General features: G+C 36.6%; 5 protein-coding genes and 1 pseudogene across 6 annotated transcripts; 3 read left to right on the top strand and 3 right to left on the bottom strand.

Moving 5' to 3' along the window:
- Window positions 1–2,517: 2,517 nt before the first annotated feature.
- On the bottom strand, window positions 2,518–13,487 carry LOC133862574 (DNA-3-methyladenine glycosylase 1-like; annotated as a pseudogene).
- A 7,980-nt stretch (window positions 13,488–21,467) lies between these two features.
- Window positions 21,468–22,019, top strand: LOC133862620 (uncharacterized). Its single transcript, XM_062298463.1, has 3 exons — window positions 21,468–21,601; window positions 21,717–21,778; window positions 21,937–22,019. Exons 1-3 carry the CDS (start codon window positions 21,483–21,485, stop codon window positions 22,005–22,007), a joined length of 252 nt encoding a protein of 83 aa, XP_062154447.1. The 5' UTR covers window positions 21,468–21,482; the 3' UTR covers window positions 22,008–22,019.
- A 3,709-nt stretch (window positions 22,020–25,728) lies between these two features.
- Window positions 25,729–33,844, top strand: LOC133863583 (sugar transporter ERD6-like 6). 2 transcript variants are annotated; one of them, XM_062299591.1, is made up of 19 exons: window positions 25,729–26,191; window positions 26,373–26,632; window positions 26,732–26,794; window positions 26,878–26,967; window positions 27,101–27,160; window positions 27,260–27,325; window positions 27,404–27,469; window positions 27,716–27,791; window positions 30,102–30,166; window positions 30,276–30,368; window positions 31,384–31,464; window positions 31,557–31,641; window positions 31,762–31,808; window positions 31,899–31,961; window positions 32,060–32,119; window positions 32,239–32,304; window positions 32,387–32,446; window positions 33,246–33,375; window positions 33,464–33,844. In XM_062299591.1, the coding sequence occupies exons 2-19, from the start codon at window positions 26,420–26,422 to the stop codon at window positions 33,595–33,597; spliced, it is 1,518 nt and encodes a 505-aa protein (XP_062155575.1). In that variant the 5' UTR covers window positions 25,729–26,191; window positions 26,373–26,419; the 3' UTR covers window positions 33,598–33,844. The 2 variants fall into 2 exon arrangements, with proteins under 2 accessions (XP_062155575.1, XP_062155576.1); XM_062299592.1 differs by having other exon boundaries at window positions 25,730–26,191; window positions 33,261–33,375.
- Window positions 33,845–35,783: 1,939 nt separating this feature from the next.
- Window positions 35,784–37,741, bottom strand: LOC133864699 (DNA-3-methyladenine glycosylase 1). Its single transcript, XM_062301106.1, has one exon. The coding sequence runs from the start codon at window positions 37,052–37,054 to the stop codon at window positions 36,176–36,178; it is 879 nt and encodes a 292-aa protein (XP_062157090.1). The 5' UTR covers window positions 37,055–37,741; the 3' UTR covers window positions 35,784–36,175.
- A 1,457-nt stretch (window positions 37,742–39,198) lies between these two features.
- On the top strand, window positions 39,199–45,330 carry LOC133863585 (sugar transporter ERD6-like 4). Its single transcript, XM_062299596.1, has 18 exons — window positions 39,199–39,590; window positions 39,698–39,760; window positions 39,848–39,937; window positions 40,129–40,188; window positions 40,280–40,345; window positions 40,421–40,486; window positions 40,594–40,669; window positions 41,085–41,149; window positions 41,264–41,356; window positions 41,534–41,614; window positions 41,706–41,790; window positions 42,257–42,303; window positions 42,412–42,474; window positions 42,565–42,624; window positions 42,740–42,805; window positions 42,889–42,948; window positions 44,544–44,658; window positions 44,746–45,330. The coding sequence occupies exons 1-18, from the start codon at window positions 39,405–39,407 to the stop codon at window positions 44,856–44,858; spliced, it is 1,455 nt and encodes a 484-aa protein (XP_062155580.1). The 5' UTR covers window positions 39,199–39,404; the 3' UTR covers window positions 44,859–45,330.
- Window positions 45,331–45,585: 255 nt separating this feature from the next.
- LOC133863586 (uncharacterized) lies at window positions 45,586–50,194 on the bottom strand. Its single transcript, XM_062299597.1, has 4 exons — window positions 49,436–50,194; window positions 47,671–47,760; window positions 47,505–47,572; window positions 45,586–45,846 (listed from the first exon to the last, which is right to left on the bottom strand). Exons 1-4 carry the CDS (start codon window positions 50,084–50,086, stop codon window positions 45,711–45,713), a joined length of 945 nt encoding a protein of 314 aa, XP_062155581.1. The 5' UTR covers window positions 50,087–50,194; the 3' UTR covers window positions 45,586–45,710.
- Between the last annotated feature and the right edge of the window lie 10,754 nt (window positions 50,195–60,948).

Consider the following 60,948-nt stretch of genomic DNA (forward strand, 5'->3'; position numbering starts at 1 on the left):
TCGAGCGTAACAAGACACAAAATAAGAACGGAGAAGATTTAGGGGAAGGAGAGAACCAAGGCGCTGGGTTTCAGAAGCCATTGAGGCGTAAGGCGTCGAAGAAGGTGGACAAGAGACTTAAAAAGATAATTGAGAGGCTAGAACAAAGGTGTGACTTATTGTCAGGTGCGGCCTAACACCAGCACAATGGAAGCACAACAAAGGCGGTGGACCTATTCCAGAAAGCAACTTCCCCCTTTATTGATGAGGTGGCTTCCTTCCGCCTTTCCGAGAAGTTCAAAATTCCAGAGATCCCAACTTATATTGGACAGGAGGATTCGGTTGAGCACTTAGATAATTTTAGGGAGCATCTGGATTTACAAGGGACGCCAGATGAGGTGGCGTGTCGCGCCTTCCCACTTACACTTTCCGGAAGTGCTCAGGATTGGTATATGAGGCTTTCCCCAAGGTCTATATGGAATTTTGACGAATTCGGAATGATGTTTTTAACACAATTTATGGCTGAGATTGAGGACAAAACCAGTTGGATCTCTGATGTCTCTACACCAAAGTCAAGATTAGTCGTTGAAAGATTTCCTACTACGATTCAATCAGGAAAGGCTCACCACCAAAAATCCCACCGAAGAGTTTGTTCACTCTGCTCTATACCAGGGTATTAGGAAAGATGGACCCTTGATGTCTGACTTGGCCCGGTAACCATCACATAACCTTCTCAAGTTTATGGAAAGAGCTGATGAATTCATAAACCATGAAGAAACGCCCCAAGCGCTACTAAGGAAAGGGCCCTCTCGGCCCTCTAGCTCAGGGGAAAAGTCGAAGAAGAAGAAAAAGGAGTTCCACAGAGGTCGAGACATGGTTGGTCATGAGGTGAAGAAAAAATTCCATGATTATAACTGGACTCCCCTTAATGCTCCAATTGAACAGGTCCTTGCCACAATCAAAGCAAACCCAATGTATGAGAAGCCTAAGACCCAAGACAGCCCATCGATACTGTGCTTTCCATGAGTCAAAAGGGCATAGCACCGAAACTTGTAAATCTTTGCGGATACTGATTGAGAAATTTATTGAGAATGGGATATTGGCGTGGTACTTGTTGAGCCAACGGAATTAGCAGGAGTTTGTTCAAAGTCTCCAGCCTGAAGAATGGCGAGACAGACCCCAGAGGTATCGAGAAGGACCCAGAGAAAGGATAGAACACCCCCGAGAGCGGAATAGAGAGCCCAGTCATCGGCCAGTTAATCGGGATGGACGAGATAGAAGCCAGAGATTGCACGTTCCTGTGAACTTAAAGCCGAAGATTACACATCCGAGTTCCCCTTGTAAAGGATACCTTTGAAATAAGGGTGGCTCAAGCCCTTGGAAGCAAATTCTTTCCCAAGTAAAATCCAAGGTTGTCATCATAACAAAGGCTACCCCGACAACCGAGATCTCCCAAAAACAACAATGAAATTCCAAGAATAAAGGGGTGCAAGAAACTATAGAATTTCGAAGGTGAGTAGTTTGCTGAGAAAACTGGAAAGATGGTAGTGAAATGGCAGAAGAGGGAAGGTATTTATAGGGTGAAAAGGAATTTTTTGCCCTTAGGTTACAAGGTGGTGGTTACTTGGGAGACTGCACTTTCTTGGATACTAAGGCGATCTCCATAGATATTCCTGTCAAATGTTGCCACACTGACAAAGGCGCATCGAGATTCGAACAGCGCAAGCATCGAGGTGACAACAGTCGTTCAGATGTCAGCACGGAATCTAAAATGACTGGTACGGACGTTACAATCAGACGTCTTAACCGAGCATTTATACCCATGGACCTATCCAATGAGAAAGAGAAGGATGAAAAGTAATTCTCTTAGTCTTGAATTTAAGACAGGAGAATTGTGGGGTAACTGTTAGGGAATTATCATTCCCCGACTTGTACCGGTCGGTATACTAGGAGCACCAGAGCAGCAGAATGTGTCGGGTACAAGTTGGATTAGGAGTCATTAAAACTGATCATCAATTAGATGCCTTACTCGGACATCAAGCATCTTTGGTGGTCGAAAACTATGTGGGATGTCAGGACATTCATTTAATAAGGTCAGAACAACTTGTGGTTAGGTGACCAAATTCCAAGAAATCCGGGTTTACAATACGCCTAACCTGGTCTCCTCACATCATCGATGTCAGGTCACCTTTGCTGACCACTGTTCAAAGTGTACCCAAACACTATTCATATCGAGGTGGCAAGCATCCCTGAAAATTCGGAACCACATTACCTTGCAACTATTCCAAGAGGTTTATAAATAGCAAGTCATCAGGTATTTCTATGGGCTTTTTTCTCATCTCTTAAAAAAAAAAAAAAAAGGCTCTCACCTACTTCCGAACTAACTTGAGCGTCGGAGGAGGATCGCCGGCATACCCCCGATGTGTCCTTGTTATTTTGCAGGTCCCTGAAGTTACGTATCAAAGGGAAAGAAATAACTAAACTCGGTGAATTCAGACTAGATTCACCTATATTTAGAAGTCAGAATCCTACACGTCATCATATCGGAAACTGTGTCAACATATACGATGACCCAACAGACCTATAAGGCTTCCACTTCTCACAAATCTCCTCCATCTCCAAAGGTCGTGGCAATACCTTTAGCCCATACAAAAGCTGCACGCCTTTCCTCACGCCAAGGTCTCCCATCGGTAGAACATCCGGTCTGCGCAGCGAGAAGATCATGAACATGTGCACCGACCAAGCCCTAATTCCCTTAACCAACGTGAGCTTCGTGAGCAGGGACTCATCGTTCATTTTGAGAATCGAGGAGTTCGATAAAACCCCACTCTTGTACTTGTCCGCCAAGTCGTGGAGGTAACTCGCCTTCCGACCAGAGACTCCGATTTTTTTGAGATGGACGGGGTTGAGAGCGAGCACGCTGTCGGGGACAACATCGGCCTCGTTGCCACATAGCGCATGTAAATTGATTTCGCGGTGTTGCTCATGAGTTGTTAGTAGAGGATGCTTTTTGCGAGGGCCAAGAATGGTGGGCATTGAACCTCGAAAGCCAAAGGCCGATATGATTTGATAAGGGTCGTGAGGAGTGGATTGGAGCTGCGTAAATGGGTAAGAGCAGCGTCAATTTTGCCTTCAAATGTTAGTGGCTATGGCTTCACAACTGTGGGGAAAATGATAGTGGGTTGAGATGGGTTTGCTTCGCTAGGTTTGGAGGAGTCTGTATTGGGGACCACTGGCTTCAAGGGTTTTCAAGTGTTGGAAGTGTTAAAGCATTTTCAAAATTAATATGTATATATATTTATTTTGTGTCTTGGGAATATTTTAAAAGAAAGGTGCTGATGTGGTCTTTTGTTTACCAAAATATATCAATAATAAAATTAACCACTCATAATAGAACAAATCCTTGTAGGATAAGGCTATAAAGAGGGTGTCGAACCTCAAGGACTGCAGGGGTATTATTATCAAGCTTATCGAGATTAAATATAACTTAATTAAAAATATGTTTGATTTGATTTTTGTTTTCTAAAAATAAATGCATAAAAGTAAAAGACATAAATTTAAGATAGTAAGGATGAGATAAAGAATAGGGGATTGATTTCACCACTCACTGCATAACAATGGTCGATCATAAATTAACAAGGAAAATTCATACGATGCATGATATAGGACTCGTCTCACTCGAGTGGTTAAGAAATTACCTCTAAAGAATAAGTATAATCCATCTTCGGTTGGCATGGACCGTCCACCTAACAACTAAGATGCGATACGACCCGTTTTCCCTAGGCATGGACTAGCTACGTCTTTAATAGGATATACACAAAATCAATGGAATAGTATAACCCATCTTCAGTTGGCACGGACTGTCTACCTAAATTACACTAAACTAGGGTGTAGTACAATTCGTCTTCCCTAGGCATGGTCTATATAATCTTCTTGATCATATTTCAATTAAAACCGTTGTATAACAATCATTCACATAATCACAGAAAATATGAAGGATTGAGTTCAATCAATATAAAAGACTTTCTAAGACAAGATAAGAAATTCATAATGATTGAATATAAACATTAAGATCAATTCTCATAGTTATACAACCATCATGCATATAGAAAATCCCAAACTAAAATACAATTAAACCATTGTTACTTGGAAAGGGCTACATCAACACCCTATTAGGAATTTAGCCGCTCATCATAGTGCTGGGATGACCTCCTGCCATGTTCTTCTCCTCTTCAACTTGTCAGGCCTCCAAGAAGAATTTCTGTCTAAATCTAATTAAGCATAAGCCCAAGCACCAAGCACACTTCTCTTGAAGCTTAGGGGTCTATTTATAGGGAGCACACAAGTCCTAGAAGCCCTTGGAATTCCAAAAAAAATCGTCTCTTGAGTCTTCTTGTCCAAGTAGGAGATTGAAACTTCAATCCAAGTAGGAAAAGGATTCCAAATTCGGCCAGAATTGCGGTCTTTTATTGTAGGGCAATTTTGGCATAGTAAAAGTCAGAATTTGGGAAAAGCTATTTCTGACATATTTGTTTAATTTTTTATTAGCTTTCCAACGCTACCAATTTTATTGCAATTCAATATGTGACGCAAAAGTTATGATCCAAATACTAAGACATGTGCAGAATCCAAATTTGAACCCAATCCGATTTTGACTCTTAGTGGAGAAATTCCGATTTAATCATTCTCTTGATTTGATTAAACTTAACCACATCATATAGGTCTTCTATTATGATTGGTTAAGCTTACCAATATCTTCTAGGTCTTCTCAAAGTGTGCTTTAAGTCCAAAATTAACGGAATTAATTGTGTCTTTATTTAAAACCTGAAAACATTAAAACAACACAAAATCAAACAAATAACAATGCTAAGGAATTAACATATATAAGTTAAGGGGCTTGAATGTGCAACATTCGACGCTTATCAAGTGCTAAAGAGCATTAAATGAAGATAGTCCCACATAAGAAAAAAAAGAAAGTTTAGTTAGCATTTATAAGGCCCAACACACTTTAAGCATTTAAAGTAATTCTTGGGTGTATACTTGTACTTGTATACTCTAGTACGATGCGAAGGACCGGACGCACACGCGCGCATGTGTGGCAATGGGCTATAGGACGCTTTGATGGCGCACTTGGCACTTAGCACGAAGCATCGGAGCTCAGAGTGATCTAATCATGACCTTTCAATTTTGGATGGTCATGATCAATCGATCTGGTGGTTTGATCTAAACCATAAGATCTTTCTTAGGTAAATCCAATGGTTGGATTTACTGGACCATCACTAAAATAAACTGTAAGGTCAAATCACATTTGATCTAACGATTAAGATTAATTAATAACGATCTAATGGTTATTATTAAATAATCATTGACAGTTATTTGATTTGATGGTCAGAATTAAGTGTCTGTTGAAATAGCAGTTTATGATTATTACTTAAGCCGTTATGGACGATTGGATTAACAGTTGTTCATCATATTACAAAAGTAACTGTTTTCTAGTTATTAATAAAAGACAACAAAATTTCTTTTATCTTCAGTGCTTTTTTTTTTTATACCTTCTATATTTTTAAAATTACAAGTCTTTGTCTGTCATTTGCTATAATAGAAAAAAGTGAAAATGTTCTGGTTTAATTTTCGTTTGTGCAAAACGCAATTAAACAAACAGGATTTTGGGCTCCATTGTATCCTGAAGATATATTTGTTGTAACCCTTTGCATATATTTTTTGTGGGGACAAATAATTTCTTAACGAAAGCGACGTTGTAATGCGCCTTAGGAGCATTTCGTTTTTCTGCTTTTGTTAGTTTTTGTGTTGGCTGCATTCTGTTAGACAAAATCACTTCTACGTAATGTTGCTGCTTTCACAGGGATGCTGCTTTATCCAGAGTCTACTCTTCAGCTATATTCTTCAAAAAGATTCTGTGAAGTTTTCAAAGAAGTCTATTTCGGTTCCCTGTCAGCCGTCTGGACGACGTAGTATTCCGTCCGGATGCTCATTAGTCAGCAACATCCGTCCGAACTACGTGGTATTCCGTCCGGACGCTCATCTGTCAAAGCATCATCCGTCCGGACGATGAGAACTTTCCGTCCGGACGCCCATCAATGTGTAGAAGCTTTGAACAGTTCAAGGTTGTATCCGTCCGGATGTAATGGCAAATCGTCCGAACACTATTCAGAGTTCGAGAAGTATCCAGCGTTCAAGTGCATCCGTCCGAACGACGTGGCAATACCGTCCGGACGCCATTCAGTGTTTGATAAGCATTAGGGTTTCTGCCTCAAGACACAGTTTTAACAAGATGGATACAACCGTCAGGACGATGTCTTCTATAAGGCAAGACGTGCATACCAAGTTCAACCGTCCGGACATTAGTCTTCATGGTCCGGACGATCAAGCTTCATATATGAAAATTGCGTGCACCAATTCAACCGTCCGGACACCAGCCTTCAAGGTCCGGACTCTCCAAGCCTTATTTTGGTAATTATGTGCAGCCGAAGTGAAACCATCTGGACGCTCGGTCAAGCCGTCCTGACACCCGGTCAAGCCGTCCGGACACCCTCCGGTATTTTGATCATAACTTTTTACTCAAATATCGGATTGGGACAAAATTGGCATTGTTGGAAAGCTAACGAAAAATGATATAAATTAATGGTCCGAATGGCAAGTATTAACGTCCAGACAGCCCCCGTTCAGAAGGAAACATCTGGCATCTGGACAGCATTGCAAAAATTCTAGAATTGCTTTTCAGACAAGGAAAAAGTTGCCCGTTAGGACGGCCAAGGCTCTCGTCCGGACGCGCGTGCCAGAGACTCCATTTTTGACTTGTTTTAGGGCTTCTAAAGCCTATAAATAAGAGGCTCGAGACATGCATTCGACACAGAATTCAGTAGTGAATTCCTTACAGCTTAGAGAGGGTGTTTAGGGAGATATTGAAGATCTGCTAGCTCTCTAGCTTTTGTCAGTGTGTGATTTGATCAGCTGTGAAGTCTATCTTAAGGGTTGGCCTTAAGGTAAAGGATTCCATTGAAGACCCCTTCATATAGGAGACCTGGTTGGGAGGCGTTCGTATTGGGTTACACGTTAGAGTTCAAGGTACGACCACTGCATCAGGGATATGTGAGTGCTACTACTTTGTAACTAGCTTTGTCTTCTGAATAATGGATATCATGGGTTTAGCTACCCTGGAGTGGTTTTTCTTTTAATTAAGTTTCCACTTCGTCAACAAAATATTTGTCTCCTTTAATTCCGCATTTAATATTTTGTTGCACACTGTTCACACACACTGTTAAATTAGAAGTCCATTTAATTTTTCAGATTTCTTTTATTTTTTTTCTAACAGGAAGGTAGTTTTCAAGTTTTTCGGGGAGGGAATTGGATTTTGGAAGACGACGAGGGATTTTAGACTTAGGTTTTCTTTGGCTTTCCCATTGTGAGAGCATTCCTAGTAGCCTCATCAAAATAGCTTTTTAGTTATTTTGGTGAGGCAATTTAGTGAAAAGACCCAAAAGCTACTCCCAGCAGCCTCATCAGTTTAGCCAAAAAAATTTGGTGAGTGAACAGTACTCACCATTGTTTAATTGTCAACCGTGGGTTAAATTAAGCATGGGTTTTAGGTAATGAATAATGATTCAATGCCACCTAAATATACAACTTTTCACCACCTTGCCTATGTGGCAAGGTGGTCCCCCACTACTTTTTGAGTTTTTTTATTTTTTAAAAATAAATTAAAGTGGGGGACCACCTTGCCACATAGACAAGGTGGTGGAAAGTTGTATATTTAGGTGGTAGTGAATCATTACTCTTTAGGTAATACCTCAAATGCCAAAAGGTAGGCAACTTAGTCTCTTTTTTTTTTTCTTTTTTTTTTTTTCCTTCTTGCTACTGGGTCGAGATAACCTAAAACAAATAAAAGTTTCTTTCTTTCTTTCTTCTTATTCTTCTTCTTACTTTTTTTTTGCTGCTGGGTCGAGTCTAACCCATATCCAAGAATAGAAACAAATACAATTAGGCCAGATCTAACCCAAAGACAAAGAAGAGTCTTCTTCTTCTTGTGTAATGATGAAATCGACCAAAAAAAAAAAAAAAAAAAAAAAAAGAGTTACAAGATCAAAGAAGGACCTGAAAACTACCATGGAAGGCGGCTGGGAATGGCGGAACTCGGAGCTGTGTCGTGGAAGGATCTGCGGTGGACGGATCGGCGGTGGAGCGTCGGACACTGTACACAGCTGAGACGGTAGCTTGATGACAACGGACGGATCTGTGGGCAACTTGGCCTCTGTTGATTTTTTTTTCTTTCTTTCTTTCTTTCTTTTCTAGCATCATTTGAGTATATACGGTAAACAAAACAAAAAGAAGTTTTTGAACCATTACATTCATCATGAAGAACTGCAGAGATATCTCCTTTTCTTCTTCTTCTTCTTCTTCTTCTTCTTTTTTTTTTTTTTTTTTTGTTTATGCACCTCTTACAAACGAACTATAATTGCAAATCGCAACCGGATACAATAAAACCTACAATCTATCAAAAGAAGATGTTTTCCCACAACAATAAACTCTTACAATATTGTCAAAGAAAATAATGGACTCTTTCATATTGCCTTGCCGTATGCTATAATGGAAAAATCATAGACAAAATCATGAGAGAAAAAGAGAAGCATAAGGAAATAAAAAAAAAATAGTGATGGTGAAAAACAAAAAACTAAGGATCTAGGATAGAGATGACAGAAGTGTGAAAAGGTAAGGAAAATAATAGAACAAAAATAAAAAGAAAATTACACAGGATAATTTTAGATCGAAAACATAAAGATAAAAGAAAACACAGAGATAAAATAAAACGAAAAATTCATAGAACCATTGGATCGAACACTGGCATTAGCCTATTGCTCTAATACCATGAATGAAAAGATAAACAAATAGAAAATAAAGACAATAACGGTAATAATAAAATAAAAAACACAAAGAAATTTTACGTAGTTCGGCCTATGACCTACGTCCACAGGGTAAAGCCCAAAGAGTTACATTGTTGCTCTTATTGCTTAATCCTTTCTCAATAGATTATACTCCTATTTATATGAGAGTTTGTGTAGATAAGTATGGTAATCAATCAATGTGATTTGATTGATTTGATTACCATCAAATAATTATAATAAATCTTTGAAATCAAATCCCCTAATATATGGAGAATATATTCTCTTAAAACTCAAAAATAAACTCTTAAACATATCCCATATTAAGTTGACGAAATTTTTTATTTTCACCTGTAATTTAGTCAAGGAGACTTGCAAATACAGAAAATATGCAAGGGTGACTCGCTTGAGGTATTTACAAATAACACTTCAAAGTCAATAAAAAATTATAAAGATGGTAAAAACTTATGTTATTTACCTATTAAAATGAACTCCTTTTTATAGGGCACGTTCGGTTGGAGAATGTGCTCATGCCGGTACGGACTGTCCGACCCCCATTTAGTCGTTTGGGGTTAGCTGGTTAAAATGTTGAATTGCCCGATCATAGTTTACGCACAGCTCTTTATCCACCATAACAAGGGAAAATATTCTTGCGCAACTTGTGCACAACATAAGACACATGTAGTGGGACTCATGTGAGTGAAACCCACCACATGGGTCACACCCCATATGTTTTGTGTTGTGTACAATTGTTGTACACCAATCACTTTTCCCATAACAAATTAAATTGAACTCGGGCACTTACTGAGTGAATAGCCAATTTGTCACAGGAAGGTAACACTAGTTCCCTGCTTTGGACTAAAACAACACGTTTTCCCTGCTTGGGATTGGTGAGAAAATTATGGTGTGTTTAGATTCAGAATAGAATCCTTATTCTATTCGAGTTTTTTCTAAAATCTGTGCCACTTGCAAAAAAACTCGAATTCCACCCGAATTTAGTCTCAATTCAAGACTGACACTCTGATTTGATGACCGGGACCCACGCGTAGGACAAGTTGTCTCCAAAAACGCGTGGGTCCCACATTTAATTAATAAAATAATTAAAAATTAAATCAACCAAAAAAAAAAGAAAGAAAAAGAACAAAAGTGTGGCTGCCAACCGAGGGTGGCCATGCACCACCCCCAAAGATAGCCTGGGGTGGCGCGCAACCACCCCGAAATGCATTTCGGGGTGGCCTTCGGATCTGGGGTGGCCGTGCGCCACCCCTGGCCACCTCCACCCCCATTGCCTGGAAGGACATCCACGTTGGAAGGACATCCCCTGCATACACTCTGATTTCGTGAGTTTCAGCTATATATAAATTCTACAGAAACTAAACAAAAAGACATTGCAGTTATTCTAAGTTAACACAAATAAGATCGTATGTGATATTTAGCCTAGCTACATGCATCAAAAAGTGTACATGCTTAAAATCTTTCAGAGATGAATGACATGTTGGTTTGATGGTGAAAGAATGTTCGATCGATCTAAAAGGAAATGCATTAATTATGGCTATAAAATGTTTTAGGTTAAATGCATTAAGATTCTTCGGCCATTTGAGTCAAAAGTGAGATAAAAAAAAAAATCTGACTCGCATGCCGAAAGTCACAATAATAATAAAACGTTAAATTTATATATATATAAGCGGACGTCAGAAGAAGCAACACCTCTTCTTCTATGTGGTGATAGAAAATATAACAGGATAGAAAACTTAAAAGACAAATAGTAGAATAATAGAATAGAGACAAGAGAATTTTATGTAAGAAAGAGAGAGAGGAAGAGAGAAAGCGGAAGCTTATAATAGACTACATTGTGCTTCTTTATTTCATTGCATTTTCTTGCTTAATCTTTTACAATACAAAAGTCCATATTTATAGGGTTTAAAATGAAAACAAATATGGTAATCAAATCCTCATCAAATATGGTAATTAGATCCCCATGATTTGATTACGACACGCCATAAATATGAAATATTACAATACCAATCAAATATGGAATATATGGAAAGTATATTATACTTTCTATATATTCTAGCCCTTCATATCTTCTAAAATCCCCCGTCAAACTCAAGGTGGAAGATTCTGGAATCTTGAGTTTGCAATAAATGCTTATTCTTCTTCTTTTGGAGATGACAACGATCAACGATAGTCAACGACGATGAATGGAGGAAGTCGGCAACGGTGAAGATGCGTCTTAAATATCAATGGGCCAACTATGGGCCAAAGAAAGTAAAAAGAAAAGAAAGATTGGGTCAACTATGGGCCAAAAAGAAAGTGAGCCAACTATAGGCTAAATAAGGCATGATATCACTTTTCAAATGCCAAAATAGAATGGGCCAACTATGGGCCAAAGAAAGGGAAAAGAAAAGAAAGATGGGGCCAACTATGGGCTAAATAAGGCATGATATCACTTTTCAAATGCCAAAATAGAATGGGCTAACTATGGGCCAAAAAAAGTGAAAAGAAAAGAAAGATGAGGCCAACTTTGGGCCAAAAAATAAAATAAAATAAAAAATGAGCCAATTATGAGCTGAAGAGAGCATGAGTTTTAGAGAATACCTCAAATGTCAAAAGAAAGAGAAAGATAGAGTCAACCAAAAATAATGAGCCAACAAAGGATATTACAATAATGAGCCAACAAAGGGCAAGAATAATATGGGTAACTTGGCCTCTTTTGATTTTGATTTTGATTTTTCTTTTCTTTTTTTTCCTTTTCTTTCATCTTTCCGAGACTGCCCATTGGGCATTCACTACCAAGACAACATCCTTTTTCTTCTTCTTCTTCTTCTTTTTTTTTTTTTTTATATATTTTTTTTTTTCATACCTTGCATCTGCATCACACAAATTGTTTAGAAACGCAGGTTACGCAGCACACATTTCCTTTCTTGCTGAACCAGGAAACGGCACCGGTGCTTCTGGACGGTGGACTGACGCTGTCGAGGGCGTTGGTGGCGGCGGCGGAGGCGAGATGGGTTGCTGTTGGAGAGAATTGCCGGAAAACGGTGGCTCACTAGTGAACGGTGATGGTGGGCTGCAGAAGCGTGGAAGGAGGCCGGAGGGACTGTGTCGTGTGGTGTTGGAGAGGATGGCCAGAATTGGTTGCTGCACCACTGAGGCGGCGGTGGGCTGGAGCTGGTTGCCTTTGCTGGTTGCTGGGTGGGAGAACAGTGGAGAAAACGGTCTCTGTGTTGTTGGGTATTAAAGAGAGGGCAGAGGAGGTGTTACACTTTATGTGTGGCTGGACAAATAGAGGGGAAGATCATGTGTTTGACAGAAAGACGCAGAGCAGCTGCAGAAAGAAAAAGAAGACGACGTTGGTCGATTTTGAAGGCTCTTTTTTTTTTTGTGCCTTTTTTTTTTTTGAGAAAAGAAAGGAGATTTTGGGAGAACAGTGGAGTGGAGAGAACTCTTTGTGCAGAATTTGAGTGGAGGAACTGAAATGGCGTGGGCCATATTAGAAAAAAAAAAAAAAAAAATTAAGACAGAAAAGGGATAGAAGAGAGGATCTTGAGGCTAAGGTGTTTGTCAGAAGTACACTAAGAACTTCAAGAAGGGAAGAACGACGTTGGTCGATTTTCAGGCTCTGATACCATGATAGAAAATATAACAGGATAGAAAACTTAAAAGACAAATAGTAGAATAATAGAATAAAGACAAGAGAATTTTATGTAAGAAAGAGAGAGAGAGGAAGAGAGAAAGCGGAAGCTTATAATAGACTACATTGTGCTTCTTTATTTCATTGCATTTTCTTGCTTAATCTTTTACAATACAAAAGTCCCTATTTATAGGGTTTTAAATGAATACAAATATGGTAATCAAATCCTCATCAAATATGGTAATTAGATCCCCATGATTTGATTACGACACGCCATAAATATGAAATATTACAATACCAATCAAATATAGAATATATGGAAAGTATATTATACTTTCTATATATTCTAGCCCTTCATATCTTCTAACATGTGGAAGGAAGGAAGGGAAGGAAAAATGACATATTCGCAACCAATAAGTGTCGGTATCCCGTGGTCCAAGCCCTTTAGCCAGCAATATTCTGTCTAATTACAGCCAAAGTAATAATGTTGATGGATGAACATTGACATGATCAAAAGAACAAAAGAGTAAAACAAAAGCCATACAAAATTCTAGTCTTGATCTGGATCGTGAACCTTATTGAATCAGAGGTAGTCCGTCGTCAAAATTCTTGGAGTAGTTGTAGGAATCATACCTGTAGGTTTGAGGAATCCCGACATGACCAGAGCCGACAAGCTTTCTGATCTCATACCTGGCCTTGTAGAAAACATGTCTCCAGCTTCCTCTGTTTTGAGAACCGAGAATCTTGGTTTCTTCCTCGTTCATTTCCAGATCTGAAGTGAAAATGGGTTTCCGTGAGAGAACCCATGACCAACCCCAGTCCCACCATTTCCTTATGAAACTGTCTGCGATTCTCCCATGGATGACACAGACTTGGACCTGCAGAATGCCCACAAAGTTGCAGGGGTAGACATGGGCTGGATCTTGGAGTGATGGAACAGAGGGGGTGACCAAGAAAGAAGACGACAACGTGGCCATTGTCAACAAGGATACTTTTATTTTTATTTTTATTTTTGTTTTTGTTTGAGAATCGTTTAACAACATAAGGGCAAAAGTGGGAGAAAAAAGTGTTAAACAGCATGTGAGGCGCACGTGACTTGTTGCCCGTCCGAGTTAACAGGTCTAATTGACATAAGGGAAGAAAATGAGCAAAAATAGTAGTTGAATTCTCTCTTATAGTCGATGTAGTAGCTCATGAGGACACGTTGATAAAAGGTAATAATTCATATGTTGATAGAGGGTGATAGTTCATATGAGCAAAAGGTAATTTTTCCAATTTATTTTTTATTGGGTTCACATTGCTCTTTAGACGGGCCACAATATACGTCTTCCTTGGATAAAGTCCACAACATCTTGGGTACAAGTGTCTCCATAAACCCACAGGACGTGTCTATATTGCAAGAAACATGGTCTTTGATGAGGACCTTTTTCTGTTTACTGCTACAAAATCCTCTAATTTTTCTGGTTCGTAGGTACCCACTGATTCACAACTGATTCTTCCACAAGACATCCGTGTTTTCTCACACACGGAGACCTCTGAGATGCACCTTGCACCAAGTGATTCAGCTCGCCCAGAAGCTTCCTCTCCAAATATTGACACTCAAGCAATGTGCATGTCACAAATTCGGGTGAACATCGACTTATCTCAAGTCCACTTGCTCAAGTACTGCCGTGTCCCACTTCAAATGAACTTCCTGCTGCAGCAACAGGTCCAAATTTAAATGAAGTCCAACTTATCTCAAGGCCACATGCTCCAATGACGTGTCCTACTTCAAGTGAACAACCCGTAATATCCAGGCCACCAACCTCATCAAATTAAATGATCAGCCACATGCAATGTTAACTCGGTCCAAAAATAAAATTTCCAAGCCTACACGTTAGTATGCTGATTTCATTACACGTACTTCACCACATTCTCTTCTTGTTACCACAGAACCGGGGGATAAAGAGCCTACTTGCTATTCTGAAGCAACACGGTTTCCTGAATGGCGAGCAACAATGAACTTGGAATTTACTGCCCTCATGCACAATGGCACTTGGAATCTTGTACCATTGCGATTAACAACGAATACAATGAATTTAGTGGGGTGCAAATGGGTATTCAAAATAAAAAGAAAATCTGATGGCTCCATAGATCGATATAAGGCTCGTTTAGTTGCCAAAGGGTTTCATCAACAACCCGATATTGATTTTGACGAGACCTATAGCCTAGTGGTAAAATCAACCACCATCTGCATGGTTCTTTCTCTTGCAGTGACTCACAATTGGCCCATTCGCCAATTAGATGTACAAAACTCATTTTTACATGGAGATTTAGAAGAAAATTTCTACATGAGCCGGCCGCCAGGATTTGTCCACCCCTTGTATCCAAATCATGTGTGCCACATACGGAAAGCACTTTATGGATCGAAACAAGCACCCTAAGCATGGTTCTCACGCTTAAGTTCTACCTCATATGAATTGGGATTCATCCGATCTCAAGCTGACAACTCTCTCTTCATCTACAGAATCAACAAAAATGAATTTATTTTTGTCTTAATTTATGTTGACGATATTTTAATCACAGGTCCAAGCACAAAACTCATTGCTCATACAATCAAAAAGCTACAATCTGACTTTGCTCTAAAAGACCTCGGACCCCTAGCATTTTTCCTAGGGATTGAAGCAATCCAAGTTCCAGATGAGTTACTTCTATCACAACAAAGGTATATTATTGATCTCCTCCATAAAACAAATAGAGACAATGCCAAGCCCATTTCTTCTCCGATGTTGAAAACAGTACAACTATCTCAGTTTCACGGAGATTCCTTTCATGATCCACATATGTACCGCAGTGTAGTTGGCTCCCTACAATACCTGTCTCTTACAAGACCTGATGTCTCTTTTGCGGTCAATAAGGTTTGTCAATTCATGCACAAACCAACAGTTCACCACTTGAGTGCTGATGTGGTCGTTTTGTGTACAAAAATATCAATAATAAAATTACCACTAGCAATAGTACAAATCCTTGTAGGATAGGGCTATATTGAGGGTGTCAAACCTCAAGGACTGTATAGGAATTGCTATCAAGTTTTTCAAGATTAAATATAACTTAATTAAAAGAAGTTTGATTTGATTTTGTTTATAACTAAGTTAAATGCATAAAACTAAAGACATAAAAATAAAGATCGTAATGATGAGAGAAAGAATAGGAGATTGATTTTACCACTCACGCATAACAATGGTCAATCATAAATTAACAAGGAAAATTCATACTATGCATGATATAGGGCTCGTCTCACTCGAGTAATCAAGAAATTACCTCTAAAGAATAAGTATAATCCATCTTCGGTTGTCATGAACCGTTCACCTAAATTACACTAAACTAGGGTGTAGTACAATCCGTCTTCCCTAGGCATGACCTATCTAACCCTCTTAATTATATGTCAATTAAAACCGTTGTATAACAATCATTCACATAATCACAGAAAATATGAAGAATTGAGTTCAATGAATATAAAAGACTTTCTAAAACAAGATAAGAAATTCATAATGATTGAATATAAACATTAAGATCAATTCTCGCAGTTATACAACCATCATGCATATAGAAAATCTCAAATTAAAATACAATTTAACCATTGTTACTTGTAAAAGGCTACATCAACACCCTATTACGTATTTGGCTGCTCATCGTGGTGTTAGAATGACCTCCTACCATGTTCTTCTCCTCTTCAACTTGTCAAGCCTGCAAAAAGAATTTTTTGTCTAAAGCTAAGCACACATTCTCTTGAAGCTTAGAGGCCTAAAAACCCTAGGAATTCAAGAAAAATATGAACTTAGTCTCTTAGTCCAAGTAGGAGATTGAAAATTCAATCCAAGTAGGAAAATGATTCCAAATTTGTCCAGATTTGCGGTCTTTTATTGTGGGGTCGATTTTGATATAGTAAACATCCAAATTAAGAAAAAACTGTTTTTGACATATTTGTTGAAATTTTTTATTAGCTTTCCAAGGCCACTAATTTCATTGCAATTCGAGACTTGAGCAAAAAGTTATGATCAAAATACTGTGACATGTGTAGAATCCAAATTTGAATCCAATCCGATTTTGACTCTTATTAGATAAATTCTGATTTAATCATTTTCTTGATTTGATTAAACTTAACCACATCATATATGTCTTCTATTATGATTGGTTAAACTTAACCGTATCTTCTAGGTCTTCTCAAAGCAGTGTGCTTTAAGCCCAAAATCGATGGAATTAATTGCATTTTTATTTAAAACCTGAAAGCAATAAAACAACACAAAATCAAACAAATAACAATGCTAAGGAATTAAGATATGCAAGTTAAGGAGCATGAATGTACAAGATATATAAACCCATTATCAAACAACGAATTTACGACTATGCCATAGCAAATGACAACACGAAGAAAAAGAATCACCAAAATATATATATATAGACACACACACACAAACAAAGCATCGAAGAGATTTTTCTCAAGAGATTTTTCTCAAGTTACCCTCTCGATCCGTACATTGCTACGATGCTTTATTGGGGGGTTTTGGAAGTGTACATTCGATTCTCTGAAGAAAAAGAAAAAAGCCCTGAAAGTTTGAGAAAGAAAAACCCTAACAGAACGCTATCGTATCAAATGACTGATGTAATCATTATCGATTACATCTCTAGCCATTAGTAGTATTATCTAAATAAGAGTTTATCTCTTATCTTAAGAGATAGGCAACTAATTAGTAGTAGAAGTAGTCTTTTAATTTTAAATAAAAATATCTAGATTAGTATGTTACTTAATTTAGTAGCAGTCCTATTTAGTAGTTATCTAAGTAGATGAGTATGTTAAGAAGAAGTCTTATCTCTTAGGATAAGAGTAGACGATCAAATGATGGTTGGTTGAAACCAACCGAGTCTCTTCCTTTTATTCCAGTAGGTCTCTAGCCATGTAGAATGACATTTCTACTTCAGTTGGGTTACCTATTTGTATATAAGGAACAAGTCAGTAATTATATGAGAATGTTGAATTTTGTTAAGTACAATACAGTCTCACTGTGTTTTTTAGGAGTTTCTGGCTCACTCAAAACAGCCAACCTATCCATTCCTGTGTTTTGTATTAATTGGTTCACATCAATTGGTATCAGAGCCAGGTGTTTTCCTCTTGAATAGCAATAATTGTTTACCTAAGAGGACCGGTTTCCCTCAAAAGAAACCAGATATTAGATAACATAGGAAAATCAAAGAATAAGAGTTGGGCAATTCGGGATTTTTCTTTACAAACCCGTCCAACAACACGTTCTGTAACAAAAGAGAGACAACACAAAGAGATGGATCAACGACTGGGAAGCATGGAGCAATCAATGAAGAGCTTATTGGATAAGCATGAGGAATTCCGTAAGAGTCAACAGACCATGCAAGATTGTATGACAGAAATCTACGAGATGTTTGCCAAACAATCACATGGTGAGAATTCAGGTGGAAGAGATCACGATTACGAAGGAGAAAATTCCTTTCAAGGAGGACGTCACCCAACAATCACCACACGACATGTGAAATTAGATTTCCCACGATTTAACGAAGACGAAGACCCCACGATGTGGATATGTCGAGCTGAACAATTCTTTCAGTTTCAGGGAACATTGGAGGGCGAGAAGACAGCCCTGGCTTCATTCCACCTAGAAGGAGAGGCCCATATGTGGTTCTAAATCTTAATCAGGGAAGAACGAGAAATTGGGTGGCCAGAATTCACTGCAGGTTTACTTACCCGCTTTGAACCCAATCAATTTTACGACCCTTTTGGAGAATTGATGAAGCTACAACATGAAGGAACTATACGAGAATACCAAGCGAAATTCGAGTCTTCACTCTCCAAAATTGGGGTGCTATCCCAAACTCGTCAGGTTAGTTGCTTTATAAGTGGCTTGCGAGAAGTGCTCAGGGCTGATGTCACCGCAGGAAAACCTGAGACGTTGACATCTGCAATCGAGCTGGCTAGACTTTACGAAGCACGACACAGTGCTATCACAAGAAGCAACCAAGCAGAAGAAAGAAAAGTAGATATGGGAAACCAGCAAACCTTAAACCCGCCATTCCTACCCATCAAGAGGTTGACGCCGAAGGAGTTAAAGGAAAGACAAGCAAAGGGATTGTGTTTTAAATGCAACGATAAATACGGTTCAAGACACCGATGCAAAAAATTGTTTATGATTGAAGCTTGCCTAGGGGAAGATGAAGATGGAGGCATGGAAGAAGTGAAAACATAATTTTCTTGTTTTTCCCTTAAGGACAAGGAAAAGGATTAGAGGGGTCGATTACATCTCTAGCCATGAGTAGTATTATCTAAATAAGAGTTTATCTCTTATCTTAAGAGATAGGTGGTTGATTATTAGTAGAAGTAGTCTTTTAATTTTAAATAAGAATATCTAAATTAGTATGTTATTTGATTTAGTAGCAGTCCTATTTAGTAGTTATCTAAGTATAAGAGTATGTTAATAAGAAGTCTTATCTCTTAGGATAAGAGTAGACGATCAGATTATGGTTGGTTGAAACCAACCGAGGCTCTTCCTTGTATTCCAGTAGGTCTCTAGTCATGTAGAATGATATTTCTACTTCAGTTGGGTTACCTAAGGAACAAGTCAGTAATTATATGAAAATGTTGAATTTTGTTAAGTAAAATATAGTTTTACTGTGTTTTTTAAGAATTTCTATCTCACTCGAAACAACTAATCTATTTATTCTTGTGTTTTGTATTAATTAGTTTACATCAATGCCGTACATTGGTGTTGTGTGCAGTTGTATCCTGTTCCTCCTGTGCAGAAAATTTGAAGAAAACCTAGCTAGTTCCAACCTCTTGGAAATGGGGCCCGACCTTTGACAAGAATCTAAACCTAGCCTACGTACAGCCTGGAAATGGGGCCCGACCTTTGATGAAAACGACACTGTATAATCCCTCCTCATACAGCCACCACAACCATCTTTCCCCGCATGAAGACTTACATAATGCAGAAAACTTGCATGCATGGGCCTCACAAAAGAAAGAGAAAGGCTTGGTGTTGGACTTCTGGGTGTGTCTTTCACCTGTCGGCTATCAATTTACGGGCGGGTCCCACTAGTTTCTCTTTTATTACTCCTTGCATGTGGGTTTTGGAGACCTCTCTAGATCTCCAAGTCTGATGATGCCAATTTTTGGAGAATAGGCCAACCGACTTTATTGTGTGCCAGGTTTGATCCACATGGTTTATTAATTGTATAAGGCATGCATGTGATGTTTTATAGCCTTTGATTCTTTGAAGAATAAGAGGAGTGTGCCAAAAACGAGTGCATCAGAGTAGCAGCGTGAATAAGCCACAGCACCGCAAGGTAAAGGGATGCTATATATAGTGAGAGAGAAATATAGAGAGACCGGCTGTTATTTGTTTTCAGCAAAACAAAGAAATTGTATTTTTGTCTTTTGTATTCTCTTTTAAAAAATAATGTCTACTATGTGATAGTAAAATTTGGGTGTATTGAAGCATTGAGTTTGAGTAATTTTTCTCTACTAAGTTTTGTACTTCATCTTTATAGTATTTTTTTTTTTTTTTTTTTTTTGTGATTATTTCCGTCAGCAGACATACCTCATATTGAGAGAATCACTTAAATTTTAGTGTCGTGTGTGATTGATTTAATTTTACTGTTTTTTTATTTTTCACATTTCACTGAGCCTCGAGAAATAAGATAAATTTCCTAACACATCGTGCTATGTATCATGTATGTGTGCGATTACATATGGCGCGCTACAAGTATTTGCCTCATGTCTGACTAATTCTATTTGTCAAAGCAACCCTATTTTGCACAAGCAGCGTGGGCAGAGGCAGACCTACATGAGGGCCCTGGCCTCCCTAAATTCCAAAATTTTCTCTCAATTTTTTTTTTTTGAAAAAAATTAAATTAAATTTTACCTATAATTTTTTTTTTTTTTTTTTTTAATTTTGCCTCCTCAATTTTAATTTTTTTTCAATTTGACCCCCCATATTTAGAAGGCTAGATCCGCCACTGAATGTGGGGGTGAAGAAGAAGAAGAATGAACCCTAGCTACCAATTAAATGTTATGGACGAAACTGTTTAAAGGTTAATAAAATAAGTTGTCTCTCCAAAACTAACTCCCTCCTCATACTAAACGCACGGTTTAAGCTGAGATTATGTTCTCTAACACAAGGTTCAAGAGACACAAGATTTGGACAATTTTTTGAATATCTCATTAAGCTGTCAAATATTGAATTAAATACTAATTACATAAAGTGCTGAAACATAACTGCTGACCACTTAGAGCATTTTTAGTAGTCTCATCAAATTTTACTCACCAAAATAATTAAAAATCAATTTTTTTCTAATCTGGTGAGCCACTTTTTTAAATTCCCCCAGCAGCCTCACCATTTTAACTAGTCAATATTCACAATTCCATTTAAATAATAATTTTTTCATATTTATTTATTTTTTTTCTCTATATAATCTTTTTACAAAAAATCATTCATATCCATAAAATAATGACATTATCGTGTGAGAGATGGGAGATGGGAGAAGAAAATTAGGGGTGTAAATCCGGACCGGATATATCCGGCCAGGAAACCGGCTCCGGGCATTACCCGGCTCCGCGGGAATCCGGGAAATCCGGTACCCGGATCCGGGTACCCGGAGCCGGAGCCGGGTATTTATTTCAAAAAATCCCGGTTATACCCGGGTACCCGGCTCCGGGTAGGTTAATTAATTAAAAAAAAAAAAATATCCCCTGCCAGTGCCCTTCATCATTCCCCTGTTGACTGGTAGGAACATTAGTTGTGTTAGCGTTTTCTGTCTTAAATGATGTTCTTTTGTATTTTGTTCTTTCAAATATATGCTTTCATCCTCTTCCTTTTCTGACCGTATTGTTAGTCTTAAATTCCCTGGTTGATTGATCCCCACACTTTGTAAATTTCCATATATTGATATTATCTTGTAAGGTTATCTAAATGCCTCTGCTTTCTGCAGCTAAAATACCATTTCCATTGACTCAAAGGTTCAGGTCAATGTTACAAAATGGAATTGACTTGAGTACCGTGGATGTTAGTTATGTCAGTAGTCGCTCATGGTATCTCTCAAAGTTTATGAGTCTTCCATTCATTTAAATAAATTTTCTGGATTTATCTTCTATCTCTTAGGTAGTTGCCTGGCTGCGTCTAATAGTTCACAATTCATTCTTTCAGGTATTTTCTCAATCTGTTTGGATTAAGAGGTTTATTTAGTCTCATACTGGGAGAAGACAATGGTTAGTATTGATCTAGAGCTTATTAAGATGTTATTAAAAAATACATTTTGATTGTTGTTAAATGATTCTGAAGTCATGCAGCTGTCATTCATAATTTCTCTGATGCTGAGATTTCTATATCAATCTTTGAATTAATGATATGACATTTTCTGATGCAGCCACTGATGACACCCAGCGTATGATGCAAATGAGTGGGTTTGGCTTTGATCCAACAAGGGTAAAATTTTAAGTTTTTTGCTGTGCCCTTATTAAATGGGTGGTGTACGCTGTACGCTGTATAACAGAGCATAAACACAACAAAAAAAATAACCAGACTCTGCAAATCATTGGAGTCAAGAAGCATAAAAAACAGTGTATAGAAAACAAAAATAGAAACAGAACATCCACACAATCATGGAGAAGGGTCCTTAGACCAAATAGTATCTCCTTTAGCATAACTTGTCAGGAAAATTATGAATAAAAAGGACATAGAAACCGTAGAACCTGAGAGTGCAGAATCTGGTTTTGTTTCTGAGCTGAAATGGATAGGTGACTGCATCACTGCAATAAACTACAATTTCATAGCAACAACTACAATTTCACCTTCTTTTCCTTTGTCACGCTTTTTTTATTTCTCTCTTAACCTTAATAGCAAAAAATTATTTTTTTTTTTTAATATACAACCCGGACCGGATACCCAGGATACCCGGGTCCGGGCCCGGGTGTTTAAATCCTAAAACCCGGGGACCCGGAGCCGGATCCCGGGTTTCACCCAATACCCGGGAACCCGCTCCGGATTTACACCCCTAAAGAGAATGGGAGAAAAAAGAAAAAATGTGTGCTAATCATGTGAGAGAGAAAAGTGAAACAAGATATAGTGAGTGAGTTGTTGAGTGAAAATGTCTCATCTAATTTGGTTAGTAATTTCAGTCATCAAATTTTTTTGGTTAAAATGGTGAGGCTGCTGGAATGATTTTTCAAGATTTTCATCAAATTGGCTCACCAAAATAGCTAAAAAACTATTTTAATGAGACTAATAAGAACACTCTAACCAGTCTCAGCTAACCCACTGCTACACTTCTCCCCCATAATATACTAACAGTTGACTACACATGTTCCACTATAAATGTTAGTGGAACACGTTTTTCAAACCTAACTTTCCGCTTATCTCTCCACTCATTGCGTACTCCTTCCTGAAATTTCTCTCCCATCTTCTCTCTATTTCGGAGACTTTTCTAACTTCAGACAAACCCTTTTATTTCTGCGCATAACATTAAAGCTTATTGAGTTTGTAGAGCTGTTGACGTCAACACACAACCAAAAGTTTTAAGATAGAGAAAAATAAATGAATGAGGCAGCCAGAAAGAATAAGCATTTTCTTTTTTCTTTTTTTTCCTGTTTTTAGCAAAAAAAAAGTTACTTTTTTTGGTCAAGCAAGAACTTCTGGCGAGGTTTGCTTTCCGTACAGATTGCCACGCTGCATCACTGGTCAGAAGTCGTGACATGTTTGTACCCTCGTAGGCTCGTACCCGTCTTGTCCCCCAAAACCTTCCATTCATGCATGTAGCCACTCTTAAGAAATTTACACAATAAATTTACATAATTTTTAAGGTTAATTACGTTTTTAATATTTGAATTTTGAAAACTTTATTTTTTAATATTTGAGTTTCAATTTATATAACAGATGGTACTTCAATTTAAAAAAAAGACCAAATGAATACCTCAATCAAGTTTTTCATCTAAAAATTAACGGTCCGTCAGGTGTCAACCCCTGAGGATTGACACGTGTTTTAGTATAAAAAATAAAAAAAAAATCTTTAAAAATTAATTAAAAAAATAAAAATTATTACAAACTTTAAAAAAAAATATTGAAAAAAAAAAAAGAAAGGTGGCTTGGCCACCATGGGGTAGCCGGCTAACCCTATTTTGGTCAAGGAGTGGCTCAGTTACCCTCTTGACCGGTCTGGGGTAGCCGAACCACCCCCAAAGACCAAAACCCGTGAATAAACTTCTTTTTTTTTTTGTTGTGGGCGAACCATCCCCTATGAGGTGGTTCAGCCACCCCAGACCGGTCAAGAGGGTAGCTCAGTCACCTCTCTTCTTTTTCTTTTTCTTTTACTTTTTAATTTTTTTTTAATTTTTAAAGAATTTTTTATTTTTTTATACTAAAACATGTGTCAACCCTTAATGGTTGACACCTGGCAAGCGATTAGTTTTGGACGTAAAACTTGACTGAGATACTAATTTAGTCTTTTTCCAAAATTGAGATACCATCTGTAATGCAAATTAAAACTTAAGTACCAAAAAAATAAAGTTTTCAAAACATAGGTACGAAAAACATATTTAACCCTAATTTTTACACAACACACTCACATGAGGTGAAACCCATGTGAGTAGAACCTACTGCTTGGATAAAGTGTGTTGTGCAAAGATCACTTCCCTATACAAATACTTTTGAAGGTGACTCTAAGGCTAAGAAGTGAGATTGTTAGCCGATACACTATTTATATAGTACTGTAGCATCTTTGGTGCGTATTGGAGCTTTAGGTTTGAGTAATTTTTTTCTACTATGTTTTGTACTCCATTTTTATAGTGAATTTCTTCATGATTATTTCTGTCAATGAACACACATTATAGTGAGGGAACCACTTAAATCTTGATGTCATGTGTGATTGATTTAATTTTGTTTCTTTTTTTATTATTATTAATTTTTTTATTTATTTTTCGCATCTTACGGAGTCTTGAAAAATATGATAAATTTCTTGACACATCGTGCTATGTATCATGTATGTGTGCGATTGCATATGACGCACTACAAGTATTTGCCTCATATGTCTGACTAACTCTATATATATATATATATATATATGAGACTAGTTTCAAAGTTGATATAACACAAAAATAATTTAAACTCTTAATTAAACACATCCCATATTAAGTTGGCAAAAAATTTGTTTTCGCCGGTAATTTAGTGAAGGAGACTTGCAAATACAGAAAATATGCAAGGGCTGAGGTATTCACAAAGAACACTCCAAAGTCAGTAAAAAATTATAAAGATGGTAAAGACTTACGTTATTTACCTACTAAAATGAACTCCCTTTAAATTTTAATTGGGCACGTTTGGTTGGAGAACATGCTCATGCGGGTACAGACTGTCCGACCCCCATAAAGATCTTTCACATACACATGGCATATGCTGCTCAAATTAATCCCAATTCCGGCGAAGAGGGAGTAGCCAATAAGGGGGAGACGGGGGAGAAAATTAGGTAGTCGGGAAGTGTAACGATTTTTCAAAGGTAGTTGACGAGGCTCCAGGCAATCAGAAATGGCCACAAATCAATTGACAGGTGAAAAGATTTGTGCATGTGCAGACATAATTAGCACCAAGGATAGTGAGAGCCAGTCGACAAAACTTTTCCAAACGAGGCCCATTTAATCGTCCTGTTGCACAATTGCATTCACTCCTTTCAATTTTATTTTTATATTTTCCTACGCAATAAATACATATAATTCATCACCACCGACTTTTAACAGGGATTTTCAGTTGTAACTAATTTAATTTAATTAATTTTTTTTTTTAAAACCAAAGATATGAGTATTTCGTTAATTAAAAATTACGAGCGTAAAATTCTTACATCATAAAGTACAAAGTTTTGCAAAATTATAACTACATACTACGAGGTTACAAAATCATAGATACAAATAAAATTATTATAATAGAGTATTATTTATGATTTTCATTTTCCGTTAATCCATGTACAAAAATAGTTAAAGAGCAAATCTACTCCGAGCAGACTAAATTTAAGACAAGGATAATCAAATATTTTTAAAAAAATTTATTTAAACCGATAGTAAGAAATAATCCCTTACACCGAAACTAGTTGATTAGTCAGGTGGATTAGTTAGCCAGTTGAGCTATACACGTGTTTATCATTTGTTTTTCCTCTCTTTCATCCCCTTCTCATTCTCTCTGTTTCACTCTGTTTTCCGCTTTCTTTCTTCTTCTTCTTTTAGAAACGTTTCTACATATCAAGAAACTGTTAGGGATTATATTTATGGGATCTACCTTGTTAGGTTACTCGAATTACTACAATACATAATTGTATTGTGTTGTTCCTTGCTTTTAATGGTCAGCAGTGGTTACAGACTGTAGCAAGTAGCTACTGTGTAATCTGTACAGATTTTAATAGATCTTTATTTTTATTTAAATATTATTTTTCAGTCTTTCTTTTTATTCATTTTTTGCAATACAGAGTTATATTCGAGAGAAGATTAAATCAAAGTTTACTGTAGAACAAATTGACCGGAGATGCTCTTGTACATGAGAATGGAAATACTTGAATTTTGATGTGGTGGGAGAGGAGGGGGGGAAAATGGGGTCGTTGGGAGTGTAAAGGCTCCCATTAAAGCTGAACATAGCCAGTTTTTGCGAAGGTAAGTGATAAGCCTCATGCAATTTGTGTTCCAATCCCGGTTCAAAGCCCCTGCCACCACGCATGATTTCACAACTCGAGTAGTGGATAGTTTTTTTTTTTCTTTTTCTAATTGAGTAGTGGATAGTTCTTGATTGTTCTACTTCCTTTCTCTGTGACATTTCAACAAACTACAAGTACAGGGACGAATCCGAGGACTATCTGGATTTAGCGTAGAAAGGTGGTGGCAATGAGTTTCAGGGACGAATCCGAGGACCTCAACAAGCCGCTCCTGCACACGGGGAGCTGGTATAGAATGGGCTCGAGCCATTCCAGCATCATGAGCTCGAGGCAGGGCAGCACCATGGGCCCCCCCTCGGCCCAGACCATCCGCGACCGCTCCGTCTCTGTCGTCCTCTGCGTCCTCATCGTCGCCCTGGGCCCCATCCAATTCGGCTTCACCGTAACACCACTTTTTCCTCTCTCAATCACCATTTCCCTTTACAAAATCAGTTGCTCAGTCAAATTTCTTTCTGTTGCTTTGTATTTTTCAAATGTACAGTGTGGGTATACGTCCCCTACGCAAGAAGAAATGATTGACGACCTGGGACTCTCACTCTCAGAGGTCTGAGTACTTGTGATTATAATTGTTGTACTATAATTGTTTTGTCAATCTTTGATTAACACACTATTTTGTTTGTAAAACAGTTCTCTCTATTTGGGTCCATAGTAAACGTGGGTGCAATGGTTGGGGCAATTGCGAGTGGTCACATTGCGGATTACTTTGGGCGCAAAGGGGTATAATAATATAATGGGTTTCGTTCAATTTATTTTCTATTGGGTTCACATTGCTCTTCAGTCTTTTGATTATTTGCAACATGCATTTATTTAGCTGATTGGAGAAATGTTGCTTTGTTTTGCTTAATTGCAGTCACTTGTGATTGCTGCAGTTCCTAACATAATTGGATGGCTAGCAATATCGTTTGCCACAGTACGTGAGCAATGACAATTTCAATTTTTTTTTTTTTTTTTTTTTTTTTTTTTTTTTTTGGTAAATCAGATTGCATTTAGTTTCTGCTGCTCTTTGTAGGATACGTCATTTTTATACGTGGGAAGGTTGTTGGAAGGATTTGGCGTTGGTATAATATCTTACACGGTAACATTGAAACATCTCATTTCTTTATGTCATGAGTCAGGCATCAGCGGCACTAATTTGTAAATGATTTAAGTTTAGGTACCAATATATATAGCTGAGATTTCACCTCAAAACACGAGGGGAAGCCTTGGATCTGTGAACCAGGTTGGTTGTCTAATCTTGCTTTTTAACTCAATCATATCATCGAGTAACGGGTTTTCCATTCTGATAAAGAGTAAAGATAGATTTCTCCTTTTCACTTTTTTACTCTTTTTTTTTTTTTTTTTCCTCATTAATTAGAGAAAGAAAAAAATAAATAAAAAAATAAAAATTCGTTCATGGTTAGCACTTTTGTTACTAGTATCCATATTTAATGATATATCAAAGTAAATCAATTTGGTTTTTGTATAGCTCTCAGTGACAATTGGAACAATGCTTGCTTATCTTTTGGGGCTGTTTGTCAACTGGAGAGTGCTTGCAATTTTAGGTAAGCCCTTGGGATGCCAAATTGTTGGCATTTCCACATTTGAAAAATAAGTATGGAGTGTTATTTGGCCAACAAAATTATTTGAGAAATGCTACACACACTCCTACCCATACACTCTTAAGTGCACATTTTGACATTCCTTGACGTGACAAAGAAAATAAGTTTTAGATTTAAAATCAATAATGATTCATCTTAAATTTAATGGTGATTTTTGTCGTAGGTTCAAATCCTACGTAGCGTGATTCAATTCTTGTTATTCTTAGGTCAAAATTAAAATTACAATGAAATAATTTAACAGCAATCTAAATTCCCCTCCCCCGGCGCCAGGTCAATCAAAAAAAAAGATAAATAATGATTCATCCTAAATTTAATGGTGATTTTTAGTGTTACGCCAGGAAGTGACATTTTCTCAAATTATTTAATGCTACACTTGAGAATGTGGGAGTAAAAGTGTGTGTAACATTTCTTAAATTATTTTTAACCTTTGAGTACTTGAACAAGTTTGAAAATATATTTTCAAGATTGAGCTCGCGCTAGCACATAAAGCTCACCAAATACTCATCAGTTTTCTAATTGAGAAAATAAAGAAATTCTATGGTAGGAGATATATCATCATGCGAATTACCTGTTAAAGAGGAGGAAAAGATCATTTTGGAAGAGGCGTGTGCTTTTGATACCATTGAAGAAGAGAGGACATTAGGACGAGGAGAGCAGAAAGGAAGAAGTAGTAAGAGAGTTAGAGAGATCTAGGGCCTGTTTGGTAGTCGATTTGGAAACAATTTTTCGGTTTCCAACCAATTTGCCAAACGAGCTACTACTCTCATGGAGGATGTGAGTTGGAAGCATTTCCCTATGCACTACATTTCCCTTTTTCCTATCCTTGCAGGTGTTGCTTACCATATTGTGAAGTTTCAACATGGGTTGGGCTAGGCAAAGGGTTTAAATATCACAGTGTAGGCTGGTTCAAGGTTTGTTCTCCAATCATGAAGGGAGGATTGATGGTCCAAAACTTGCTGTTGTTAAATTGTGTTCTATTAAGGAAATGGCTTTGGTGCTATGTGAATGAGAGAGAGGCATGGTAAAAAGTTGTGATGGACTCTAAATTTGATAGTTCATGGGGATGGGTGGTGTTCTAATGAGCCTCTTGGGACGTATAAAGTGAGTTTATGGAATAATATTAGGAGGGGTTGGAGAAGTTCTCCATCCATACTAGATTTGAGGTGGAATATAGCTCCAAAGTTAGCTTCTGGCATGATCTGTGGTGCGGAGATTTGGCCTTTAAAGAAGCCTTTCTAGATTTATATCGTATCACTTGTGCAAATGATGCTTCTGTTGTGGCTCACTTAAAGATTTCAGGTGGTTCCTATCAGTAGAATGTTAGCTTTGTTAGAGTGGTTCATGACTGAGAGGTGGATGTCGTTACCTCGTTCTCCAGGGTGCTGTATACAGGTAGAGTTAAACGGGTTTGTGAAGACAAACTTTGGTGGGTTCCCTCCAAAAGATGTTTGTCCGTTATTAGATCCTACTATAGTGTCTTGGATCGCAATGATAACTCTCATTTCCTTTGAATGAGTGTTTGACAAACTAAAGTTCCTTTAAATGTGACATTTTTGCTTGGTCAATAGCCCTAAGTAAGATCTTTACCATAAATAATCCAAGGAAACATCATGTCATTGTGGTTAATAGGTGGTGTAGGTATAAGAGAAATGAAGAGCCTGTAGACTATCTTCTTCTCTATTGTGAGATTGTTGGGGTCTTATGAAATGTTTTCTTCAATCAATTCAGGTTGTCTTGGGTTAGGCCTAAATGAGGAGTTGACTTGTATGAGTATTGGTGGACTGTTAATAGTGCTCAGAATGTTCTTGTGTGGAAGATTGTACCTTTGCGTATGTTGTGGTATTTTGAAGGGAAATTAATGATTAATGATATAAGTTTCGAGGACCGTGAAAGGACTTTGGAAGAGATTAAGACTTTATTTTTTTATACAATGTATCTTTGGACAGTTACTTTTGTTTCTCCCTTGGTGATTAAGTATCATGATCTTCTTGTTCTTTTCTCTCATTCTAGCCTTTTTTTTTTTTTTTTTTTTTTTTTTTTAGCCTTATGCTTTTAACTATATATTTAAATTACTTATAAATTTTATTTATTTTTTATTTTTTTAAAAAAAGGGCAAATATCAAACTCTTAAAGCACCAGTTTCTTATCACAAGTTCATATATGACAAAGCTGTGTATATAACATTAATTACCAATGGAATACGTAGATCAATACATGGATTGAATTTAAGGGATCATTTACACATTATTGCAGGAATTTTGCCATGTGCAATATTGATACCTGGCTTACTTTTCATACCAGAATCTCCTCGATGGCTGGTAAGAAGCATATTATAAATATTGTATTGATTGGATGCATATTATAAATATTGTATTGATTGGATTTTGATATTATCTTTTCCTTTTTTCGTTGGGTTGGGGGTATTAGGCCAGAATGGGGAGGACAGAAGATTTTGAAGCCTCATTGCAAGTGTTACGGGGTTTCGGTACAGACATTTCAACTGAAGTGAATGACATCAAGGTATTGAATGTTCTACGAGTCAAGAAATTCATGTCATCTACAGACTTATGCTCCGTTTGTTTTAGCGTAAAATGGTTTCTGAAAAATAATTTTGACATTTTTCAGTATTTGATAGGAGCGAAAATAGTAGTCAACTGAAAAATTATTTTCGTTTGACCAAAAATGCTTAATTAATTTCAAAAAATGATTTACGCTTTTTAAAAGCGTAAATCATTTTTTTTAAACGGCAGACGCAGTCGACCTTCATGCTCAAACAATCGACCATCGCTGGCTGCTGTCGTAGGATTCCGGCCAATACAGCTGGAGGCCGGCCGCAATCTGGCCAAACCGGCCGTATTATGTTATGAGCGTGAATATTTGGTGATGGAATTTGTAATGAAATAACAATAAAAAGTAATGAAAGACAATTTGGCACTTCAATGGGCCAATTATTCCTCTAGCACATGCCTATAACCTCACGAGTTTTCTGATAATGATACTTTTGATATCAATTCTATTAATGATGCTGACTAACACTTAATTTCCCATAAGATAACTACCCACTAACAATTATTACCCATTAACAATTACCCCCAATTACGTAAATTACAACTACTAAACATATTAATTCTACAACTACTAATTAAATACATTAATCATAATTTGACCCATAACATATTTGGCTAGCCGGGACCTGGCCTGGATAGCTGGAGCCCGACCAGATATGGCCAGAATCTGGCCATATGGCCGGAGTTGAACCGTATTAGGCTAGATTTTGGCAAATTTACTGAAGTTGCCGGATTCTATTTTTCACTGTTTGGAATTTTTTGGTGCAAGCCAAACGCCGGAAAATATTTTTAGTAAAGCCATTTTTTTGAAAAATGATTTCGTTAAAAATATTTTACAACAAAAATTATTTTATGTCAAAACAAACGGAGCACCATAAAGTTCTGGATGATAAGCTTATAGCACGATTGCATTATTTTGACTCTTTTCTTAACAATGTCATCATTTATTATTTATGTAATTTTGACAGAAATCTTTAGCATCAACAATCAAAGGAACTACAGTAAAGTTTTCAGATCTCAAGAGAAAGAGATATTGGTTTCCTTTAACGGTACGATAGGTTTTGAAATTTAGGATTAATTATTGTTTACTATGCTGTTGAATTTTTATCCCCTTCTGATAGGTCGCTATCATATGCTGCAGATAGGGATTGGATTACTTGTGCTCCGGCAATTCAGTGGTATCAACGGTGTTTTATTCTATTCAAGTAACATCTTTGAAACTGCAGGTTAGACCAACATCTCTTTTTGGGCTTTGAATTGTTATCGTATTATTAATGGTTAAAGCTTTAGAAAAAGAGCCTGGTGGTTTTCTATATTACATGGATTTGGGTACGATACATTTGTAGGGGTATCATCAAGCAATGAAGCAACTTTTGGACTTGGTGTTATTCAGGTAAAAGATGCCCTGACACATACAATTTTGTGCTGCTTCATGTAGATACCCTAACGTCCCAAAAGTTCTTATTAGAGTTATTTTCAATAGGTTATTGCTACTGGGATCTCTACTTGGTTGGCGGACAAAGCTGGGCGCAGGCTGCTTCTTATTGTGCGTCAGAACAAATTTTTATTTTTATTTTTCCTCTTAAAATGTCTATTTGTGGACATACATAATTGAACAAAATCTGAAATCACTTGTGTACGTAGGTATCATCGTCTGGAATGACTCTTAGCCTCCTACTTGTTGCAATTGCTTTTTATCTAGAGGTAGGTAATTTTTTTTATTTAGTATAATATGTAAAATCTTCTCATTTGATGTGGAGCTTATAAATCGGGTATCACATTTGCCTATAATGTTTGAATTTGTTCTCATTCACCTTCACCAGGGCATTGTATCAGAAGATTCTAATTTATATACCATGTTAGCAATACTGTCAGTCGTGGGGCTTGTGGTATGGTTCTCGTCTACGTTGTTATGTATAGTTTGAACTCTTGTTTTAATTGATTTCCAAGTCCGACCAATTCTCCATACAGTTGTTCGTGATTACATTCTCTGTGGGAATTGGAGCTCTTCCTTGGGTTATAATGTCAGAGGTATGCAATATTACCTGTGTTTTAACAACATCAGTCTGATGCATAAGGTCTAAACAATTTGATTAAGTACTTTTAGTCAGACAATTTTTCACTTGTTCTGGCGATAATTTCTAGTCATAGTCTGATGTCAGACTGCCTATGCTCCACCAGTATGGGAATCGGATACTTGACCATCGGTGTGGGTTTGGTAGAGGCGTAGAGCTTTAATGTTTGTTGATCATTGACTACTACAATATGGGTATGAGTTTTGGCATGGGATTAAGGCCCAGTTGAGTTGAGTTGAATATGTGAAGTATTTAAGTATGAGGAATGTTGTAGTTCCTGGATGTGGGGTTGTAATTCTACAATGGGTGCCAGGGATTGTTCTGCAATTAGATGTAAAGGTTTCAGTTTTGTAGTAGGTCCCAGAATGGAGCATGTGGTCATCTTGATGATATTGATGTCTGTCTATTTGATGAACTTACGAGATTCAGTGATATGGATGACGAGTAGAGGATTAGTCGTATATGTTCACATGACAACTCTATCAGGGAGGGAGATCCTTGTATGTTCAACTAGCCCGAGGGGCAAAGGGAGATTCTCCCTCATTCAAAACAATAGATCCACATGAACTCAATACTTTAATTTTTCTGTCACTGTCAGAAGAAAAAATAAAGAACAATTTTTAATATTTGTGTCCATAAATTAAGTGTTAAAACATGCATTGAGATTTATGAGCTCAGAATTTTCTTGAGGGTAAGGTAAATATTATTTTGAAGTGCTCATTTTTTTTGTTTGTTTGTTTTCTTTTTGCACACAAATTGCACATTTTCAGATACTTCCGGCAAATATTAAGGTCCTTGCTGGCAGCATAGCAACAATGGCAAATTGGATGACAACCTGGGTGGTCACATTGACTGCAAACTTACTCTTGAATTGGAACAGTGGAGGTATACATCTACCTCTGTGTGCGTGTTTTCCTGCATGTGCGCGTGTATCTGTCATGGTCTAACTCATATAGTTCCGTCATTGTAATAGGTACCTTCACAATTTACGCCTCTGTCTCTGCTTTTACTCTTGTCTTCGTGACACTTTGGGTTCCTGAAACTAAAGGCAAAACTCTGGAAGAGATTCAGTGGTCGAGCATGTATTCGTCTGGGCACGGTTTCTGAAGTGAATATCATGCTGGAAGCATCCCGTATAGGTGCAGTTGCACAAATCGTGTCCATAATTACTCTTTAGCCTGCCTGTGAATTATGTAACGCCTATACTGATCTTTCCATCACAATTTATAAAATTATGTTATGTAAGTTAATAAATGGTTGTTGCCCTAGGTTTTTGTCCGAGTCTATTGAAGTATGCATTGTACTCCAATGCAGACTTTGATGGAATAAAATTATGAGATTGTGATTTTCTCTCTCTTTCTCTTTCTTTTCTCCCTTCTTCTCTCTTCTCACTCTTTCTAGGCTTTTTTCTCTATCTTATATATCTCTCCTCTTTTTGCCCTAATTTCACAGTATATTGTTGTGCTCAGTGTTTGTCCCACATCAGTTTTGGTATCAGAGACTAATCCGATTGTTTCCCACAACAATGGTGCAATCCACCACAGTGCGACACCAGCGGACCAAACACCATGACAAACATCACTCAAAACATAGACACTGCCCACCATTGCCAACCTCCCCACTGCTGCCCACAACAAACTGTGAAACCCAAACTCAAAACTAGAGTTTTGTGACCCGGACAGCTTCCTATAGTGTGACCCAAAGTGTTGAGGAGGGTAGGGCAGCTTCCTATAGTGTGACCCAGACAGCCGCAATGGTAGTAGAAATCCGAAAGACGCCTATACTTGAACTATATCTAGAGTTTTGTGAATCCTGTCCAAGAGAGGTTGAAGCTTGGGACAAAAGGCTGGGTTGTGTATTTCTATTCGCATCTGGAGGCTGTAGAGTCTTCCACCTACAAGAGAGTTCCCCATCCTTTTTCCAGTGCACTTGGCATTGGCAACTATCATTAAGTTAAGAGGAAGGACATGGATTTGGACTCAAAAGGAAGCAAGGTCGAGGTTTAGTTCGATGATAGAGATCATAGCAGGCCATGGCTTGAGGTTAAAAAGGCAACCCCTAATATTCTATGGACTATGGTCTATAATACGCTCGATTACTACATGGGTTGTTGAAGTGAAAAACATAGGAATTTGTTGCTAGGTCTTTGACAACCATTTCCTTGACATAACTCTACATGTATTGGAGATGGGTCTTGAACAAGTGCTTTGAGAAGGGTTTGAGCGAGATGGTCTTACCAATGAGGATGTAAAGAAAGATCAAAATGGGTTAAATATATGTTCATCAGGGTTGAGAGAGATACGGAGAGAAGTGGGATACAGGAAGTACAGTGAACAGTTGAGTGGCTATCCAACCTTTTTTTTCTTTTTTAATTTTATTTTATGAATAAGAGTGGTTATCCAACCATTCAATCGGCTAGGGAGGGAGGTTTCAGCAAAAGGGTAAACCAATGATGACTAGTAAAAACTTAGGTAGGTTGACCGTCGTTCGTCCCTCATGTTCTCTCCCGTAAAATGATTAATCCCAAAATCGGCATGCAATCCCTATGGGAAAGCAAATATTCCGATTGGAGGAAATTTCCACCCCCTCTTGTTTGGTTATAAGGTTGTCGATCTTCTTTTCTGAATGGTTCATAGGTAGGGGAGGGGGGGGGGGGGGGGGGGGATTTAGAAACGGGGGAAGCAAACAACACTGGAGAATGGGAAGGAGGTGAACGAGTCATAGAGAGACTCCACAGAGAGTGGGAACTTATTGGTCCAATGATGATAAGGGTATTTGTGGTCTATTAGAATATCTCCCCAGCTGCCCTTTGTGCAACATCATCTTGAGTCTATCCACCACCTCCTTTGAGAGTGTTCTTTCGCTAAAGCCTTCTAGAAGGGGCTTAGTAATTCCTGGCCAATGCATTTGGTCCTTTTCTCTTCCCCTTATTGAATGGTTGTCGTTTAACTGTTCATTTATGTGGCTTTCAAAAACTTAGCATTCCTTGGAAAATAGTTTTCCAAGGGGTATTTGGTTTATCGGGCTATTCCGAAACAGAACAGCCTATCAAGGTTCTGCAAACTTTAAACCGGCTGTTAACAGCTCCGCGGTTGAAATTTGATGGGTCTCCAATTGGTCTCACTGGGGTGGTGAAGGTCTCATGAGAAATACTCAAGGAGATTGGTTCATAGGTTATTCTAGACTTGTCAGGATCAATGTCCTAGCACAACTGTGGGCCTTAGGGATGCTCCCCAACTGCCTTTAGGACTCAGGAATCACATGTGGAAGTTGAGTTAAATACGACTTCATCATTCAAAAGGATTTCTACTATTTCACTATTTTCTAAATGGTAGAAGTAAATACTACCTTTCAACAATATAGAGTAAGAAACACAAATTCCCATTCAGTAAAAGAACATACCATGTATAAATACTTGCAAATGCCATAAGCCTACGTCACATTGTCCTACATCAATTCTCTTGCAAATGCCATAAGCTTACGTCACATTATCCTACATCAATCCTACACCAAGACACATTGGGTGTGGGCTCCATATATATAGGACCCACATATATGAAATCTACATGCACTAGTTCCACACCCATGTGTCTTGACGTAGACTATTGATATTAGATAATGTGACTTAGAAAAATCATTTCCCTATTATTTATGATAGGAAAGCTCAAGATTTTGTAGAATAAATTCATGGTGGATTGGGCTTACCATCCACCAACGGGGCTGATGCAACCGTAGACGTAGATGTGACCCCTTTGGCTTCCATAAACCTCCACATATACCACGACCCAACAGACCTATAAGGCTTCCACTTCTCACAAATCTCCTCCATCTCCAAAGGCCGTGGCAATACCTTTAGCCCATACAAAAGCTGCACGCCTTTCCTCACGCCAAGGTCTCCCACCGGTAGAACATCCGGTCTGCGCAGCGAGAAGATCATGAACATGTGCACCGACCAAGCCCCAATTCCCTTAACCAACGTGAGCTTCGTGAGCAGGGACTCATCGTTCATTTCGAGAATCGAGGAGTCCGATAAAACCCCACTCTTGTACTTGTCCGCCAAGTCGTGGAGGTAGCTCGCCTTCCGACCGGAGACTCCGATTTTTCGGAGCTGGACGGGGTTGAGAGCGAGCACGCTGTCGGGGACAACATCGGCCTCGCTGCCGCATAGCGCGACGAAGCGCGTGTAGATTGATTTCGCGGCGTTGGTCGCGAGTTGCTGGTAGAGAATGCTTTTTGCGAGGGCCAAGAATGGTGGGCATTGAGACTCGAAAACCGGAGGCCGATACGAGTCGATAAGGGTCGTGAGGAGTGGATCGGAGGTGCGTAAATGGGTAAGAGCAGCGTCAACTTCGCCTTCAAATGTTAGTGGCTTCACGGCTGTGGGCAAAATGATAGTGGGCTGAGATGGGTTTGCTTCGCTGGGTTTGGAGGAGTCTGTATTGGGGACCACTGGCTTCAGGGGTTTTCGGGTGTTGGAAGGCAGTTTTCGGGTTTTCCGGGGAGGGAGTTGGATTTTGGAGGAAGACGAGGGATTTTGGATTTGGGTGTTCTTTGGCTTTCCCATTGTGAGACAGAGCTGGTTGTCAATTTGGGAGAGACAACGACTTCTATACGGAAGTTGCACAAACCAATCTTTTCTGCCTTCCAATAAAAGACAGATACGTCAACATGGACGAAAGAAAAACACAAAGGAACAATACGGATGGATTTTTTTAACACCGGAAACCCAGAGTGTTTTGAGGGAGTGGATGCAGGTGGAGGATCAGAGAGAGAGGAGGAGAGTTTGGAAGGGAAGAGAATGGGGGAGATGGGGGCAGTTGAGGAAACAGAGGGAGTGGAGGGAGGAGGGAGGAGAGGGACTTGAGGGCAGTGAGGAAAATAGATAGTTGAAAAAAGAAAAATGATCCTCCAATTACTATCGAGCGTCTGTTATCTCAAGCCTAGGTGGTGAAAGGTCTTGGGGAATCGCAAAGGGTGGCGTTGTTCTTTGTTTGGCACTAATTGGCAGGGGTCCTTGGAGGTCAGGATTTGAGGGACTGCAGGGCTCTCAGCAGCTTTGGGTCAAGCGTGGAGGGTGATGAAGAAGAAGACGGAAAGGAAGTGGGAGTGGGGAATGGAGATGGGGGAGAGGGAGAGAATTTTGCTGCTGCCGGTAGTGGCGGTGGAGAGGAGGAGAGTGAAGAAGAATGGTGGTGTTGGTGCCATTTTAGGGGGTGGTTTTGGGAAATGAAATAATTTTAAAAAGCACTCTTATGACCTTTCAAGAATGATGTTGTTTTTATAATTACATTGAACTTTATGATTCATTACTATTAAGTTTTGATTGTGATAATTTTAAAAATCAAGTCATTCTCAGATTGAGACAAGACAAAAATCAGATGCATCTACCTTTTTTTTTTTTTTTTTTTTTTTCATATATTTGTTTTATGTTGAGATGTCCCTCACTCATCGGAGGGCACAAAAGGTTGAATTTGTGAAATGTCCGTATTGAAGTTAAGTGAGAACTTATGAGAAATGTTAGGTTCTACATGGTACACCCTAGTACTCTTAACTCTTAATGGCCAACTTATCCTACATGGATTATTTAGTGATAATTTTGAATGGATATAAAAGAAGTACGGAAATATTTATGAAAATAAATACTCATTTATATTTAAAAGTCTTAATTTTATTCTCAAAATACGAAACTATTAATTATATAAAGAAAAGCTTTTGGAAGATTATAGTTGAGATTTACGGAGAGATGTAACACTTAAGAAAAAATTAAATATCACAAAAAGTTATGAAAGTGTGATTAAAAATAGTAATAAAAGATATTATTTATTTTTATTACTCATTAAATGTAATAAAAGTACGAATGATAAATTGGAGATCAATTCGAGTGGTTTTTCGACAAAAAAAATTACCATATGCTCTATAACATGTGGTAAAAATTTGGAGACAATCGGATTACGTTAAGAGGGTTCAATTTAATTGAAGAAAAAATGGAATTGAAATTTTAGGGTACCAAAAAGAAATCAAACCAACTTAAAACGCTTCATGCCACCAAGAGACTGACTCTACACTGACTGTTATGTTTGAGTGCCTGATTTTGCTGTTGATTATGCTAGTCTTGATTATTGAGGGCAGTACTCGTTATTTATTTATTTTTATTTTTTTACATGGCAGTACTCATTATTTATTTATTTTATTTTTGTTTACATGGCAGTACTCGTTATTTAAGCACTAAGCAGTGTATATAGTTCAAATATTGTTACCGTTATGTTTTGTGTTTTTTTTGCTTCTTTTATTTTTTATTTTTTATTTTTTATTGAACCTGTTATGTTTTGTTTTTGTAAGTAATGAGGGCAGTAATTACATTACAATTTAGTGTTCTATTATCTTAAAGAAAAACAAATAAAAAAAAAAAAGACGTAAATGTTCCAAAAATAAAAATATAAAAAAAATCCCCGCTGATTATCGATCATGCTGTCCCAGGCATCACTGTATCATATTCTCCATTTATATATATCTGAAAACCCCTAATTTAATGCAAGCAATAATTGGAATTGGACCAATGATTGGTCCAAGTATTGCGAATGATTATGGGCAGTGAAAATGAAATCAAAATTTGATTAAGGGCATTTTTGTTATTACAAAATATTTATTGTAATTTAGGAGGTCATTACATAAATTGAAAGATTGGGAAATAGAGTTTTAAGGAGCGCGTGGACTTTTTTCCCAACAAATTTAGAGATAAGAACCTGCGTTTTTGTACCTAACTGTCAGTCTGGTACAAGGCCCACCGACCGTTCCCCACCACGGATCATTGAACTTTGTTCTTGATTGTTCTACTTCCGTTCTCTGTGACATTTCAACAAATAAGTACAGGGACGAATCCGAGGACTCTCTTGATTTAGCGTAGAAAGGTGGCAATGAGTTTCAGGGACGAAACCGAGGACCTCAGTAAGCCGTTCCTGCACACGGGGAGCTGGTATAGAATGGGCTCGAGGCAGTCCAGCGCGATGAGCTCCTCGGCCCAATTCCTTCGCGACGGCTCCATCTCCGTCGTGCTCTGCGTCCTCATCGTCGCCCTTGGCCCCATCCAATTCGGCTTCACCGTAACACCACTGCTTCCTCTCTCACATTCATCTCAATCACCATTTCCCTCAACAAAACCATTTGCTCATTCAAATTTGTTTTTGGTTTGTATTTTTCAAACGTACAGTGTGGGTATTCGTCCCCTACGCAAGCTGAAATAGTCAAGGACTTGAAACTTTCAGTCTCAGAGGTGTCACTTTTGATTCTAATTGTTGTACTATATTTGTTTTCTCAATCTTTGATGTGATTTTGATTAACACTATTTGTTTGGAAACAGTTCTCTCTATTTGGATCTTTATCAAACGTGGGTGCAATGGTTGGGGCAATTGCGAGTGGTCAAATTGCGGAATACATTGGGCGCAAAGGGGTATATGGTTTTCATTCAATTTATTTTCTTTTGGGTTCACATTGCTCTTTATGCAGGAAAAAAAAAAAAAAAAAAAGGCAAAAGAAATATATGCTTAAAGGCATTTGATTATTTGCAACATTTATTTTCGCTGATTGGAGAATGTTCCAACTATAACTACCTGAGTGTTGCTTTGTTTTGCTGAATTGCAGTCACTTATGATCGCTGCAATTCCTAATATAATTGGATGGCTAGCAATATCGTTTGCCACAGTAAGTGAGCACAGATTATTTGATTTCCTTCTTTGTTATTGCATTCTTTGCAAGCTCGTCAGATTGCATTCAGTTTCTGCTTCTCTTGTAGGATTCGTCATTCTTATACATGGGAAGGTTGTTGGAAGGATTTGGCGTTGGTATAATATCTTACACGGTAACATTGAAGCATCTCATTTCTTTATGTCAATCAGTCATCAATGGCATTAATTTGTAAATGGTTTAAGTTTAGGTGCCGGTATATATAGCTGAGATTTCACCTCAAAACATGAGGGGAAGCCTTGGGTCTGTGAACCAGGTTCGTTGTCTAGTCTTGCTTCTTAACTCTGTCATCAATTAGCACTTTTGTTCCTAGTATCCACATTTAATGATATAACAATGTAAATCAATTTGGTTTTTGTATAGCTCGCAGTGACAATTGGAATAATGCTGGCTTATCTTTTGGGGCTGTTTGTCAACTGGAGAGTGCTTGCAATTTTAGGTAAGCCCTTAGGATGCCAAATTGTTGGCATTTCCTCAGTTTAAAGAGAAGTACTGACAGTTGTTTGGCCAACAAAATTATTTATAACCTTTAGAGTACTTGAACAAGTTTGAACAATGTATTTTCAAGATTGAGTGCATGCTAGAAGACAAAGTTCACCAAATACTCATCAGTTTCCTAATTGAGAAAATAAAGAAATACTTGGGGAGGAGATATATCATCACTGTGTAAAAAGAGATTACCTGTTAAAGAGGCAAATATAAAACTCTTAAAGCACCAGTTTCTTATCACAAGTTCATATATGACAAAGTTTCTGGCTCAAATTTTACAGCCTCAGTTGTATTACATTAATTACCAATGGAATACGTAGATCAATATATGGATTGAATTAAGGGATCATTTACACACGTTGCAGGAATTTTGCCATGTACAGTATTGATACCTGCCTTGTTTTTCATACCAGAATCTCCTCGATGGCTGGTAAGAAGCATATGATAAATATTGTATCGATTGGATCTTGATATCTTCCTATATTTGCTGATTTTCTGCTCCATGTCCTCTCTTTTCCTATTTTCTTTGGGGTGGGGGTATTAGGCCAAAATGGGGATGACAGAAGATTTTGAAGCCTCATTGCAAGTTTTACGGGGTTTCGGTACAGACATTTCAATTGAAGTGAATGAAATCAAGGTACTGAATGTTCTACGAGTCAATTTCTTGTACTTAAACCAAATTCATGTCATCTAGAAACTTAGTGAACCAAGTTCTGCACCATAAAGTTCTGGATGATAAGCTTATTGCACGAGTACATTAGTTTGACTCTTTTCTTAACATTACCATAATTTATCATTGATGTAATTTTGACAGAGATCTGTAGCATCAACAGGCAAAAGAACTACAATAAGGTTTTCAGATCTCAAGAGAAAGAGATATTGGTTTCCTTTAACGGTACAATGGTTTTGAAATTTCTGATTAATTTTTGTTTTCTATACTCTTGAATTTTTATCCCTCTCTGATAGGTTGCTACCATATGCTGCAGATAGGGATTGGATTACTTGTGCTCCAGCAACTCAGTGGTATCAATGGTGTTTTATTCTATTCGAGTAACATATTTACAAGTGCCGGTTAGACCAACATCTCTTTTGGCGTTGAATTGTTATCGTAGTATTAGTTATTTAGTTAAAGCTTTATATAAAGAGTTAGTCTGGTGTTTTACAATATTGCATGGATTTCAGTATGATACATTTGTATGAAAAATCTGATGTTTGACATCTACTCGATAATCATTTTCTACAAAAGTGGAAAGGAAAACATCTATTATTTGTTTGAGATTGCCTAATTCATGCTTCACTGTGTACATGGTCACTTTAATGTGATAGAATGAGCCCATCTTAAGGTCTCAAATTTACATACCAATTTTATCTTTCACACTCTGGCTCTCTCATTCTAACTAAATGCATCCTTATTAGATCAATGGTAGAAATCAAATCATGGTTTTCCTTACTATAGTCATGGCTGCAATATTGTATGTTGGCTTGCATTCTATTATTTGACTTTGATGGTTTAATTATTTGCCATGAATATAAGCAGGGGTATCATCAAGTAATGTGGCAACTTTAGGACTTGGTATTATTCAGGTAAAAGATGCCCTGTTACATACAATTTTGTGCTGCTTCATGTAGATATCCAAACATTGCAAAAGTTCTTATTAGAGTTATTTAAAACAGGCCTGTTATTTTCAATAGGTTATTGCTACTGGGATCACTACTTGGTTGGTGGACAAAGCTGGGCGCAGGCTGCTTCTTATTGTGCGTCAGGACAATTTTTCTATTTTTTTCCTCTTAAAATGTTTATTTGTGAACATACGTATTGATCAAAATCTGAAATCACTTGTGTAGGTATCATCGTCTGGAATGACTCTTAGCCTCGTCCTTGTTGCAATTGCGTTTTATCTAGAGGTAGGTAATCTTTTATTTAGTAGAATATGTAAAATCTTCTCATTCGATCTGGAGCTGATAAATGGGTTTGGCATTTGCCCATCATCTTTGAATTGTTCTCATTCACCTTTACCAGGGCGTTGTATCAGAAGATTCTCATTTATATTCCATGTTTGGTATACTGTCACTCGTGGGGCTTGTGGTATGGTTTCTTGTATACATTGTTATGTATAGTTTGAACTCTTGTTTTAATTGATTTCTAAGTCTGACCAATTTTCCATACAGATGTTAGTGATTTCATGCTCTCTGGGAATTGGAGCTATTCCTTGGCTTATAATGTCAGAGGTATGCAATATTACCTGTATTTTAACAACATCAGGAAGATATTTTTTTCTTTTCTTCATGTCTGGTGCATAAGGTCTAAACAATTTTATGAAGTACTTTTAGTTGGTCGAGTTTTCACTTGTTCTGGTGATAATTTCTAGTCATAGTCTGATGTCAGACTGCCTATGCTTCACCAGTATGGTGTTAAAGGTTCTAAAAACTCCTTTAGAAACCCACTACATTGTTGGAATCATACCACCTACTCAGCACGGAACTCAAAATTATTGTTTTCCATATGGTTATTGTTTTCTTTTGTGGTAAAGAAACCTGAAAAGTGAAGGGGACGGTGAACCTTAGGGATCATATTGGGACAGAATCTTAAATGCTCCTTGTGAAGGACTAAATTTAGCTTAAGCTTGTTTAAGAATATTTTGTATATGTTGGCAATCGGATACTTAACCATTGGTGTGAGTTTGATAGGGCTTTTATGTTTGTTGATCATTGACTACTAAATTATGGGTATGAGTTTTGGCATGGGGTTAAGGCGTAGTTGAGTTGAATATGTGAATTATTAATAAGATATCGGAAGAGAACATTACAGTGACCTTCCCATTGTTAGTTGATGATACTAGGAGTATTCTCAGAAATTTTATCGGAGTTAAGTACGAGGAATGTTGTAGTTCCTGGATGTGGGGGTTGTAATTCTAGAATGGGTCCCAGGATGGTTCTGCAGTTAGATGTCACCTTGATGATGTCTGTATATTTGATGAACTTATGAAATTCAGTGATATAGATGAGTAGAGTATTGTGGATGATGATGAGATTAGTTGTATATGTTCACATGACTACTCTATCGGGGAGATCCTTGTATTTTCAACTAGCCCAAGGGGCAAAGGGAGATTCTCCTTAATTTAAACAAGGGAGAAATATACTTTAGCCCTGCGAACTATCACCCAGTTTTCAATTACGCTTCCAAACTTTAAAAAGTGACATTGTGGCCTCACATACTATCATCAATTGTCAAATTAGACATTTTTGCATTTCTCCGAAATACCCTTAAAAAGTTAATTAAAAATAACCATTTGAAAAAATTAAAATTATTAAAAAAAATTAACAAAAAAACATTGAAAACACCAAAAAGAGGGTGGCCCTTTTCATATTAGTCCCTTTATTTTTTTTGTTAAAATTTTTTTTTTTTCAAATGCTTATTTTTTATATATATATTAATAACTTCAAGGGTATTTTGGAGAAAAAAATGAAAAAGTGTCTAATTTGACACGTGATGGTAGTATGTGGGGCCTTAATGTCACTTTTTTAAGTTTAAAGGTGTAATTGAAAAATTTGTGATAGTTTGGAAGGCAAAAATATATTTTTCCCTTTATACAATAGATCTAGATTTCATCGGTACTTTAATTTTTCTGCACTTTCAGAGAAAAAAAATAAAGACAGTTTTTAATATTTGTGCCCGTAAGTTAAAGTGGCTGAAACATGCATTGAGATTGATGAGCTCAGAATTTTCTTATTCGTCTATCTCCAATATTATATTAGGTAAATATTAATTTTGAAGTGCTCATTTATTTATTTTTTCTTTTTGCACTCAAATTGCACATTTTCAGATACTTCCGGTGAATATTAAGGGCCTTGCTGGCAGCATAGCAACATTTGCGAATTGGCTGACATCCTTTGTGGTCACAATGACTGCAAACTTACTCTTGAGTTGGAACAGTGGAGGTATAAATCTACCTCTGTGTGCGTGTTTTCCTTCATTCGCCATGCTTCTGTCATGGTCTAACTCATATAGTTCTGTCATTGCAATAGGTACCTTCACAATTTACGCCTTGGTCTCTGCCTTTACTGTTGTCTTCGTGACACTTTGGGTTCCTGAAACTAAAGGCAGAACTCTGGAAGAGATTCAGGGGTCATTTAGATGAACTTGTTTGCTGAAGCATGTGTTCATCTTAATCTGTTTCTGAAGTGAATATCATGCAGGAAGCATCACGTATAGGTGCTGATGCCGAATATGCCGGAATACAGAGTTCATTATCTACAACCATGTTTTAGTTATTTGTATTGTCTTTTATTTGCCAACAAGTTACAATTCATACAAGCTTTGGATACCAAAGTCACACACAATGCCATACGCAAGAAGAAACCAATCACACGAGGATTCGCAATGCCAAAGGGTTGTATTCCGGAAGATACTCTCGTCAAGATAAGAGTTGTTTTGTGGTAGCTTTAGTAGTTATTAGCTTGTATGGATTTGTTTTATCTTTTATGTTATCCTTGGGTTGTTGTTTCTTTTCCTAATTCCACTGGAATAATAAGTAGATAACCTCCATATAATACTTTGTACCCATTGGCATTGGCAAATTTATCAATGAAAGTACTAAAGTTTTCTGCTAATTTTCTTAGAGATGAGATTTATGTTCTTGAGGTATGAATTATATTCCCTTCGGTGGTGAGATTCTGCCAAACTTTCAATATATGATAAATTTTTGAGGTGTTATTTTATGAGAGACTGTTCAATGTAGATTTATCTTTATTTTATGTTATTCTTTCTTTATCTTCCGTCAGGTACGGTGCTCTATAGCCTGCCTATGAATTACGTATAAGGTATGTTTTTCCATTTACTTTATGTTATTGGATGTAAATGAGAAATTAATGATAATACTTTTTCCAAATCCTTGAAAAATCTTAGCTTCCCACCATATTGCCATTCCTTCTGCTTAACACTGAGCAGTCTCGTGGAGTACAAATTACATGAGTGCATACTTTAAATCGTGTCATTTCTGGGCTTTGTCTGCGTGCAAGGAGGCAAGAAACTGCTTCAGACACCTATTATAAACACATGGTCGTTCCAGGTGAACCAAGTGACCGGCCTTCTTTATGCCTTGAAAGGATGCATTTGCTCCTAGTTGCCTGTATTCACATTATTCAAAATCATCTCAGTACAGTTATAGGGACTCAAAACTACTTCTCTTGTTTGTGGTGGCTAGGGCCGATAATTTTTTGCACTACCAATAAAACCAATACGAAAAACCAATACGAAATTTGCGGGCTATGATTGAACGGTTTGACCCGGATTGGGTTCAGTGGCAGAGATAGAAAATTATTATTGTATGGGTCGAACTAAAAATATAATAAACAGAATTTTTTAAATAAAAAAAAAAATTGAAGTAATTTATGACACAATTTGTACATCACATAAAGCATATCTATAAAAGTTCATAAATATGTGCCAAAATTGATATATGAGAAACTTAACATGTCGGTACTAGTTTAAAAATAAAATAAAAAATACAAAAAGTGTCTAAAATTGCAGCTACGCTTCTTTAGATAAACAAAATCGTCAAGTATCGAATATGAATTGAAACTCTCAGCAGCAATTTTCTTTTCAATATTGACAACTAAATTATTTGCAAGAAATTTATTCTCCATTTTGTTTCGAAAGTCTTTATTTTAACAATTTTCTTAGCTAAAAATATTCGTTCAGTAATCACTGTAAGCAGTGAAAGAGTCTGTATAAATTTATTTTAGGAAAAAATAGATTTAAGCCTCTATTACCAGCCGTTTTTAAAGTAGCCCACAAACTACCAATTCTCGCACTATGGCCCCCAAACTACCAAAAAAACCCAATTTGTTGAAATATTCCCATAATACCCTTGTCACGTGTCATTTTTCAATTAAAAAATAATAAAATTTAAAACAATTTAAAAAACAAAGAAAAATTCAAAATATGAAAATATAAAAAAATAATAATAATAATAATAACAAAGGGGGTGGGCCCCCATTTTGACCAAAGGAGTGGCTGAGCACACACAATGCTAGTTTGGAGGTGGCCGAACCACTCCAATAGCCAAAAAATAAAATAAAATAAAATAAAATATAGATTAAGATTTGGCTCCGAGGGCCCATCCAATTCAAAACTTCTTTTAAGTGTATATATATATTTAAAAGGGACTAGGGTCTTCAGGTCTAGGGTCTCCAAGATCATCCGTCTCTAGTTGGATTATAGTAAATTTATATATATTTTCGTACTCATATCTTGACACGATTTGAAGCCGATACACGACATTTAGGGTTAGTAATTTTTTATGCGACCTGCGAACTCGACACGAAGTTAATACAAAATTAGTAAGTTAAGTTTGAGGAATTTGAACATTTTAATTAAATGGGTCGGATTATGAATAATTTACATAGTCTTATACCCGTGCTTCAACTCAATTCGAATCTGACACGCGAACACGAATTACCACCCTTAGTGGTGACCACAATAAGTCCGTAAAGTATATATCAAGAGATGCACCAACAGGCCTCTCATATTAAATGGTCCAAATCAATGAAATCATGGTGTCTCTTTGCCATGATCTCATTCATAAGAGTAATAGTATAAATTATATTTACATTTTACAATGTTAACGTTGCAGTATTAACTAACTATTGAATAATAAGTTATTGTTAAAAATAAAATAAAATAAAATTAATGATTAGTTGGGGTTGACACATAAGCATTACGAGATAACTGTAAGAAAAATTTGACACGTAGCATTGGTATTAAAAGGAGTTATGAGAGTTACCCTTGCATGTTCTGGGCAAGCTCCAGCTTGAAAATCTGATCTTCCTCACCCCATAAGAGATGCACTCTCTGCAATAGAAACGGGTGTACTACATTATATATATATATATATAAGTGGTACGAGGCTATGGACGGGCAGGATGAATATATGAAGATAAATATATTACCTGTGGGAAATTGGGAACCGTGGGATCCTTGTTGCTGACAACTAAACCTTCTAAGAGCTCACCTCTCTCCTTCCTGTTGGTGAACATCACCTATAATTGCTCCAGGACACACGAGTTATGCTTATGCACACACTCATGAAAATGTGTTTTATTTATTTCAGTGTTCAGCTTTAATTTACCCATTTTTCCATGATGTTTATTTAGATTAAAATTTTATTTTAAAAGCTACAAGAGATTTTTCCTTTAAGAATTAATGGTACCTTTATGTTAACCGGTTTTTAATTTTATGGGCTATAAATCCTGCAAAATTTAATTTAATTTGAATCGTAAAATGATTTTTTTTTTTTTTTTTTTTTTACTTAAATGGGTATCATGATCTCCCATGTTAAAATATTGATAAAATAATTAAATTTTTTATTTTTTATTAGCTTAAATTTTTAAAATAATTGATAATTTAACTTACTATCATTAAAAGTGTTAAAGTATTAATTAAATAACTAATTTACTCATTCCTAACCCAACTTCTCAGTAAATAATATTAAGGTCCAATAAAGTTCATTTAAAAATAAAAAATAAAAAATCATCTACATCAACATATACATAATAATAACAATAATAATAAATTACATTTCAATAAATAACATAATGTCAAAAATTGCCGATAATACTTTATATAATATGTACTTAGTTCCCTCTAAAAAAAATATATATATGTACTTAGTTCCTTTCTCACAAGAGACAGTTTAAGAGAATGAATTTAATGCTCGTGGTCTGCAGTGATTGACATACATGATACATCTTGTCAATTGACCAAGGGTTGTGGGCATGTGGCACTCTTAGTCTCCACGTTATTTATTTCCTCACTTTGGTATTATATTTCTGGTGCTGTTTAAAATTTATTTTTTACAAGAATATAGTTTATTGTATTATCTTTTAACTAAAAGTGTAAATTAAGTTTTTAAAATTATTTTTCTTAATTTAAATTTAGATAACATAAATAAAAAAATGAGTATTAACTTCACTTTTCAAATGAAGTAAAATAATAAGTTAAGAAAGTTATTGAAACTATATTCATTAAGGGAAATGCTACAATTCCCACCACTATCCCACCTCAATCCCACCACTCCTAAGTGTAAGAAGTTGAAAATTGATTTATTAAATAAAAAAGTAAAATCACTTTAGTGTTGGTGGGATTGGGGTGGGATGGTGGTGGAAATTGTAGCATTTCTCATTCATTAATCATAATCATAACTTTGGTTGGTGTGTGTGTGTGTGTGTGTGGAGGGAGAGGAATATATGAGATCGATGATTTTCTCCAGAAACAAGTTTGGAATCCAGTATTTTGACATGGGGGGAATATGTAGGATTAATTCATTTTAACAATTTCAGCCATCATTAATTCTAATGTTTTTTGTTTATTTGGACTTACTTTAATTTCAATATATATTTAACTCTATTACTATAAAATTGATAAAATTAAGAAAGACAGCTTTATTGATATTAAAAATCACATCAATTTAAAAAAAAAAAAAAAAAAAAAAAACATAAATAAAACATCTTAGAATTACCCTACGTACGGCATTAAAGCAGTTCAACCCACTTACTCCCCACGCCCCTCTTTATTTTCCGAATTATTCTTCTACTTTTATTTAGTTCATCCACGAAAAAAAGGTGACATCATCCACTAAAATGCACGTATGAGCTAGGCAATGGAAAATGTATCGGAATTCGGAAACATGGTATAACAGTAGGTAGCGGAGCAAACCTCAAGGAAGTCTTTGTGAAGCCGGTCCGGGAACCACAGCTTCTTGTGAGCAGCAACAGAGAGAAGCGCTTTCAACCCTTTAACAGAAGTGGGCAACAACAGCTCCGAAGAAGAAGAGAACCCGAGGCTTTTCAGCGTTGTTTCACTGATTGAGTCAGTCATGGCGAGGATGGAGCCTGAAACCACTATGGCCTGGACCAGGTCCGGGTACAGCTCAGCCATTTTGAACGCTACCATCCCACCGTAACTGAACCCAACCACGGTGCACCTCTCCACCCCGAGCTTCCTCAACGCTGCAGCCAAACACTCGGCCTGGAAAGTCGGTGACCGGTCGCTTTTGTCGGTCATCGAGCCACCGAAGAAGAGGAGGTCCGGCACGTAAACTGAGTATTTCTTGGCGAGAGCGCCGACCTGGAACTGCCAAGTCACGATGCCCTCGGCGGCGAAACCGTGGACCAGGACCACCACGGGCTTGCTGGGCTTAACCGGGGGCTCGGGCTTTTGGTCCTTTTTGTGCTTTTTGATGGTCTCCAAGGGGACCCAGAAGCTCATGACCGTGCCTGGCTCGATCTCCACCGTGTGGGGTTTGATCCCTGCCATCTTCATTAGCCCAAGCAACAAAGGCTTCTGTGCTGCCACAAGGTTCACCATCTCTCTCTCTCTCTCTCTCTCTCTCTGTTTCAATTAGTAATGTGTCTTTGTTTTTCTTTTTCCGTCGCTCCTTTGTAGCTGAGCAATTAATGAATCTACGAAAGAGTACTAGTGATCGAGTTATAATATAACATGTGGGAACTTGGAAGTGGGAAGGATGTTTGGTGTTGGGTAGTTGTCAGTTGTTAATAAAGGTGTGATTTTTTCATGGAATATAAATTTGAAAACTAAACGTAATTACAAATGGGTCAGCTCTGAAAAGTATTGATATCTGATATCTGTATCTTCGGTCACACACTTCTGATTTATGGCTATGTTTATTCATATATGCATTTTGAGATTTTTTTTTTTTTTTTTTTTAAAAAAAAAAAAATAAGTGTGTTTTGAGGAGTATTTTTTGTTTTGGGTTGTTTATTAATATTTTTGTTTTACGAAAAAAAAAAAAAAAAAAAACAGATATTTTGACATACATAAGCATAACCAAATCACTTTGTTGTATTGATTAACGTCCGGTCTGTTTGGGTATTGAATTTTTGAAATTAGAATTGAATTCTAATTCTATTTACAAATTTTGAGGCAAAAAAATTGTGTTTCGGTGTTGAATTTTTAGATTGAAAAATATTATTTTTTAATGGTAAGAAATGATTGAAAGTTTGAAAAGTTGTGTATAATGATTGGTATTGCTGACGGCTGCTTTTTCTTTTAATTTTTTTTGGTTGATTTAAATTTTTATTATTTTATTATTTAAATGTGGAACCCACACGTTTTTGTTTGACTTTGGAGACAGATCGTCTCACGCGTGGGTCCCGGTCATCAAAGAAGCAAAATTCACTTGAATTTTGCCTGAATTCTAACCCAAGAAGAATTAAGATTCTTCTCTCAATCCAAACACACCCGTAAATTGCTGGAAAGTAGATACAATGGTTTAGAGATTGTTTTGAGTTGTTTATTAATATTTTTATTCTACGAATAGAAAATAATAATAAAAAAAAAAAATAGATATTTTAACATACATAACCATAACCAGACCGCTTTGTTGTATTGATTAATGTCACAGTGTCACTACCAATTGCTGGAAAGTAGATACACTGGTTTAGAGACTGTTGAGAGATGGGCCATGCTTCCGTTAAAGGCGTTCATGCCTTCATGGAGTGGGAGGAGAACATTTATAGTAGCTTTATCAAAATAGTTTTTAAGTTAGTTTAGTGAACCACTTTGACGAAAATATTAAAAAATTACTCTCAGCAGTTTTACCATTTTAACTAAAAAGTTTTGATGAGTAATATTCACTCACCAACTCAGTCACCAATTTTGTTTCACTTTTCTCTCTCACATGATCAATACACTTTTTTTTTCTTTTTTCTCTCATTTTCTTCTCCCATCTCTCATTTATCTCACACGATAGTGACCTTATTTCATGGACACGAAGGATTCTTTGTAAACAGATTAAATAGAGAAAGAATAAATAAATATGAAAAAATATTATTTAAATAGAATAGTAATAATAAATAGTTAAAATGGTGAGGCTGTTAAGAGAATTTTAAAGAAGTAACTCATCATAATAGAGAAAAGTGGTTTTTAATTACTTTGGTGAATAAAATTTGATGCGGCTACTAAGAATGTTATAAGACAAATAAAACGAATTTAAGAGGTGAGTTGGTTTCTTCCCAAACTTAGATTTTTGTAGGGGCTACGGAGCTATAACCCCTACAAAAATCTCGAAAATCTCTCTTTCTTTTTTTTCTTTTTTTTTTTCACACGAATTAGAAATATATCTTCACGGCCTCTCTAAAAATTTTGAAAAAAATAATAATAATAATTCCCCCTAAAATCTGAAAAATTATATATTTTTCTTAAACACAAAAGGCTTGACTCCCATAATCTTTAAAAAAAGATGAATGAATTTTCTTTTATTTTATTTAAACTATAATGTTTAATATGGCTAAGCCTATGAGACTATGACAAATTTGTTATCTTGGATAATAATTGAACACAATTTTGTGATTCGATTTTTTTTTATTAATTTTTTCTTTCCTTTTGTTGCTAACCAAACATGAGTTTATGGTTAGCTATACAAATCTTTTCACCCTACATTAATGAAAAGTCATAAAAAAAAAAAAAAAAAAAAAAAAAAAAAAAAAAAAAGCATAAAAAAAACCCCACCAAAAAAAAAAAATTCTGGTTCCCCAGTATCGTACACACGTGGGTAACCAGCAAATTCTCGAAAAATAGTTCTAAAAATTGCACATTAACTTTTCTTCTCTCTTTTTTTCTTTTTTTTTTTTTATATAATATAAGTCATCATATATTCCTGAAGAACACCTTAAAACAATTATAGAGAATAGAGGTACAAGATCCCATACACCCTAAACCAAAAAAATTTGACTTAAAACAACTATCTAAACAATACACAAACATTACATAAATAACATTTAAACTGCTTTTTACGTTTAAACACAATCTAAACAAAGAAAAGATTGTTAATCTAATTACTATGTTAACAAATAGTTCAGAAACAATTGGACATTATAAAGACAAACCGTGAAATAATAAAACCAAACGAAACCGACGTTGAAAAAAAGCTGTTACTGGCACATGCGCCTGAAAACTGTCAAATGTTTTTTTTTTTATGTGTTTTTTTTTTTTTTTTTGGGTGGGGAAAATAGAACGTAATCAGATGTGGACAGCTAACTGTCATGTCCCAAGGCAGAACACATTTATATCCGAGATAAGATCTTTTGTTGCTCAAATACATTGTTTTTGACTATCTTAACCCTGTAGGAAGGTGTCCTAACTAACTTTAGGATTTCTTTTTTTAAAAAAATAATAATAATAATAATAATAAATTATCACGTAGATAAAAATAGTTAAAAATTATATTTTAAAATAACAATATATCATATCTCTTTATATTCTTTTACGGTCATTCTTGAACGTAAAGAAAAAAATAAAACATTTAATGAGAGACGAGAAAAAACTTCCAAGAAAAATAATGAGGAAATATAAGAGCTATAACTATACAAATTTGGGTAACACAAGAGACAGAAAATGGGGTTCACTTATTTCGATCCCAGAAGATGAGATTTACGTATTTAAGATAAGTAGACTTTACAATTTTCTTTTTTAGACTATTTAAATTTTATATAAATTTATAACAGGTATATGGGTGAGTAGATTGGATCTAGATTCTAGCTTTTTATTGATCGAATTGCTAGTAATTCGAATAGAAAATGTTTGAAAGTCTTTATAATGTCTACTTGTTAAACATCAGTAGATTGTTCGAGACTTATTCGGATAAGTAAATTTCATAAAAATTTTATTTTATTTACTATTAGAATCCCTAACAATTAACCAATAAAATTGTTAAAAAATTTCTACCCAAATAGACTAATGAAAAAATTGACAAAGAAATGAAAACTTAAAAAGTAAATGACATGCATGCTAGCGTAGGCTAAGTGCGAGCCAGCACATATCTGATATCTCTATCTTTTGGGCCCACGCCACGTAGCCGCCGGGCTACCGATTAAAATTTGCAGACTCAGTAATAATTTCTTGCACGGAAACTCACTGGCTTGTGGGTTTTGGTTAATTTGTTTACCGAAAGACAAAAAGTCATAAGGTGGGTATTTGTTTCTTTCTTTGATTCTTATTTAATTCCCTATTGATGTGCAAGGTTGTTTGGTTTTGATCAACTGCACTGCCTACTCCACTCGACTCAACAACATCTTTCTGGTAGATAGAGGATAAAATAAAAAAGATATTTTTATAAATTTTTTCAACTTAGTTGGAAAGAAATTTATGTTTGATATTATTAAGAATAATCTTATTTCAAGTTGAATTGTGATAATAGTCTAAATTCGAATCCAATAAAGACTCCTTGAAGAATGTAGTCAACATTTAACTTCCAGTTGAATGAAGATAGAACTCTCAACCAAATCAAACTTCAAGCACTCTTAGATTACATGAAAGTAGAAATCTAATTCAGATAATGCTCCGTTTGTTTCAGCGTAAAATGATTTTTTGAAAAATGATTTCGGCATTTTACGGTGTTTGGTAGGGGCGAAAGTAATGGTCAACGAAAATCATTTTCGATTTGACCGTAAAAACTTCTTTAATTTTCAGAAAATGATTTACGATTTTTAAAATCATAAATCGTTTTCCGAAATTAAACTCTTCGTCCTTACACGCACGTTTGATATCTAATCATCAAAATTTAGCAATTGTCAATTGTCGAAATCCGGTCGGGGCCTGAGTCCGACAACATCCGGTGGCCAGTATTTCACCGGTGCCGGAATCCAGCTACCGGCAAACCAAATTCCGGCCGAAATATTGCCGGATTCTGGCCAAGCTAGCCGACTCTGGTAGGATCCGGCCGGATCTAGCTACTGGTCCTGCCGGATATGACCGGATCCGGTCATTGACACGGAAGATTCTGGCAGGAATCCAACAACGGTGACCGGGCGTTGCCGGATTCCAGCGACATTTGCCAAACTATAATTTTTGCATTTCGTAATTTTTTTCGTGCGAACCAAACGCCGAAAAATATTTTCGAGAAAATTATTTTTTTCCGAAAATGATTTCGTCGAAATTATTTTACGACGGAAATCATTTTACGTCGAAACAAACGGAGCATAAATGACAAACTGATTATATTTTATCCATTTGGCATACTTTCCTCTCAAAGACAGACTTAGGCATCGGGGCGATACCTCTGATAAGAACATAAAAAAATGTGTCGTTCACATTGTATTCTTCTCAAAAAACAAGTCGTTCACTCCGTACTGGAAACTGTACTAACATATGTATATCTTTTGAGTAATGTTATTCTTCATATCTATTTATTACACTCTTTTCACACCGGCTGACATAGGATATTTTAAGTGGCTTTTATTTTATTTTTTTTAGTAGTTAATATTAAAAGTCACTTAAAATATGTCGCGTTAACAAGTATAAAATTAATGTGAATAGTAACATATTACCCGTATTTTTTTACTTATATGGGTCTTGGATTAAGGCGACGAAGGACAGCTAGCCTAACCAATCTTTCTATCGTGGGCTCAATTTTGTTGCTCCAAAAATATACTAGTGGGCTTGGTTAAGGTAAGCTCCGGTTATTTTAAGTTATAAATTTTGTTGAGGGCCCATGGCTGTGAAAGGACTCTCAAGTCTCAACAGAAGAGAAGAACTAGAATAAAACCAAAAGGAGCTATGAGGAGCTGTCCATTGATCCACTAAATGAGGCCTGTAGGCTGTAAATTGGCTTGCCTATCAACTTTTTTCAACTTCCCAGAAAGAAAACTGAGAGAGATGAATAAGATTGCCTCTGATCTTCAATTAGACTTGGATTTTTAAGAGCCACAACAGTAATAAACTGAATAAAAACTTCATCATGCACAAAATTAAATAAACGAGTGGTTGTTTCTTTCGCAAATGATTAGCCGTTGTGATTAATTATAAAAATCAAGAAAAGTTAAAGAAGCAAGGACGGACTGTGGTGGAGCAAATCACATCTTCGATGACAAGCCACCGTTGGGAGTATCAATTTTATTTTTATTTTTGGAAATGTACCGAAACCTTTTTTAAACTACACTCCATTATCAACGTAGTTTTTAAATTTTTAATTGCGTTAATGTTTTCCTTTTAAACTATAAAAAAAAGTCAATATCTCCCTAAAGTTAATAAAAAGATAAAAATAACCCTAAAAATGTTTCAATAAGACAAATATATCCTTATAAATTTGAAAAAAATTTATTATTATTTTTTTTTAAAAAAAAAAAAAAAGAACTTTGAAAGATTGAAAAAAAAAATCAGAAAATTGAAAATCCAAGGAGTTGCCCCAACTGAAAATTATATAAAAGAAAATCTAAAAAAAAAAAAAAATTTAAAAAGCAAGGTTTTTCTAATTTTATAGTATTTTTTTGTTTTGTTTTTATATAATTTTAAGAATTTTTTTATAATTTTTTGAATAATATTTTTGTCATTGGAAAACATTGATATTGTTTGGTAGTTTGTAGGGCACGTTGACAATTAAATTGTAATTTAATGAAAGTATATGTGTACTTTTCTTTTCTTTTCTTTTTTCCCATGAATATTGGGACCAAAATTAGTACGTGTGATTTCATGCTAACAATAAAATTCCCGACAACCAACATTTTGCTTTCTCTTTTTGTCATTTATATTTGTACTTCAAGTGTACAACAGACGTACAACACCCCCTCACATGGGGTGGGCCCCAGTGTACCGTACACTGGGGCCCACCCCCATGTGAGGGGCCCACACACTGGGGTCCACCCCCATGTGAAGGAATATTGTATCCATGTTGTGCACCTGAAATGCAAATAGCATTTTTCTTTATTATATATATATATATATATACTGGTTTGAATACTTGATTCTTTCTTTGTTGGGAAACGTAGAACGTACTCGATTTACTTACATTACGAAGGTGGGAACTGTTGTCATTCTTGTTATGCGGCCCAACAGATCAGGCAATGTTGTCAAGGTATATATCTATATATCCAGGGACTCTCACCAGAAATTTTGAAGTGGTGGATAAAATTATAAAGTGAATTCTTTTAGACATGAAACAGTTAATTTTTGAGGTTCACCTTATAAAAAACAAAATATAAATTTTAAGGGCATTTCTACAAAAATTTGGAGGTTGAAGCCCCACGGTTAAAAAAATAAATTAAAAAAAAAAAAAAAAAAACATTTCTCAAATCTTATCTCAAGTGGCAAAAGAATAGGACTAGCTAGGTCGGTCATATTCCTAAACTAAAATTACATAAGATAACTGAGAAAAGGAAAATTGTCAAATGTGTGGGGTTAGAGATATTGTAACTTTTACTATTAAGTCATTTAAACTGTCGTGGAAGTTCATAATCGGTGATCAAATAGTTAAACAAAAATCTTGATTACCGATTATAATTTGCAGACTCAATAATAATTTCTTGCACGGAAACTCACTGGCTTGTGGGTTTTGGTTAATTTGTTTACCGAAAGACAAAAAGTCACAAGGTGGGTATTTGTTTCTTTCTTTGATTCTTATTTTTTTTTTTTTTTTTTTAGAAGAAAGAGATCTTCATTGCAAAGTTAACCCAATACATCATGATCCCAACAGGGATCTAGGGAAAGACTTCTCCCTAACCAGATGACCTTGAATACATGACGGAAAATCAGAAAACCAACAAACATTACAAGAATTAAACAAAGCTTCCCTGGCCAAGATATGAGCCACCTCATTCAAGGACCTCTTAACATGAACAAAAGAAGAAGAAGCGAACACCTTGAGTTCCTGAAGAATGCTCTCAGTAATGTGACCAGCAGAAGACAAATGAGGAGGAGGAGAATTAATTTCTTTCACCACTTGTGAAGAGTCTCCTTCAAAAATAACATCCCTTAACATCAAAAATTTGGCAAAGAAAACAGCATGAAGGGCTGCCAGGGATTCGGCAGTTCTGGGATCCCCCTTCACAAAGAGGCAGACACATTTAGCACAAATACACTCACCCCTGCTGTCTCTTGCCACTAAACCAAGGCCAACCCGACATCCCTTAGGAGAAACTGAAGCATCCCAGTTAATCTTAATGTAGTTTTCTGGAGGAGGACACCAAACCTCAAGAGAAGAAAGAACAGAATGAGAAGAAGCAGTGGCTACGTTCTCCTCCCCATGAGAAAACTTTCTGAAATCTTCCAACAAAGAAGTAGACTCCTCCCAGACTCTATGAGGAGAAAGAAAAGTGCCCTGAAAAATAAGAGCATTCCTTCTCAACCAAATATTTCTAGCAACCACCAGCATAAGCTCCACCTTTTCCTTATCAAAAAATTGAACACAATATTCCAGAAGATGCATAAAACTGAATTGGAAGGCGCTACATTTATGGAAACAAGACCGGTAATCACCCCAAACATCTCCTGCGGCAGGACATGACCACAGACAATGAATGACGTTCTCCACAGCAAGACCACAACAAGGGCAAGAAGGATCTTGAATCACCTTCCTTATATATAGATTTTCTCTCGTAGGCAGAAGGTTTTGACAGGCTCTCCAAGCAAACATTTTGACCTTTCCCGGAACTTTGAGACTCCACAGATCCTTCCAAATATCCGGCTGGTTTCCAGCATAAGAACATTGACCTTTGGCTTCTTCTTTAAGAGACCTTCCTATATAATAAGCACTCTTAACAGAGAACAAACCAGATTTAGATCCTATCCAAATAACCCTATCTTGAGGTAAATTAGGGCTAAGAGGAATATTCAGAATAGCTTCAGCTTCCTCCTTCCGAAAATTCTCAGTGACAACATTCGGGTTCCAACAACCACTCTCCCTATCAATCAAATCTGAAACAGTAGCCTCTTGACCCAAAGCACCAACAGGAGAATGAACCAGATGAGATGAGGTTGATGGGAGCCATTTATCCTTCCAAATTCTAATGGAAGACCCATTGCCTACCCTCCAAAGAATACCCCTCAGCAGAAGATCTTTTGCTTGGAAAAGACTCCTCCAAACAAAGGAAGCCCTAGAACCCAAGGGAGCCTCCAAAAAAGAAGTAGAGGGGTAATATTTACACTGAAAAATTTTTGCTACAAGGGAGGAAGGGTGCTGAATAAGCCTCCATCCTTGTTTAGCTAAGAGGGCTTGGTTAAAAATCACCAAATCTCTAAAACCCAATCCTCCTTTAGATTTTGCAGAACTCATTCTATCCCAACTCATCCAGTTAATTCTAGAGGACTTAGATAAATGTCTCCACCAAAATTCTTGCATTAAACTATTGATATCTTTACACAGGGAGATGGGAAGCTGGAAAATCGACATACAATAAGTAGGAATGGCCTGAATGACAGCCTTTAATAGAACTTCCCTGCCTGCTTGAGAGAGAAAAACATTCCTCCAATTATTTAGTTTTTTCCAGACCTTCTCCTTGATAAACTGAAACGCCCTAGATCTGGATTTGCCCACAAAACAGGGGAGTCCCAAATAAGACTCAATCCCATGAGATTCAGCCAAACCCGAGAGAGATAGAATCTCTTGTCTTCTGCTAGGCTTTGTATTTCGACTAAAGAACACCGAAGTCTTGTTGAGATTAACCTTTTGACCAGAACCCTCTTCATAAACACTAATAATATTCAGTAATCTCCTCCATTCCACCCTATTTGCCTTACAAAATAAAATACAATCATCAGCAAATAAAAGATGACTGATAGTAGGGCCTTTTGGAGAAGAAGGGACCCCTGAAATGTGGCCCCTCTTCTCAGCATTGCACAGCAAAGAAGAGAAACATTCAGCACATAACAAAAATAAATAAGGGGAAATAGGGTCCCCTTGTCTCAGTCCCCTAGAAGGGTAGAAAGCCCCAACCGGATTACCATTAATCAAAACAGAATATTTAACAGAGGACACACATTTCATGACCAAATCAACCCATCTAGCATCAAATCCTAGCTTATGCATAACAGCCTTCAAAAAAACCCATTCCACTCTATCATAAGCTTTACTCATGTCTAATTTAATCCCCATAAAACCCTCTTTGCTCCACATTCTCCTTTGCATAGTATGCATAATTTCATAGGCAGCTAAGATGTTATCAGATATGAGCCTACCAGGGATAAACGCACTTTGAAAGCAAGAGATAATATCAGGTAAAATATGTTTGAGACGATTAGCAAGAACTTTTGAATTCTTATTTAATTCCCTATTCATGTGCAAAGGTTGTTTGGTTTTGATCAACTGCACTGCCTACTCCACTCGACTCAACAACATCTTTCTGGTAGATAGAGGATAAAATAAAAATATAATGTGAAACTTGGCAGCTTTGTCGTGTAATTAAAATGACTTCAGCATCATCGTTTAGGATGCGTTTGGGATTGCGATTTCGTAAACAATAAGTGCGATTTTAAACCAAATTGCAGAACATAGATCGTTTGGGAACTGCATTTTTAAAAATTGCGATTTGAAAACGCAGAAAATCTGCTTTTTCAAATCGCATATAAGATTGTGCTTTTTTGAAAACGTAGAATTTTAAAGGTAAATTCGCTATTTTAAAGGCTAAACTGCGATTTTGCCAAACGCTTAACTACGTTTTTAAAAATCATTTTTTTCAAATCGTAAACCCAAACGGACCCTTAATTAGGAGGGATAGGATGGATTTTAAATGGCTTTTGTTTGTATTATGTCATGCTGCTCTTTTAATCTCATATGGTCAAAGTACAAAAGAGAATTTTATAAATTTTTTCAACTTAGTTTGAAATAAATTTATATTCGATATTGTTGAGAATAATCCTACTCCAAGTTGAATTGGGGTACAAATCTAAATTCGGGTCTAATAAGGACTCATTCAAGAATCTGGTCTACAGTCCAACTTCTAGTTGAATGAAAATGGGATTCGCAGACCAAATCAAACTCCAAGCACTCCTAAGTTATGTGGGAGTAGAAATTTAATTCAGGTTTGACTCTACCACTTTGCCTATAAATAGGCTCATACCCTATGAATAAACGACAGACTGATTATATTTTATGCATTTGATATACTTTTATCTCAAATACTGACTTAGGCATCTAGGTGAGACCCCTGATAAGAACATAAAAAAAATGTGTCGTTCACATTGGCTAATGTATGGTGTTTTGAGGGGTTTTTTTTTTTTTTTTTTTGTAACTGATAATAAAAGTCACTTAAAATATGTTACGTTAACCGGTATAAAATGAATGTGATAAATTAGTGTGAATAGTAGCATTACCCGTATTTTTTACTTGTATGGGTCTTGGATTAAGGCTAACCAATCTTTTTGCGGTGGGCTCAAGTTTGTTGCTCCAAAAAAATACTAGTGGGCTTGGCTAAGGTAGGCTTAGGTTATTTTAAGTTATA

The sequence above is a fragment of the Alnus glutinosa genome, chromosome 3 (genome assembly GCF_958979055.1).
Source record: "Alnus glutinosa chromosome 3, dhAlnGlut1.1, whole genome shotgun sequence".
Lineage (NCBI taxonomy): Eukaryota > Viridiplantae > Streptophyta > Magnoliopsida > Fagales > Betulaceae > Alnus > Alnus glutinosa.

Bases quoted from the DNA above. Each gene is read 5' to 3' on its own strand.
- LOC133862620 (XM_062298463.1), top strand. From the start codon at position 21,483: ATGCCTCTGCTTTCTGCAGCTAAAATACCATTTCCATTGACTCAAAGG. The intron at 21,602-21,716 runs GTATCTCTCAAA...TCATTCTTTCAG, and splicing joins TATGTCAGTAGTCGCTCATG to GTATTTTCTCAATCTGTTTG. The intron at 21,779-21,936 runs GTTAGTATTGAT...TTTCTGATGCAG, and splicing joins CATACTGGGAGAAGACAATG to CCACTGATGACACCCAGCGT.
- LOC133863583 (XM_062299591.1), top strand. From the start codon at position 26,420: ATGAGTTTCAGGGACGAATCCGAGGACCTCAACAAGCCGCTCCTGCAC. The intron at 26,968-27,100 runs GTATAATAATAT...GCTTAATTGCAG, and splicing joins ATTACTTTGGGCGCAAAGGG to TCACTTGTGATTGCTGCAGT. The intron at 31,465-31,556 runs GTACGATAGGTT...CATATGCTGCAG, and splicing joins GATATTGGTTTCCTTTAACG to ATAGGGATTGGATTACTTGT.
- LOC133864699 (XM_062301106.1), bottom strand. From the start codon at position 37,054: ATGGGAAAGCCAAAGAACACCCAAATCCAAAATCCCTCGTCTTCCTCC.
- LOC133863585 (XM_062299596.1), top strand. From the start codon at position 39,405: ATGAGTTTCAGGGACGAAACCGAGGACCTCAGTAAGCCGTTCCTGCAC. The intron at 40,189-40,279 runs GTAAGTGAGCAC...CTTCTCTTGTAG, and splicing joins TAGCAATATCGTTTGCCACA to GATTCGTCATTCTTATACAT. The intron at 42,304-42,411 runs GTAAAAGATGCC...TATTTTCAATAG, and splicing joins TAGGACTTGGTATTATTCAG to GTTATTGCTACTGGGATCAC.
- LOC133863586 (XM_062299597.1), bottom strand. From the start codon at position 50,086: ATGGTGAACCTTGTGGCAGCACAGAAGCCTTTGTTGCTTGGGCTAATG. The intron at 47,573-47,670 runs GTAATATATTTA...TTTCTATTGCAG, and splicing joins CGGTTCCCAATTTCCCACAG to AGAGTGCATCTCTTATGGGG. The intron at 45,847-47,504 runs GTAACTCTCATA...ATGTGAATACAG, and splicing joins CTTGCCCAGAACATGCAAGG to GCAACTAGGAGCAAATGCAT.